Raw genomic sequence first — 70,914 nt, 5'->3', positions numbered from 1 at the left:
AAGCGTCACAATTGTTCAATAAAACAGACAAACAAGCTACTATGACAGCATTATTCGCCGCACAATAACTACAATTTCTGTACGGTGTAAGTAATGCGATGGCGGCTTGATACTGGATTCCCTGTGCCTGAGGGATATTCTTGTTAACTCGCTGCAAAATGCCGCGGTCAAATAGGCATTTGAAGAAAAATAAAAAATTAGATTAGTAGAATTAAAATTAGAGCATAGGAACACTTGACAAATTAGGTTAGAATTAAAATTAGAGCATATAAGAGCAATTCATAAATTAGATTAGAATTAGAGCATGGAAACATTTCGCAAATTAGATTAGAATTAAATTAATGGGATTTCGCTATAATTTAGTGAAATTAGACTACTATAATTATCTAGTTGTCCAAGTCTGGTTCGACGAACTTGCTGACAGCTTTGATCGACCACAGCATGGTGTCTCATTAACAGTTATTGAAGTACATTGCGTTAATAAATTCTTTAAATACTTTTTGGTCTGTATATTTTAAGCGTAAAGTTTACATTGAATACCATTTATTCCTTGTACTGGCGGATAAAAACGCGAGAAATGTATCGATTCAGGAATCCGACCGGCATAGAATAGCAGGTCCCTCATTTTTTAGAACATGCGCACCACGCTTGGAGAAAAGCTCACCCTTGGCTCATCCCATGAAGATTGATTCAGAACAGGTAAAGGCCATAAATGCTGCCACTGACAGACCTTTGTTGGATAATCCAGTTTGTGCGAACATATCGAGACATTAGATTTCGTGTTGTGGGTAGAGGCCCTTCACACTTTCACTGTAGTCATTGTAGCCTGTAGCCTTTAGTCTACTCTTATCGAAATACGCCAACAAAGTCTGTGCCAACAGGAGTTCGTGTACCACCTAAAGATAGTATATTGAACTTAAGCGTTCTCTTCACTCCGATTATTCGGAATTTCATGCCCGTGACGTCATATTTTGTGATCCGATTGTTGATATTCAATGTTCTTTCCAATTCTCTTCAAGTTGCTAATGACGATGTCAGCCGAAAATATTCGGGTTCTTTTCAATATGAATATAGCCTACTATTCAATAATATGATAGAAATCATCTTTTCACTGTATCGCAATCTTGTGATGTTTGATCTGGTGATATTATAAATATACTCATATAACTGATAATGAACCGTCTGTTACGACAATGATGTAGCATTCTTTTTGTGTTTGGGGATGGTAGAGACTAAATGCACATTCGAAGGTGTTGGATGCAATCTTCAATAAGAGAAGCGATAGACTGCTGGCAATCGAAAAAGCATACTAATGAGATTGCGGTGCAAATTATAAACCAAGACTCTAACGTCTCGTATTTACTAACATTAAATCGAACAACGATAGCCGCAGCTTGCCGCTCCATTTATTGTGTGACACTGCAAGGGATGTTTTTTAAGGGAGTGTTGGTGACGATCTCGCTGCTTCTTTTGATTTTTATATGTTTTCTAAAATCTGCCTTTGGATACCATTGTATCCAGCCATATTGTCCTAATGTGTCCCACCCACTTCTTCAGAGCAAAAACCCAAAAAAACTTCAAAATCGCATTTCTGCGCCTAAAATAGCATACGGTGACTTTCAGCTACTCTGACGAAGCTGTGTACCAATTTCAAGCACATCAAAACAGATATACCCAGCTAAAAACGATTGAAAGGTAGCGATGTAAATTTACGTAGGATAGAAAAATCAAGAGACTTGTCATTTCTCACAAAGACAGCGAAATCAAACCACATCAGGATTACGGATGATAGGACACTACTAAATCATCGAAGCTATATGTATATTCTTTATAGATATTAAAGTATTCACGATGTAGGCATACCACCGTGCCCCTGTATCCATTGTGCCCCACCTTACCCTACGGCAGTGGTCGGGAACCTATGATGGCTCGCAAGCCATATGTGGCTCTTTTGGATATAAGATATGGCTCTTTGCCAAATGTTTATTTTTGCGCTGAATTGATCAATATTGCAGCGACTTGTTGGTAAATTTTCATCACGGTCAGAATAATTATTCTCGTGGCAGTATAAACATGTCTTTGAGAGGTAAAGACAAAGCCGTTTTCAGGTTTAGGGGCTCGAGCCCCCTCTTTTCAAAATCATCAAATTCAAGTTATACTGTCACGCTGGCGGCCAACATCACTCGCGAATTCTATGTACCCGACTCGAAATCTTGCATTGTGCGATACGTTGCTTAATCGAAGAGCATAGCAGTCATGGCGACGCCCATTTCAAAACGCAGTTTTCAAATACACATTGTCTTCCTGAACTACGGTGCGAAATTAACTGTTGTGAATGTGACCTTCGCAATTACAAACTCGAATTACAAACAACGCCACAGCTATCCACATTCTTGATTGGTAAGTGTAGCTCTGTGTGGTACCGTCGGCAAAATGTATGCGTGTAGCGCGACGTTTTGTTACCGCCGAATACTTTGAGAATTAAGAAGTCGATAAGTATTTAGATTTTTGGAATCAGTGTTACAGTCACATTCGATTATTACCAGTTATATTAAATTCTAAGCTACTTACAATGAATTGCGTTAGCAATGGTGAGGCTTGCATGGCCTGTCTGTGCCTTTACCTCGCGTTTCGACTTTTATTTTCGAACAATAAATACCAGTTTTTACAGAGAAAATATGGCGCACACGAGCAATCCCATGTCGCGAGTTCGAATAAGTGCTACCATAACGTCACGAATTTTCAATTGTGACGTAACAGTTGATTGGCATATATGGCTCTATGGGAGTTGAGATGGAAAAAAATAGGGCCAATATGGCTCTTCGGACAAAAAAGGTTCCCGACCACTGCCCTACGGTATGGTGAACCTGTTTCTGTGTGAGATATAGTGAAGTGATGGAGATAGTGTAGTCGGGAGATAGTGATGATAGTGACGATTCCCGTCGTAGGTTTATCAGGGCTCCTCTTACCCCGTCGTCTTACTGCGACAAAAAGCCCATAAAAGGCCCGAAGAAAGAAAACACTGACAAGAAATGGAAAGATCTAGAAAGGGTCGTGGCTTAAAGATCAACATCGGGCGCTCTAGGCCGACGGGGATGTCAGTCTAAAAGACTGCAACTGCGCGGCGTTCGGTAGGTAGGCTACATTACGTCGCACTGTACATTATGTGTGTGTCTTGTTTGTTCAGATAACTGATTATGATTATGATTATAATTATCTTCATGTGTTTTATATACATACCTCGCCTGGTCTAGACTATAAGTATTGCGACGTATGATGTCGCAGTGGAAGCATTTTTCGACCAAGACAATTCTTTGCGTCAGATAGAATAAATTTCGATCGATAATATCTATTCTTTTCAAATGATGATATAGGCCTATAGGCTATCGGTTATACTGTACTCTTCTCTACGGTATATATAGCCCAGTGCGGATTGCTCATTAATATGCATAGTCTCAAATATTCACCCAGCGTCATTCACACCACCAATTTGGTAGTTCACTTCATAGTTCTCAAGCGCAATTTAAGCGAAATAGGTCAGATGCGCATAGAAGGAGTGAAATTTGATACCCATATCGCTCAAGACATTTCATATTCATAGCGCATTTCGCATTCTCATTTCGTTGGGATCAAGTATCAGCCAAATACCTCTTTCTGATTTCCATAATAGAATGATTGGTTCAATGTGTTATGGTACATGATGTGTACGCTGGATGAATATCTATAGCCAATCATCATATAAAATATACATAGGCACCGAACCTGCGGCTGCAGAATTGGCCTACTCCACGCAGACCCTGGGATTTTCCCAAGTAGACAGATACAAATATATCGGTCAGTGCGTGTCCGTAAAATTTTGGGTAATCTCGCCGTGTGCTTAACCGGCCCGGTCACGCGTACCCAGTAGGCTACAACACATGTACAATGTACATTGTACAATCCAATCGGCGTGTGCTAACATTCTCCGCATGTCTTTCGCATTTTTATATTCGTGGGGAGGTTGTCAACTCTACTTGGACATGCGCAAGCGCATTGGCCCAAATTTATAGATCGAGTTTGTTCGCGTCTCGGGTTAACCATCATCTTGTCGAACGACGCAATCGTATTGCCGTGCAGCGCACTGTTAAGCGAAAAGACCGTGTCTTCACAACCAAAGCGTTGAAAAGGGTGGTAGGCGAAAACAGAACCAAACTCCGAATATTATATCGTGGCTATCCCACTAGGCGCTCATCATCCACGGATACCATGAAAGAGAAAAATGGTGGTGCAGACTGCAGGCTAGATGACCTTACTTAAAGGTCGTGTCGCATCTCCATCGTCAAAGCATCTCGATGGTGTAGGCGAAAATATATATGATCTCTCTCTCTTTCTCATAAATCTTACGTGGCTACGTGGCTACGTCCATGCCTTCTTGCGCTCCTATGTGCATTAGGGTTGTTCAAAAACAACTTCTTTTCCTGATTCCAGCCATTCACTGATTAAATTGCCAGGTTACCCTAAAAAACGCTGCACACCCAATTTGGTTGAATTTTAACAAGTATAAGCCGCCGCAGAGGCAATTTAAATTTTTATTTTATTAGGAAAAAAAAATCTCTTTCGACCCCATGAAATTGTTGAGTTGCCTTCAAAACCGATGGTGGATAATCCGAGAATTATCAACGAAAAACTCAAATACCTCCGCTACTACTAGTTGGAATTGAGTCATATTTGCTTTACAGCGTTTTTGGGGACAACTCGACAAGTTCATAGAGTTGACAGAACAAATCGTATTTTTCAAAAAAAATTTCTTACTAAATTAAAATTTTAAATTGGCTCTGCGGCGGCTTATAGTTGCTAGAATTGCAGTGTTAATTTAGTGCAGCATGCTAGAATAATAATATCCATTTATCATTGCAAGGCGCAAGTGTCTGTTTATTGCGTCAAACATATCGCAATATTTTCGTTTGCTTTATATATTTATTATAGATATATAGATATATGCCGTTACCAACTAAAAAATAAATTGCATACATTATGCAACATACATACATGCAGTTCACTGAATAGAACAACTACCGGTATCCAATATCTGCCACTTCCATAAGCAATATCACCAATGTCGACAAGCTTATACCACCTGTAACAGGTAGTTTCGCGTCAACAACAAGCGCGAAAATACACGTTCGTAGTAGCCTGCTAGCACGATAATAATTTCGCGTTTCGCGCCACTACGAACGCCCTCGGTAGTCGAGCAAGAGCCACTACGAACGGTTGGGTTTTCGAGAAGATCGGCGCGAAAACCACCAGTCGAAACGTGGTGATTTCGAAACCACTACCGAAACCAGGTCCACTTCGAACGGTCGTGTTCTCATGATTGGTTTTGAAATCATTTCGAAAACGTCACCTAGAACGCACCCTAAGTCGGCAGTTACGGAAAATAATGAAGAATATCGGCCCGGTGTAAATGACCATAGTAGTCGACAAACACCATGAATACCACAAAACAAGAAACAAGAATACATACATGAATGATATGCATATCCCTCTCGTAAAACCTATACTGACACTCGTACACAGGACCGTCAACAGTCTCGTCAATTGTGTATTCGATTTGCATAAGTCGAGTACATTGATCTATGACGCCGTAGTGGTTCTAAACCTCTTCGAGCGTGCGGATTGCTAGATTTTAAAAACAAATTTTGCGGACCGCCGAAACTTCAAACATAAGTACGGCAAATATGTGTAACTCAAAAGCAATCATTATAAATCATTCAATGCTGTATCATAAAGTTAGCTGATCCGGGAAACTGCTAATCATGTGATTAAAGACTGCTGATCGGGACGCATTTTAGGCTGGGATCATGAAATTAGCTGATCCGGAAGAATGCTAACAGTGTGACGAAATACTGCTAATCGCGACCATGGCCCAATTCCCTAATAAAACAGTGTTTATATAGCTCAGTGGTCGCGACGCTAGAAGTAGGATACGCGCGATGATTACTCGAGGTGGCGCGAGTTTCCAATCAAATGGCGTTATCTGTTGCAGTATAATGCGAAAACGCGTTATTCTTATTGGCTGTCGGTTGTCAATTTATTGAATGAAATGGCAGCCTGCTGATAAAGATCCTACGACAATAACAGGTAGAATTATCATCATCGAGAAATGAAAGTCGTGTGTAATCAGTACGGTACAGCGAAGAAACGGATTATATAATATTGATAAATATATCGCTGTGCAATGGTGCGTACATAATTCATTGATTGTCTGATTGTTTAGGAAACCCATTACATAGGAGACAATGGGAAATGTTTGCACGTAGCAATGTTGCCCAGTCCTAATAATTGCATTTTGTGATTGAGATACAAAATTGTAATATACTCTTCGGACAGGCGAAAAACTTCACACGGGCCGACGTTTGAGAATCACTGATGATGACTGATCTATACTAAAATACTTTTTATGAAATAACAGAGCGGGTGTATGCTAGGTAAGGATATATATTTACTTGGCTGATTTGCTGGGATTACTCTCCGAGTCCCTTTCACGTGGATGAGACTATATAGCACTCAATGCGGTATGCAATTCAAAAATACAATTAGCAGCCCTCGATAGCAATCAACTCTTTCGTAATAACACGATACTTCACCATATGTCACTCGATATGTTGTGTTTATCATTGAAATCATGTCCCACAATGCAATCAATTTACGTGGGAGTTTCGTCATAAATCGATCCGCTCAGATATACATTTTAGCAGAGATGGTGGTGAACCCCTGAAAGGTTCTGGTACGTGCGAACATGGGCTTTGTAAAAGGTTCTCTGTGAAGTCGAGCGTGAACGCTATTCTATATGACGTCACCACGATAACTCTATACAACCCTGATAACTCCAAATAATGCAGGTATTTATTTAGATTGGCATGACTCAATATTTCGCCGCCCGTAACGGACCTTGCAGATTTATGGATCGAATTTTTCTGATCTTGCCTTCAAGATGTGTTCAGCAGATTCTACTATACCATCGCATATTGTGAAATATTCAACATTTTAAATAGGTAGTCGTGAAAAGAATGACAAGGAACAACTATCTGAAAACTATCTTTGTCGATCACTGAAAAATGCATACTGGTACGTCAAGGAGACTGATGAAAAATGTTGATGTTGAAGCAAATAACAGTACGCTAATAGACTGTGTATTTAATATCTCTGATCCGTCATTGTAACATATCATGGGCGTTTTTGGAATATTTATCAGATTTTACGCCAACGTCCAATTACAATGGGGCATAAGCGGAATGACGGCCTTCTCCCTTTTCAAGCTATTCGTAAATGGGAATAGATTTTCATGCTGTTTACGCACCTGCACCGACTATCGTTCTGAATATTTCATATAGTGCGAATATATGCGTCAGAAAACTTATTTTAACTGTCATCATCATATTATAAAGAGTAATTTTGGATAATACTTTTATTCTCGAGGGATCATATTATTTTTATTTGACTTCAAGTATTGTTATGTCGAGATCTACCTCAATTACGGAAACGCCAAATGGTAGTCAATTATTGTTCGCCGACATTGCCGTCAATGCGGCTGTGATATGAAACGAGAAAAAGGGGAAAAGCGGTCAGGCTATAAAACGTGACCGTCGGAATTATTTTTGAAGCGTCACGGCGCACTCGATGCGGCGACGAGCTGGTCCTTGCTTTCGGGTCTTGTTTCGTATACACTCGTCAGCAAAGCATCTGGAAATATGAGTAGCCAGACCAAGAGGGAAATATATTCTTTAATTAGTTGAGAAAGATATTTGCTTCACGTGGATATTGATCGTAGTAACAAAACGCGAAGGTGTTTGCGTATTATATTGACATGGTGTTATAGTTACACCATCTCTAATACATTTTGACGCAGGTATTTACTTCCATATCGAATAACGAAATATTTATTTATGACGATGTACATATCGGAAATGGTAAGCTATTCACTTACATATGATTTGTCAAACTTTGGCGAAATTATGAATCCGTTTGGGTAGCTGTTTGACTGCATCAAGTTGTGTCGACTCGTTCCTTCTTTGCGCTGCATTGAAAGTATTGTGGAATTTGTAAAATGCTGATGATGAGCCGTGTGTCGGTGTTCAATCAATTTTATTTTTTACCAAAGTGGTATGTGCGCCCTCTGTATTAGTTGAATCTGACGCGACGAATATGCGATCCGAAATATGGTAAACGCGTGTTATGTGTAATAGTATTCCCACGACGCTATTCAAGAAATTAGTCTTTATATTAGTCGTAACCCTTGTACCGACTCAATTTCTCTCAGTGCGGATTGCATGCACATTCTGCAACATTTTTTCGGCTTCGGTAAAGGTTCCGTAATTTATTTTTCTGTGCGTGTGATGTTTTCCTTGATAGTACAGATCACCTTATGTTTTCCAAGTGCAAAGCAGTGTCAGTTTGTCCATATACCGTATACAGCCTTATTTGAGTAAAGTGAAATGTTTAATGACGCTGCGTCCCTTCTGATTTCAGATCTCTAGACACCACGTTTCCAATTTATCTAACTCTAACAGTGAATTCGCGTGAACCTCTGCTAACGGGCCATGAGTAGACATGCCTCACCATCTAGGCCTGCACATTCTACTTTAGTCCACTATAGGCATCGTTGTTGCCCCCCTCCCGGTGTTTAATTCTAAAATTTGAATTAAAACTTTTGGATATTTTCAGTACAACCTTTATAACATGGAAATGGTGGTGCTATCATCTGTCGCACAGTGTGAAATATCCATCGTATAATATACTTGTAAATACCAGTTACGATATAGGACACGATGACCCTACCACCACTTTCATGGGGCCAGTTCGCCCACCGTTTTCGATTTCGTCACCAGGACTCTATCCAAATGCTTTTGTTTCATTTTACCAATCTTTTCGGCAGAGTTTCAAAATCCTATGATGTTATGAAACAATAACAAATTTGCAGTTGAATGAATTCTGAATTTATTATTGATAGTAAATCTCCGTGGACTGATCAATATTTTGTTGTTCGAACTCAGATGGCTACATGGATCTTCTTCCTTGTGTTGTTATCTTCATATTCAACGAGCGGTTATGGTTTGCTGAGGGCTGGTCATGGAGATCTCGACAACTACGCGGATCATGACATGAGTGAAATATCGAACGAAATGGTAGAGAAAAGAGGCGAATGCTCTTCGAAACATCTATGCTTTGTGTGCAGAAACGTGCTGCTTGTCGGCAGAAGGAAACGCTTTGGTGAGAGAATGTTAATCTGATTTTACAATTCATATTCATTGAATTCCCGTGTATTGAAATGCTTATTGTATAAAAAAGTTACCACTTGTCTCCCATGCTCATGAGTCTACTAGGAATCCTGGATCGAACTTTGGGTGCAAATCAAACGAGTCGTTCCATTGTATAGTTTGGGCAGTTTCATCCATTACACTAGAATGGATAGTTAGATACAGTTATAGATTTTATGTAGGCCAGTAGACGTTGCGCCAATATTCTCTTGTTTTGTGTTGAAACGGAGCCGAATGTCGGCTCGTGTTAAAAGCTATACTGGCGTAACCTTTCCTCCTTGCTGCACCCCATTCCAATCACCAATCAATTCTCGCACCCCATTATAGAATTGCCTGAATACCAAAACGATCTAATTTTATTATTATTCAAGTAACCGGACAAGACAGAATTACAAGTCGTTAGCTGATCCTACAGTCGCACATGGTACGTAGGGACAGTGATGACGAGGGAGAAGTGTCATCATCCTGTAATTGCCTGATTTGATGTGGAACATGTTGACGAATTCTTTGTTGTAAACGCTGAGATTTGCGTCACGTATATTAGTAAATTATGCTGCTCTGAACTATCGCAACACATCAATTCACGTTGAAGGCAGTAAATATTTCGAAGGAAATATGAACCGAACTCTAAACACGTTACGAAGGATTACAAAGGTAGTAGAGAAAAACTCTTGTGCTCACTGCAGTGAATAGATATTTTTTAGTACATGGGACAATTCAGTGGCATACTGCTCTTGCAAATTTCCAAAGCAATATATGAATTTGTTTTTTGGTATTTACGTAGAGTAGACCCAAGGATATACAAATAGAGATGCTTGAGTAGACCTAACCAATCTTTAGCGATCTAACATTAACGCAACCTAGGAACAGTTCTCGCACCCCAAGGGGGGCCTGATCATGGCTATATAAGACAAACAAAGTTGCTTGTGTAATGTACATTGTGCAATGTGCACGTATATGCATATGCATGTCCATTAGGCACGAGTAAAATCATAAGATATTGATACAATCTCGTTGCCTCTATCACAAGTCTCTGTCAGTCTTTTTGCGCAATTTGAGACTAGGCTATAATAGGGAAGATACTGTAATATCTATTATCCACCCTTTGGGGGAAATGTTTGGCTGATGTTGATGAGTGATTGAATTTAACAGCGGAAACACTGGCACAGAAGAACTTTGAGCCTTTCAGTGTCGCAGAGCTAAAGAATTTGTGGAGACCTATCGAAGTACAGCAGCGCTCCTACCTTCAGACGTGGTGTGGGAATTGCCGAGAGGAATGTCGCTTGTAGAGGCTGATATCGATTATTATCATGCTTGAATCTATTTAGCGGTATTATTTATGTTAGTTAATCGCATCTTGATTCCTACTATATCGACATTTACCACAGCTCTATATATGTTATTCTGTATTGACGGTGTTTGGACATAAATGATCATTTTACGACAGGCCGCTAATCTCTACATGATTCATGTCTGAGCTCAGTGAGCTGTCAGCAGAGAACGGCCCGCTTTTAGATGTTTCTTAAGACACAGCATGTAGGTATACAGGATGGCAATGAGCCGAATGAGGAGCCTACGGATAGCCCAGGGATTTTAGAGTCCGACCAAATCCCGCGACGCATTGGTGTTGGAATGGAGGAATGCACCACTATTCCACTCGCCGCCGAAGCTATACACCAGTGGTTCTCAACCGCCGGTGCAGGTCCGTGGCAAGTTTCCTGCCGGTTCGCCAGATATATATGAATTTTATTATCGTAATTCCAGAATGCGAGAAGTTGGGCGCTTATCCATTAATTACAGAAATAAGTCAAATTTTAACGGTATTTAGAAGTTTGAAACGTATTTATTTGTATGATGTCGCAAATGAGAGTTCATGGTCTATACCAGTGGTTCTCAAGCTTTTTCACTGTGGGAGCCATTTTATGAACCTCAACTCTGTCGGGAGCCGCATGATGGCACGAATAACGTAATTTATTGAGAATAGAAAAATATCATCAAAAATGGTATCAACGAAATGGTGTACGGCTAAAATAGCGACGGCCTTAATAGCGACGGCCAAAACACCGACTGGCCACAACAGCGACGGCCATAACAGCGACGGCCAAAACCGCGATTGGCTCAAACAGCGACGGCCAAAACAAATACGACAATTTCCCCAGACGACACTGTGACAGCGGGCACTCCCCATACGGACAACTTCCGAAACGACGTTACCCAGCCACGTCCCTTCACCGATGGTATACCGAGGTATACCCTTCACCGTTGAAGCCGATTGCGGATGATTTACAATTTACATTCTTCCAGATAGTAAATAGATAGTGATCACCACAGATTTAGCGTCACAACATGTTTATTGAGACTTAATCCACAATCTTTCTGAGTTCCGAGAGCATGTGAATTGAGTTTGGATGAACAAGGCGTGACGCTAAATCTGTGGTGATCACTATCTATTTTGCAACTTAGTGCGAAACTTGAAATTGAATTTGATTTTTCACAAGTTTGTCATAACGAGGTTTCATCGTGGAGGAAGCTGTGCACAAGAGCTGTTTCAGATGACGATCAGTCAATCGGTTGCGATATTTGCTTTTGATCCTCACTAATTTGCTGAAAAGGGCTTCACATACATAGGTTGAACCGAACATGCAGGCATTCTTCGATGCGTTAGCTATCAGGTTGGGGTATTTTTCTTCAGGAACAGCACCCCAAAATTCAAGGAGTCCATTGCTTTGAAACAACAGTCGCAATTCTATATCGGACTGCAAGTCCAGCAGTTCCATCTGAAAAATATCAGGGGCAGTGGCGGCATCTACTGCCATTGGGTTTGAAAATATATTCATCAGGGGTACGGAATGATGCATTCCCTCTATTCGACGTTTAAACCCGTCAATCAAGGTACTAATAACCTGGTCATATGTTTTGAATGATCCATTCTGTCGGTGGTTTGAAAGCGTTACAAAATGTGTCGTAACACCCTCCTCTAGGTGCTTTCTCCAAAGACACAATTTCTCAATGAAACCAGACACTGTCCCGTACCAGGCGTGACAGAGCTTGTTATTTCCTTGTAAGTTCCGATTTAGTGACGACAGGTGTGAGGTAATATCCACCATGAACGCCAAGTCAGCAACCCAGTGTTCGTTTCCCAACTGAGGGATGTCTTTCTTTCCTTCGACAAATATTTTAATCTCAGGAAGTAGCGCGTAAAATCTTTTGAGGCATGCAGCTCGGCTTAGCCATCGTACAGCGGTGAACATGATCAAGTCTCCATGGTCAGCATCAATATCGGTGAGAAAAGCCTTGAATTTTCGATGGTTAAGTGCGTTTGCTCGAATCCAATTTACGGTCGATATTACTATATCTGTCACATTGGACATCTTTAATGATTTAGCAACAAGACTTTCCTGGTGTATAATGCAGTGTTGCCAAGTCACAGCGTCAAGATTCTGTTCAGCACGCCATTTGTTGACGAGTCCTTGAAGACCTAGATTTTTGCCGAGCATTGCTGGGCAGCCATCTGTCGCCAATGAATATAATTTCGATGGGTCTAAATGCGCTTCTTGAAGAGTAGCATGAAATTCACGAAACATGTCGGTTCCCTTCGTTGTGCCATGAATAGATCGCAAAGTAAGAAACTCCTCGCAAATCTTGAAATCTGGCATGACTCCCCGGATGAATACAGCTAATTGCTCTATGTCGGTAATGTCGTTAGTGCTGTCAAGAGCAAGCGAGTAGTAAGAAAAATCTTGCGACTTGTGAATAAGTTGCTCATGCAGATCTTGGGATATGCAATCGACACGACGCGTTACTGTATCATTGCTAAGCTGCAATTTTTTAGCTTTCTGCTGAATGGCAGGAGAACAATTGTCTTCGGTAAACAAAACAATAGCCTGCTTCGTAATTTCGCCATCAGAATATGGCTTCATATTGCTGGCCAATAGATGACTGATCTTATATGATGTTATTGTTACCTCTTCGGGTTCTTTTTTTTTTAAAAACATTTTTCCTTGTTTGCTACGCTCTGCTTTCAGACATTCTAACTTCCGTTTCCTTGATTCACCTTGATAGACGTCGTATTTTCCCGCATGTGTTTTATAATGCCTCTTAACGTTGAAAGATTTTACACCGTTTATTATTATAGGGCACAGAAGGCATTTCGCTTTGCCGTTTTCCTCAATTTGAAAATACGCCTCTTCCCATTCACTTTGAAAGGCCCGATTTTCTTGCACAAGGGTGCGAGATTTCTTTGCAGGTTGATCTGAACCTGACATTATCATTGAACCAAAGTCTCCGATATTTTCTAACGCTATCAAGATCAAAGCAAAGAGTAAGAAAATAAAGTACCTGCAGTTACCCCAAACGTTGATTGTCTTATTGACCGAGTCTCTTGTCACCCGTATTCTAATATGAGCCGCCGTCTCGAGCGAAATAAACTTCGCCCGTCTCATTACAGACACCTGATTAGGCTTAGGTCAGACGGTCAGAGCCTTCAGTAAAGCAGTAAAGGTTCGGATTTAAAGCCTACCGAAATTACTATCGGTAATGTTACGTCACAACCCGTACAACTTGTATTACGTAGGATTCTATTGTGATCAGGGAATGACCTTCGCGTCAGTAAACGTGAACATAAACGTACATTTGTTGTGTTGAAGGCGCGATTTATTTATGATCATGAATAATTAGAATTTCCGTAGAAGCATCAATGATTTCACATCGTTAGTGAGAGCCGCACGGAGAGCAGTCGAGAGCCGCATGCGGCTCGGAGAGCCGCGGTTGAGAATCACTGGTCTATACTCTAGGCGAGCGTCACAATGGTGCATGGTGAATGGTGATAAAGAACCAGTTTATTTCGGACAAGTTATATGCAAAAGGTACAGAGACTTTTAAACGAAATTCGGTAAATTCCGACAGTGCAATCAAGCGAATTTGGCAGTATAATAGAGGCCCTGTGATAGCGAAACTCATCGTAAATATAGCTTAGAATTTATATTCCCTGATATTATTCAAATTGTCGCACTGATTTTCAAAATCGAAATATTGATCGACTTCGCATGTATATTCGGCGTAACATAAAGTTGCGCTACAGGCCTATATTTTTACGGCGGTACTACAAAGCTACTTACCAATCCATAACATGGATAATTATGGCGTTGATTTTAATTTGTAATTGTAAATGCCGCTTCATTTTTCGGCGTATTAGACAAGACAATGTGTATTTGAAAACTGAATTTTCGTACAAGCGTCGCCATGTCTGCTATTGTCGTGCAATCCAAGATTTCGTGGTATACGCGATGTCGGGTAGATCGAATTCGCGAGTCGTGTTAGTCGCCGGCACGACAGCAACTTAAATTTGAGGATTTTGAAAAGGAAATATGAGCCTTTAACCTTGAATACCCCACTGACCTCTCAAAGACATGTTTATGCTTCCACGAGAATAATTATTCTGGTCGATATGAAAATTTATCAATATTGCAGCAACTGGTCAACAAATTATTAAGTTCAAAATTAAGAATTTGTCAAAAAGCCATGTCTTGGCCCACCCAAATGAGCCATAGGTTCCCGACCCCATCTATAGTAAATAGAACGCTCGCATTTCTTTCAATGCCTAACAATCACAATCAGCAAACTTCGCCTTGCAGAAGAGAACCATATAATAATATCTAGTATCAAGAAGACATCATTAAATGAAGTTTCCAATATTACATTTAAGTTGCAGGGATTTGTCGTAATTAAATTTAGAGTCATATTTGGTTTTTGATAGTTCACTGGTCTGCAACGTTTGTTTTGAAGTTTTACCGGTCCGGGAGATCAAAAAGGAAAAGTTATCTGGATTCCTTGTCTATAGTCGCACAGTGCGCGAAAAAAAATTTCCACTTGGAAAATTAATTTTGTCGATAATTGGTTGTTTCATTTATTACTGTCAAATATTTATCCATTGCCACCCTGAATTGCAACAAGCGTGAAGAAAATGTTCAAGTTTAATTAAAATCTCACAAAGATGTGGGAACCAGCTCGTGGGCCGCCAACACACTCTAATTTAATTATGTGTAGACTGTAGAGGGCTGCATAATTATTGTTTTACGGCTGCAGGTTGGCCACCTCTGGTCTGTTGAAATAAGGATGAGCAAGGCTTCAACTTATTGGAAATGATAAATACTAATCAGAGCTCGCCATTACCGGACCACGATCTAACACAGTGGTTCTCAAACTCGACCCCCTTGAGACTCCCTGGCTAAGCACTATTTATAAGCATGTCGCAGGAAGTACCAATTCAAAATGTATGAGCTCTCGTGCCGTTTTCCTAGAGAATCATTATATACAAATGTGGTATGCTGAACAGAACACAGTCAACTCCGCCCTGTTCTATTCCGAAAGGAATGAATAAGTTGAAAACCAGCTGTGAAATTATGAGAAACATTTGCTTGTGACATCACAAAAGGAATGCCATATACAAGCTGGGTAAAGCTGATATGAACATTGTACGATATTGCACTCTCGGTTCAGATGTTCTGAAGCTTAAACTTGCCTATTGTGATAGCTAGCCATTGGTCCATTTAAACGCGGATCCGGTACACCCCAGTACACCCCATCTGAGAGGTACACCCTTTTGAAATTTTGGTACACCCTTGGGTGTACGTACGTTTACACAAACAGCTTTCAAACCAGAAATTTTCCTGAGGAAATAATAGGGGGGGGGTAAATTGAAAAGTAGGCAATCTATAATATGAAAAGGATATTTCCATTTTCGAAGTTAGCGCGAGACAAACATAAAGTTGCATCAACAAATCGAGCCAAACAGAAATATTGTCACGTATAGTGCCATTGACGGATTATTGATTTTTCAAATATCCATCTGCATCGTTGGGCCTTATTACCTATCTCCCTATACCATTAACGAAATGTTTATTAGTTGAAACGAACAAGCCCACTTTAAACAGTACTGCAATATTGACAAATGCAAATTATTATATCATAACTTTTGACAGATATTCTGACATTCTGTCATCAGTCATCATGTCATTTTATCGTGAGCAACAGTGCTATTAGTATATTGCGATAATCAATATAATAATCAACGGTGCAGGAATAGCATTCAACGAATCCGAATCGCGCATTCCAGTAATTTGTTCTATTTTCATAAAAACTCGGGTTTCTGGTCAAGTTGGACTTGAATCCCGATTGGGAAGACTACTTGTAAGTCATTTGGAACAATGATTCGTTATAATTCCTGCTTTTGTTGTTTCGTCTTTTTGCGTTTTTCTTTCATCAGTTTTTTCGCTTTAGTGATCCTGTCGTCTTCTGCTTTGTACTTGGTGTTCGGTTTCCGGGATTCATTCACGGAAATACTGACAAATTAGAAATAACGAGTAATGTACACTATGCATACGGTGATTGCAAATGGGTCCAATGTATTTGGAAAGCTTATTAATCAAACCGTTTTCTGAATACTAGTTGGTGTATAAATAAATATATTTCAAAAATAGATAGGTTTTTGATAGATAGTTTCAACAACGCAGATGGCTTACTGGCGACACCGATATATTCGGCTATAAAGCTAGAGTAACCGATAAAAGACATGTGTGATAGAAAAATCCAACAATCTCACTTGTCCGATAACTTTATGATTGCATTGATAACTGACGTGGCCTGATTCCAACTGAATTTCTTTGTTTCCAGATCTAAATACACTATGCATATAAAGGTGGGCTATAGCTGATAACGACAGTAGTGTAAAATAAGTAGTGTAAAAATAAAATGCACCAAGTAATTTATGTCGGCTCATATGTGTATACAATGTAAATTTCAACGAAATAAACCGCTCAGAATCACTGATTCCAAAAAGCCAATTTCGGTCAAATATATGGGAAATAGCATGTTATTACCTTGAGCTTGACGATCTGATCGATCGTCCGATCTTAAGTTGTTGCAGCGGGGCCTATGATAACGTAGTAGGCCCCGAGTTGCAGTCAAAAGAGCAATATGTATTTATAACCTGCCATTGATTCAGCGCCGATTAGACCACGGAAGAGCGTTTCGAAGTTTTCGCCACGTAATTTGGTATTCTCTTCAATGTGTCTTAATATTTTCAGGCCGCTTATCTTCACTTTTCCTTGGTTAAACATTCTGTCGAAATCATCCGAAAGCACTAGAAGATAAATTAAATGATCAATCGCCAATGGGAAATCAGTAAGTGCAAATTTACGCTACTTAGCAAGCCTAGCCTGATTTTATTGGTCGAATAGCACAAAACATGCTACAGGACAAGTGTCAACTACGACTACGAGGCACTTCACATGCAGAGCTCAGCACACGTCTCCAGTATACCTTAAACAATTAGGACATGAAATGAAACTTGTGGGTTATAATTAGGGCCGGGGCAAATCGAGTACCTCAGTGATTCGATTCTGAATTGAGTAGGCTTTATTATGACGTCATTACAATAACACTTGATCACTAATATGCAAGTACTGCCAGTCACAATCAATGTAGCTATATGTGACAGTACTGCGTGCCGATCACAGAAATGTCATTTCAATGAACGTGAGTACCGTCGTACAGCCTCGTGCTACTTGAACTGAAAGATATGATAAGGAATTCGCCATTTCCAGACTCGAGCGGTGACAAAAGACCATCGAAACAACTACCCAAAAGCATCGACTCCGCCATCTCGACTCGAATCATCTCAATTGATACTAGATTCGGATTAAAATAGAGTAATCGTTATGCACAGTACTGTAGTGTTAATGATCCAGATAGCATGTGAGCGGAAGCATCTCGTGTAACTATATAGATCAGTGACTGCAATAAGCGATATTTGCGAACAGACCTTACAAATCGCTAAGAATACCCAAGATATTACTCACCGATATCAATGAGCGAGTCAGAGGCCTGTGAATTTTAAAGTGACAGTGTTGCTAAAGTAATCGACTGGATTCGATCAGAATAACAAGACTTACACCCTTCAGATCTGGAAGCTCAAATTGTCCTGATTCCACGGAAACAACAAACAGAAGCAAAGAAAGACTTCTAATGTAACTCATCATGATTCCGTTGTACCGAATTGCGATGAATACTCTAACACTGCTGCAGTCTAGTATTTATTGATCATTCGTGACCGGTACATATTCTGCTAGCACAATTTGTGGCTAGTGGCTAATACCGTGAATACGGAAGAACGCTGCGAAGTATGATCGTGCGGAACGGTGCCCTCCGGGCTCACGATGTGCATGTAAGTGAAGCGGGAACAGGTTTGTGTAACAACGGAACTGTCATGCAGACTTCACACACAACATTGCTCAAATATATTTATTTGTGTTTGTGGGACTACAATTCAACATGCTAACACGCAATTCACGCACGCAAATAATTTCATAAATTTGCCTAATATATCTCCAATCCGCTTTACAGCTCCGCCTTGGATTGATCAGGAATCTCGTCTTCAGGTGACATAGATTTACCAGCGTGGATGGCCAACCTGTAAAAATGTCGCAGTGTATAATGACATGCTTCATTGCTCAACAAAGGCAATAAGCGATGAGAAACAAAATAGCCATTGTAGTCTGGAGCGACATAATTTATAATCTCCCATCGGCGTCGAGTCAGTATCTTTCACTACTATTGAATCACGTGGTTGGTCATTAACTCTTTTCCATTTTGTGACTTACTTTTGAAAGTGCTTTATCACTTTATTCATCATATCTACTGCGTCTTCCAGTTTGAATTTGTGATCACCAAGTTCTGAAGTGGATGTTTAAATTGTCCAGACACTTGCTATTGAAACAACATTGTAATGTAACCTGCATCGGAAGTAACATCGAAGGCTTCGTAAAATACTTTTGCCAAATATGTGGGCTCTATCGTTGTTTCCTCGATGCTGTACTTTAACATATCCAAAGCCGTAGCTGAGTTATCCTCCCCCGCGAATATGTCATCGAATTTGCTGTTTAGTGCTGACAGACGAATAATAAATCGTTTGGGATTGTCGATACAAAAACTCATGGTCCAATTCCAACCGAACATAAATCGTAAGATCTTACTTACTTGCGTCAATAATCTCATTCAAAAACTGAAACAGAGAATACCGCCTGTTAGTTCCACTGATTTTACGCGTCTTTTGAACGCCATTTATAGGGTCTATCACTATCTTGTTAAATTACATTTCTTACCTTGCGTTCTTCGGGCTCGCCATTGCTGTATATGCCAAGCAGCAAGATTGTAAATGCCAATAACATAGATTCCATACTATTCATCATATGCTTGAAATGGTCATTACTAGGTTAGTTTTCTCCTTATATCTCTAGCTAAAACCAACATAAAATACTAATGTACGTATGCACTGTGCTTTGCAGTGCATGTTATGAATATAGACGAGCGCTGACAATTTAGTCATGCCGGAGGCTGTTTACCTTGAATTACCTAACCTATAGTAGAAACTCTGGATTTGTTTTGTGTTCGAATAACAAAAGTCCTAACACATGTGAAATCTATCTTGTATAGCTTTGCAACATGTAATATTTTTTAAGCGCGGTAGATATCGATTATGCTCGCGTTCACTACAGCATTACATTTACATCACGTTTCTCGATATAAAGATCTGGTATATCAGCTGAGGGCGACAGTTATTCTATCTCAATCTGTACAGATAGGCAAAATGGAAATTTTAATGAATGAGTCTTTTTGCACATATTTATCCATAATAGTGGTTCTGTGGAAACTATATAGGCTAATTAATATTACAACCACTGTATCAACATTTCAAGGCATCACAACATTGTGATACATTCAGAAGACAGTAACTATCCGAAATGACTTCCTGAATATAGGGGGAGATATGTGGTACCGATGGATCCCTGGGACCGAAAATACTTTAAAAATTCTCTATGATAATTCCTTGATTAAACTCCGTGAACTTGTTTACAATTGCATGCTGGCAAAATCTTTCCTCACTAACAAAAAATTTCGACGGGCGCGAGCTATATGGGGTCTCTGACAGATGTTTTCTGTTTTGGGGGGTGTAAACTAAATTTCGATCGACGCATACATTTTTCTTCGTAACCTTCAACACGAACAAACCAGCAATCTTTTTTATTGTGAAGTGTAGGGCTTGTATCAGGCTATATAATGGCACCTATTATTTTATTCAATACCTTCCTCGAGTGAAATTTTTTTCGATTCATGTATAAAATTCGTAGGGTGGGGACCGATGATACAATAGCAAAATCAAGCAAAATAATCAAGCATACTAATCATGCAACAACTGAAACCCGCCTACGTACAGAAACTCTTTATGTAATAATTACATAGAATGTTTTATCGCTATAACGAGGTATTTGGAAGTCACAATGTCGATTTTCGGGCAATCTGCATATACCCTCAAATTTATAAGCTCGAGACTAAATCGAAACGTGATTTTATGGCAACATTTGAGTTATTATTTATTATCTTTTTTGATATTTGCGACCAAACATTCTTCTTTAGCTTGCTGTAGCTGCGATTACAATACTGAGCAAGAAAAATTGTCACATCTGAGTTTTTGACAGTATGTCTCATAGGTTCCCGGGTCGTGTGCTATTGGACCCACTGGGTGGGGACCGATGATACGTTCGAGCAACAAATTTTGAACATCCATAAATATTTTTGAAAAGACGGATATTCATGGATATGAGCGCAATAGCTATGGCTTGCATGAAAGTGCTGATCCGGCAAAAGATCTGCTGTTTTCGGCTGAACATTTTGGGGCCAGCGATCATTTTCCAATTTTTGATCCATCGGTATCACATCTCCCCCTATATTAAACTAAACTAAACTTCAACCTCAATATGGAGTAGTTTTGAAAACAAAATTTAGTCCTAGTAATGGGACTTGTAAAATCCATATTTTTGAGACCACCAGGGATTCTACGGCAATGAGATAGATGAGAAACACCGTCTGAAATTTCACTGTATAATTAATTACAGTCGTAAATGATGCAGAACTAATCGCTTGCCCCTGAAATTAAAATTTAATTGGTCGTGGTCATGTGGTGAGTTACATGCGAATCGCGACGAAAAGTATTGTGAGAATAATTCGAACCTTGCTAAAACTGCCTTTACTAAGTTGATAATGACGGAATTAAATATTTTCAAACCGGAAAAGTGATACCAAGTTACATGATGTTGTAAAACTTAGATTTTCGGAATAAAACCCAGAAACCCAGGGCATGCCCAGCAAAGCCAGATCTGAATGGAAAAACTCAAGGGTGGGATGCTGTCTATATCGCGACAGGCATATACTACGTATATCCAGAAACATGTAGCGGCATGGCGACATGAGGAAAATTCGACGTTAACCCAACATTTTCGATGTGGTGGTATATGTGAAAGTAGTCAACCTTTTTAGGATGGTACGTACGTACGTACGTAAGGTGCGTATTTGGGCCTATATAGTAAATCAAAGTTACACAGGGTTACCATATTTTGGTATTCCGAGAGGAAGACAGTTTCTGTTTTTTAAAATCATAAAAGTTAGTTCACCGAAATTGAAAGCAGTTGATTTTGAAATATTTTAAGGTGTTGACTTAAAAAAGGTCATCATTTATTTCGACCCCCGAATGACCGGCTGGAACGTCCGCATTACCTATTTCGCGTCATTTATGCCTATTTTCCGTTGGCCCTGTTCATTAGCCTAGCTCTATAAGCTGTGAAGGAGGACGAATTGCCAAAAAGGAAGGCTTTTAGGCGTCATCGGAGGACAATTTTATTTTCCTGATAAAGGAGGACAAATCCTCCTAAAGGAGGACGTACGGCAACCCTAAAGTCGTGAGCGGGGTTGTGAACGTTTTTGGGCGATTAGAATATCTTTTGTCTGTATAGCAGACGGAAGGTCACGAAATAACAGCATGCAACAAAGTAATTGATACCAATATGGGCGTTACTATGCCCTCAATTTTCAAAGACACCACCTCCCTCGGCTTTACCGGCAAATCTGATTACGTGGGCTGAGAGAGGATAAAAAATTGTGCCATAATCTAACGATAGGAATTGCGATCCTGCGTCCGAAATAAACGGAAAATTGTCCGAATTAATTAATTCATTACAATTTTTACTTTTTTTCCGTTCCTGGGCATTTTGGCCGACTAAAACGGTTGCTCGGGTTATCCAGTGTCCGGATTAAGCGGAGTCGACTGTATATGAAATTACCAATATTATTGACCGATTTCAATGAATTAAGAAAATGTTCGTTCTTCGCGCGACTAAACTGCACAATACCTCACTGACTATGAGAATAAGAACTCGTGTTCACAAGTAGTTGTGAAAACGTACATCCCAATGGGTGTCTGGGGCTTCTCCTCCCAGATTTTTGCTTTATCATCTTATGAGGCCCACGAGAGACCAACGTTATGGGAGGTGCTGTCGAAGTACAGAGCCATGCTGGTACGTATTGCTACGTGCAGATGTGCACATACCATGTGATTAATCCAAAACGGTTAGTTTGATCATTTATTTAGAATTTTTATCAATTATAAACACCACAAGATTGCGATATAACGAAAGAAGGAAGATGTCGAAAACAGAGCTCTTTGAATAAACATATAAACAAACATCTGACCAATGAAAGACTGAATCCTAAATACTATTATAGATGCATCAATTTTCTGGGCATATGTCTAGATATCCCTGATTTGAACTGATGCGCAGTTGGTTCTATAGTTCATCCTTAGTTTGATCGCCATCATCCTGTTGTTTAACCTCTATATCCTCCGGAGAGTCCTCAGCTGCTAACTTCCCGTCTTCCATCTCCTTTGCAGGTGGATTTCTAATGGGAAGGTGTAATTATATGAACGCTATATTATAACATGTATATGAAATTAAAAATCAACTTACACTTGTAGATGTTGGAGAATTTTAGAGAGGAACTTCAAGGAAGTTTGCTCAGTGAAAATCTTTTTTTCAAGATCTGTGAACGAGAATACACGCAAGTATTATATGAATAGATACAAGTTAAATTCACTAAGGAATCTTTACCAACCGATTACTCCCGATACTTCTGCTTTCTCCAAAAATATCTCGGTGAGATATTCAGGTTCTATATTCGTTTCTTGAATGAGGTACTTTAGCAACAAACTGGCAGATGTCTTTTTCCCCTCCAATTCATATATTTCGTCCATCTTATCCGACGTAACTATATTGACACGCATCACGTAATCAGAAGAAATCGTACAACGAAGTTAAAAAAATTCAATCGCTTACCTGCATCTGCAAGCTGCTGCAGATGCTGTGAAAAAGGTTCACATCCTTTAATTTATATTACAAATGTTACATACTCCCGATGAGGGCATCAATCTGCACAGGCAATGCTTAAAGCCATAGTAAGAGAATACCATTGGAGCGTGAAAGGCTAATCGAAACACAAATGGGTCATCCAGTCACAGGCTTCCCATTCGGGGGCATGAACCCTCTCGTTTTCCCGAGGGACCGAATAACAATCAGAAAATAAGTTAGCGAGCCGGCCCAAACGTTAAGCTATATTCTGTGGCGCATTATTTTTTTTTTCTAAATTGAAAACAGTGACTTATGTTGCAAATACAGACTGCTAATTGGATAAGTTAATAAAAAGGCAATAAGAACGTGAGAATTAATTTTGATCATATTAATTCAGTGTCATTATTCAAAACAATGGTAAACATGAAATATTCATGATTCAAATTCATCCACATACTCCCTTTTCCATCACGACACCCAAATGTATTTAGAATATTACAAAGCTAGTTTGATTGCTGCATCTCAGGCGGTGGCTTAATAAAATAGTCTTATTGTTTTGCGAGATACGGTAGCATGTACGAAATTCGCAATAACACAGCCTCAGCCTAATGTCTGTATCTTACAGAGTGTTTTCCTTACAGTGCGAACTCAAATTATACTCCTGAAATCCCACCAATCTCGTCGCCATTCTTTTTGACACGACCTTTCATCATTTATGCGTGACGATGACCACTAATCAGGTGGACTGATTGAATTGTTTTACGAATTAGGGATTTGTAAACGTATTAAGTAACAGCTTAAAGGACGGACCGTATAATTCTTAATGTTAAACAATGGAAACAAATATGGTTTGAACTGTTTGAAAACAGGGATTTGTGTCATTTAATCGGCATATACTTTGCTACATCAAAACATGCCTTCATTTCGGATCTGGAATACGTTACTTAATTGCAGCACATATAGAAACAGGCTTCAAAATGAACGCATATTTCTGGTTCAGTTTATACAGCCTTATAGTTTTAGTCTACGCAACGCAATTTCACGTGGGCCGTGCAAGGTCTGGTTTAGGTAGTAGCAGTTGAGTGTTTGAGCAAGGAACAGACATTTATCTCTTAAGCTTAGCATTATTATTACTGTTGTAATATTGATAGCCATAAAATTAAATGCTAAATATGCTTGGATGGGGGAATTAATTTGCAGGAATGTTTCGCGCCAAAATAGTCGGAGTGCTTCTCATTTTATTACCTTACCTCGTTACCGTCGAAATCAGAGTCGCCTTCTACAATATCAGGCTGCTTTCCGTCTTCAAATACTGGGATCTCACCTCCACTTGGGAACAAGTCGTTTTCTTCGTCGAACATTGCTGGTGGCTTACCATCCACGTCTGCTGGACAAAATCCAGAAGAGATTTGTACGAATATTGCTAACACTAGCATTGTCCTCATTCTTGAAAGCGACATAGCGACAACCCAACAACCATCAACTATACGGACACTTACTACGTATTAGCTACTTTTAAAACATTCATGTTCAGTTGCCGAGAATTTCTTTTGCCTCAAGCTAGAAAAGTACAGACGTGCACGTAGATGCTACCTCCATTGAGCAATTGCAGTACGACACCTCAGCACTAAAAAACGTTCTTCACGCCAATAATTATGCTATGATGCGATTTGCTAGCTCGGCGTTGTTTAAGCCTACACTGAACCATGGTTTACTACATCGGCAACATGAAAGCAACATCCTTCGAGTTCCAGTGACCCGGAATGGAATCTCAATTTTGGTTGCATATAGCGAGCATGTCTGCATTTCAGTTTGGCCTCTATTTACCACTATACAGTAGGGCTCTTCAAAAATGACCTTTTTTCTCAAATCATACTGGCTACTTGATAAAATTGTTAGGTTATCTAATTTAAGCCTACACACAGAATTTGGTTCAATTCCAGCCAGTAACCGCTTTGCTACAGTAGAAGTAAGTTTCTATTTATTATATAAAAATAATTAATAAAAAATTTGAAAATTTTCTGTTCACCCCATGAAAGTGTTAGGCTGTCTATAGAAACGATGGTCACCAAATTTGGTTCAATTCCAACCAGTGAAAGCGGAGTTATTGCCGTCGAAAAATTTGGATTTGAATAAAATAGTATTTACGGTGAGCACCACTATAATAAATAAACAAAGAATCGGTCACCGTAAATACTATTTTATTCAAATCCAAATTTTTCGACGGCAAGAACCCCGCTTCCACTGGTTGGAATTGAACCAAATTTGGTGAGCATCGTTTCTATAGACAGCCTAACACTTTCATGGGGTGAACAGAAAATTTTCAAATTTTATATTATTTATTTTTATATAATAAATAGAAACTTTTTTCTCCTGTAGCCAAGCAGTTACTGGCTGGAATTGAACCAAATTTTGTGTGTAGGCTTAAATTAGGTAACCTAACAATTTTATCAAGTAGCCAGTACGATTTGAGAAAAAAAGTCATTTTTGAAGAGCCCTACTACAGCAGTATAGGCCTACACAATACATACTCAATCAAATTCGTATGGTGCTATGATGTGTGTGGTGGTAGCGGTGTGGTACGTAATACATTTGCAACATCGCAATACTGATGGCTCTCGGGTTCTAGTCCGACCGAGGTCGAATCCAGAAGTCCTTCTCGCTAATATTGCTAATCTCTGTAACCTATGTAGCCAGTGTTGGGATCAAGTCACTACCTTCGAGTCACGATTGATTTCGAGTCATTGCAGATTTTGACTCGAGTCAAGTCAAGTCAATCGATATTCGAAGGTGACTCGAGTGAAGTCAAGTCACTCGAATTTTGGAGGTGACTCGACTCAAGTCGAGTCAAGTCAAGTCAAGAGTCAAGTCACAATTCAAGTCGAAATACAAACAATTACTACTAAATAAATACAGTCCATCCTCAAGATTACCGGACCACGACTGACCTACCGATCTCGCTTCCCATGACATGCCGCCCTATTTCTTGTCGCATTCTTTTTCTATACTATCTTCTTTACTTTCATTCAGTGTGCATGCCTCCTCTTTACATCGCCTAGGCCAAGGTGGGTGTCAGATTCCATAGACTACTCCTTGTCGCTTCGACATCTTCCTGTCTTTTCATTGTATCGCATTTTTTGTGGTGTATTGAACTGATAAAATTGCTAATAAACCAATGATGATGATGATGATGAAGTCAAGTTGCCTTTTCGAAGTATGAGGCATGATTACGTCAATGCATTTTGCTAGCTGTCTGAAATACAGATTGAGTGGTCATTGATTTTGAATCAATGATCGAATAAGAGTTGAATATCCTCAGTTTACAGTTCCCAACCACAATAGAGAATAGAGAATAGAGAAACGAATTGATAAGATGCAATACATTACGCATTTACCAATTGACATGAAATAATTCGAGCCTGCGCCGATGGTTCGGGACTATATACTATACTTGCATTCAATTTCAAGAAAACAAGAGGTTTGGTTAAGGAAGGAACAGAGAAAACAAATAGACATTTTGCCACTAAATTACTTTTCTACTAGTTTACGACAACGTAAGCCAGTGGTTCCCCACCTTTTTCGTCTCGTGGACCCCTTGGCCGATATTTGATCTAACCCCCCCCCCCCCCCCCCTATGAATAAGTTGCCTGTGACTAAAAAAGGTGTTTTTTTTTGCCACACAACCAATTGTTGACTAAACAATTTAGGGCCAAACATATTCAGATATGTCCGAATTATGTCGAATGCGGACCGCACTAAACTTTGGTAAAGTTCCGCTAAATGTGGCCTGTTTTTTTACCATTCGGGTAGCCGCTAACGAAAAATAAATCACCATCAGTCCTTTTGCTAAGGCCACGAGTTGAATCGATAAATTTGGTATGTTCTTCACGTTCGCTCATACGTTGGCTTAAAAAGGTAGCATTTTCACCAGCGGCCCTGTGCTTAATTCGGCTTGACTGTATCCTGCTTAGTAGCAATTTGGTCGAGAGAGGCTGTCACGGGCCCAAACGAAATCGTCTCGTGAGCCTCACTTTATCAGAGGGTGTATGTATGTATGTATAAGGGGTTTTATGGTGCTCGACTACTAGGGTCTTGTGCACCAGGCCTGAGAGGGAGCCATAGTTGGATCAGATATGTCTACACAAAACAACAAATTCTACGACCGCAATAACCATGTGCGGATCAGTCAACAGACATTCCAAGGTAAATTTCACACTTCTACGTTCGGCTACGTTTTTTAAAATGTTGTCTCTGGTGATCGTATCGAGGATACGTCAGTAGAAAATGTTCGACAGTTTCAGGTACGCTGCATGTTTCGCAGAGACCACTGTCGTGACAACCCATGCGTTGGAGGTGTGAGGGTGTAATATCTACTGAGGGCATTTAAACATTCACCTAGCTTAAAATCCGCCAAAGAAACATACAATTGTAAAGAACCAGTTTCATACTCTAAAAACCTTGTGAACCCCGTGTATCTTCCGATACATCCCTGAAGTCAGATTCCCCCCTAAATATTTCAAAATTCCCCCCAAGGGGGGAATTCCCTCCGGTTGGGAACCACTGATGTAAGCTGTAAGCTTCGATCACTTCGTTTGAGGTCGATTTAGTGACAGAACAATGAAGGCTCACTAAAACGCGCGATCATTGAATGATTGGTCGCTCTCACGGGTCACAGCAGCGTTTCGCGAACAATCCCAGATTTTTATCGACACCGATTACTTGATGACTTGAAATTGACTCGTGAATTTTGCTCCGATCAAGTCACGAGTCAATCCAAATTTCTGATACGCCGAGTCAAGTCAAGTCAAGTCATTTTACGGAAGTGACTCTAGTCAAGTCAAGTCATACGAAAAAGGTGACTCGAGTCAAGTCATGACTCAAGTCATCTCAACACTTAGTATGTACTTTACGCCATGCGGACATCATCAGGCCTTGTTATTTTTGGCATATGCCAAAAATAGCTTCTTTTTGGCATTTGTCAGATTTTATGTTTGGCAATTTTGGCATCGCCATGAATTCATATTTATAGACTCGAATTAGCCATGTAAATTGGTTCAGTTCGATCTTTCTCATGAAAGGGAAGTCACAAAACATGCAGTATCCACACTCTGCCATCAAACAGCAAGATTTAAATCCGAATTGAAAACGATGTTGGTGACCAAATTTAATCGACGCAAAACCGAGTGCTTCTGCAATATCTATTCTCACTAGTCGATTCACTATGTGTACAACATTACCAGCATTTACACAGGTCACACAGGCAGTGTTATTTTTGCATATGCCGAAATGCCAAAAATAACACGGTCTGGTCATCATTCCATCAGGCCTAACGCTAAACAGAGATAGCCAGACCTTAATTATACTTACTTTGAGTGCTCAAATAGGGTTTACGCTATAGTTGTAGGCTACTCAAATGACTTTGTTAATTATTTCATCATTTTAAAAACATCACAAGACTGCGATACAATGAACTGAGGAAGGTGTCGAAACGACTTGTATATAGTAGCCTAGTCTTCGAAATCAGACACCCTCCTGGCTGGCCTTTTTTCGATGATTTGACTTCACTTCCGTTTTAATTATATTTTAATCTTTTGAAAACACCACAGGATTGCGATAAGATCAAAAGATAGGAGGAAATCAAAACGACTTGGCCAGTTCAACCAATCAAATTCCCACACTGGGCTACAATAAGAAAAGTAGAACGCGTTAAAAGAGTCATGCATATTGCATACTCACACTCTAGTACAGCGGTTCTCAACCTTTTCGACCCCGTGTGATCCTCTCAAAGAGAAAATAGTTCGCGGTTCTAACAACTTGGAGTATAGTCTTTAAGATCTGACACCCACCTTGGCCTAAGCGAAGTAAAGAAGAGGCAAGCACTGCACACTGAATGAAACGTAATGCCAAACCTCAACATCACGGCCCAATTGCCTTCTGAAATGCTATGTGGGGGAGTTAGCGTACCACTACCCTTGACGCCAGAGGCCCCGATTTGATTCTAGGTAGTAGCACGTTCCGTGGCGTCGGGAGTTTTGCTGGGATTCTCCATCCCTTTAAGAAAAACATTCGACCAATTACCTATCCAAGAAAAGGAATGAAAAGAGCGAGGAAGCCAAAAATAATGGTAACGATTTAATACGGACATGAATCAGAGGGGGATGCAAGATTGAGAGACTATGCTTGCATGGTCGTTTCGACATCCTCCTATCCGTTCCTTGCATTGCATCGTAATTTGTGTGTCTTGAGCGGGTAACCGCCGATTATGCCATACTAAGTATCTGGATTCCTTAATTTTTGTTATATGCCTATACGTCTACCTTGTTCACCACATTTTCTCGCGGCAGTCCTATGCAATCCAATCGGCACACTAGCACCGGCACGCCGGTTGAGAACCATGCACTGCTCTTGTATTTATCCATAGTAGAAGGTGCTTGTATTTCGACTTGAACGTGGTCCGGTCATGGTCACTGGCCTTACTCGAGGATGGTCTGATATCTGGCGGAATACAATTCCCCACGTTGGGCCCCGACACATTGATGGCCACCGCTGGTAATGGTCAGGGTCACCCCTGATGTAAACTATAGATAACTAACCTACGGATAGATACGCAACACCCGTCGTCACGCTTGCTTTCTCGGAGGAAAATGCTGGCCAGCAATCTGAACGCAACGTAATTGCTATTCCCATAGCCGACGACCTGAGCGCTCAAATTAAATAAAGTTGATCTTATTTGAAAGCTACTGTCACACAGTGTTCTTTCCAATTCTCTACTAGTTGCTGACGATTACCCCTGACGAGTGTCAGCCGAAAATATTCGGGTTCATTTCAATATGAATATACTGTTCAGGTTCAATTATCTATATGTAAACCATATTGCTATATCATACGTCCGGATTTCGACAAATCGCATATCCGGTACTAGTTAGCGAGCCAGGAGCCACCATCGTCGTCGTGTGTGACATGCTCGAGTCCCATACATAATGGTTTTGGTTGTTTAGCTGTGTTTCTTGCAGTCTTTCGGTAGTTGAATGAAGCTGTTTAGTACTTAGTTTATATATTACTGCCCAGTGTTTATCCGTTTCGCAATTTTTCGCTACTTACTCTATTTATGTATACAACACCACTACGAAAAATCTAGATATTGGGAATTTCTCAATTTGGCTTTTCGTTTTCATTTATACGTGTACAGGCTACAGTACGTGCTTTTAGTAAATTAGTTTCATCAATAACTGCGTTTTACAATGCTATAAAAAGAAATTAAACAGACCAGGTATAGGTATAACTATTGGCCACTGATTATAATATATTGTGGTGCGTGCCCTGCTCAGCCCACTGGAATCTCGGTATGTTTTGCCTTTGCCTAATATATCAGGGGGATTACCAGTGAACTCGGCACTTGGTGAATTCGGCTGCACAAACTCGGCACTTGGTAAATTCGGCCGTGGTAGATCTCGTAATCTTGGGATCCTTAAACCCTGTTGTCCGTACACCCTAACCCTACCTCAAACCTAATATCCTCACTCACATCCAACTTTAATAGACCCTCTCCAAACTCCAATCTTTGGATACCCTAACCCCTTTTTTGACCCTAACCCACCTCCAATCCTGATATCTCCCACCCCAAACCTAATATCCCCCATATCCAACCCTATTAGGCTATTACCCCCCCCCCCCCCCCCGTTAGCCGTTATACCTCTTCCCCTCTTAAGATATAGGCTACCCTAACCCCAACTTTAACCCATCTCCATCCCTAGTACCCCCCTCCAACCCTAATACCCCCTCCCGAACATTGATATCCGTCTCTTCAAAGGCAAAAAATAATTTATTTCGACGTGAACATGCGAAACATTTGTTGATGAGGAAGACTGGCTTGTCGTGATCGTTGAACGAAGAAGCGCCGCTTGATCTTCCACAGCTCCGATCTCACATACAACGCCAAGATCCATCTTCTCTAAACTTACACGACGCACGCCCGTCACTCACGCCATCAAATCATCAATACCAAGCAGACCGCGTGTGGTGGGTATATGAGCGCTGCGTTATTTCCCGCGGCTACGCAATCCGTGATCTAATCACGCTGTGACTGCGTGATCTACGGATTCCCTGACCTCCTTACAAGATTGACTAATCACTTGATAATACTATTATTAGTTTAATAATTCCTATTCATAGCTGTTAATACACTTTATTACAAAATTTTCCGAGGGCCGAGTTCACCAATGGCCGAATTCACCATATGCCGAGTTTGTGCGGCCGAATTCACCAAGTGCCGAGTTCACCGGCAACCAACAGGGGAGCGGCGATGATTCTCCAAGTTGAAGTAATTTAATAAAAAATGAAGAATGGTGTGAGAACAAGAAACCGATTCCATACAGGTTGTGGTGCAGAGTGCAGACAGAGACAGTATTGTACCAGACTATCAGTAATACAGCAAAGAGGCTGAATTTTTTTGAAATTGCAGAGTACCAAGTTATAGTGATTGACTGTGAATGAATTCACTGTAGAATTTTAACCCAATATTTGACTAGCTATTTCAGAACTTCCTTATTCAACTTTGACATCATGGATGATGTAATTGCTAATCCTCCGAATGCGGCAGAGGATGATAGTCTCGATGATTTCTTTGCAAAGAAAGACAAGAGCAAAAAGGGAAAAAAGAAAAAAACGAAATACGTCACGACCGAAGCACTTGCAAAGACATTAGAAAAATGCAAGTAGATCTGCTATAAGTCCAGAGCGGAATTGGTGGCAACATCACCCTCAAATTTGCGTTTAACTATACTAAGTAATTCTATGCAAGAAGCCCTTCTGTCACGTACAACTTATTGTAGAAAACAACCACTGTTTCCAATTTGGCTATAAGTATTTGAATTGGTGGACTTTAGTACATACAATGCAGCTAGATCTTACCAAGAAAAAATGTTTAAACATATTTTGTGATACGATTGTTGATATACAATGCTCCTTCCAATTCTCTTACTAGTTGCTGACGATTTCCAGTAAATTCGGCCCTCTGTAAATTCGGCCACAGGTCACTTCGGCCCTCGGCAAATTCGGCCAATGCCAGGGTAACAATAACAGTTACGGTACAATAACATTACCTAACCCTAACCCTTTACCCTAGCCCCAATCCTAACTCTAATCCTAATCCTAACCTCCAAATCACTTGATAATAACATAATTATGTAATTAATTCACATTAATAGTTGGTGATACATATTTACACAAAATTCTCCGAGGGCCGAATTTACCGATTGGATTCGGCCCTTGGTAAATTCGGCTCCGTAAATATCCGCGTTATCTCCTGTGACTGTGTGATGTACGCATACCCTGACTTGCAAATCACTCGATAATAATATAATTATGTAATTAATTCACATTAATACTTGGTAATACATTTTTATACAAAATTCTCCGAGGGCTGAATTTACTGGGTAAATTCGGCCATCGGTAAATACGGCCCCGTGAATATCGCGCTATCTCCCACGATTACGCGATCTACGCATACCCTGACCTCCAAATCACTCGATAAAAGTATAATTATCATAATTATCATATCATTATCATAATTATACTTTTATTGAGTGATTTGGAGGTCAGGGTATGCGTAGATTAAAATGTATTACATTTTAATACAATATTCTCGGAGGGCCGAATTTACCGAGGTCATGGCCGAATTTACCGAGGGCCGAATTTACTGGCAACCGTTGCTGACAATTAGGCTATCCCTGACGAGTGTCAGCCGAAAATATTCAGGTTTATGTCAATAAGAATATGCTTTTTAATTGTATACTGTATAGCCTATTGAAGTTTTGTACCTCCGAGAAGCTCTTCGGGCAAATTACTTAAAATAAATTCCAAGACTCTGGTATATGTAGGCTACGTTGGAAATTTGGCTCCTTTCATCAGACGATACACCGTCCAATACTAATTTCCAAGTGGCTTCAAGTTATTTTCTGAATTGGAATGGAAATCTGAAATCTACCATTAAGTTTACCTGTGTCTAATTTTGTGTGTAGTAAGTACTGGAACAGAAGAAGAAGAACAACAACAGCCGAAACCGCCTCGGAAGGAAAAGGAATCTGGCAGTGGGGAAAAACGAACAGATGCTGCTGTAAGAGACATCTCATATATCTTTGTCAATTGTTAACAACTTACTGGCTTAGCAACACGAGAAATGTCATTTTATGCAGGGAGGTCTGCAACTTATTTTGGATTATTTTATTACAATTTTCAATGAGCCATAGTATCAGCAGTGGCAGCATTTTCTGTGATTCAGACTGCTTCAAGAGAAAGTTTAACACAAGTCCACTCCACGACTCTGATTCCACAGTCTTGGGTATCGTATCACTCCGTATCACAAGCAATTATCATGTCTAGACTGTGTCTGGGGTGTGTTCATGTTGACCATATAAATATACTAAGATATCGCACTAGATATCACCGTCATTATACCAAGATATTGCAACTATTTATATTATAACAATCGCTGACATTAAGTCTGGATCATGTCTGGCCTCATTCTGTACAGTGCACACCGCACATGTATGGTCTGAAGCATTCTGGACTTTTTCCGTACACTGACATTTGCTCCGGTACATGTATGGTTTCAAATACTGCGCATATATCAATTGTTCGCACCATGTCTGGTCCTATTTGGTGCGGAGTCGCATTCTAGACATGATACGTCGTGATCGTGATGCTTTTTGAACAGATTGATACTTGATGTACCTGAGTTCATACGTGATGACAAACTTGCGATTAGGGCTGGGCATAATGATTCGAGCACTCGAATCTGAATCTAGTATTAATTGTGATGATTCGAGTCGAGTAGTGAAAGACGATTTTTTCAATCACTGGAAATATACGCTCCTCGCTACGGAAAGGTAATTCATCAACGAGAATTATAGTTTCGATACTAATTTTCACTGTTGAAGCCTTGAAACCTTGATTGGCGGAATTGTAGCATACGAAACATATAGTACAAAGCTACGAAGGTTACTTTACATCACATATTTGCGAAGTCATGATTATTCCACAACATTGTCACCAAGTGCAATGAAATCATTGTGGTCGGAAAAATGTCAAAGTGTCATTTATGAGATGGATAACAGGCATTATATTCTTTGTGTGGCATTAACGGTACATATTTGAACTATGACGTATTACATTCTGTTATGACGTCATGATGGGTGATACTCAATTACTCGACTCGAAGCATATTATGTGATTCAGAGTCGAATCACTCAAGTACTCGATTTTACCCAGCCCTAGCTACATATCATTGACTTAATTGAGAGTGAAATTGCCTGCCAGTGAAAGCTAAAAAGCGCAGAAGCGGTTCTGGAAAGTATCCTAACTGGAGCCCCGACCGATTATTATCGGTTTGCTGATAATATCGAGTCGATATCACACTTTGAAAGAAATATCGTTGTCGGCCATTAGAGGTAAAAAGTTCTTGGCAATTTTCGTGCTGTCACAACATGGTAGTAAGGAGTTAAGAGCTATAATACTGTGTGACTGCTGGACTGGAAATGTTGATCTTTTTCTTATCGCTGATAGCTTACAGGTGCCCAGATGCGGCCTTGCTAGTATATTTTGCGGCCTTACTGGTTTATTTCGCAGCATTTCTAGTTTATTTCATGTCCAAACATAGCAATGACTGTGACGCTGTTCAAATAAATGTCCTGCAGGTTTGGAAACGCGTGTCATGCTAGTTCCATATCTTTTGAATATCGACAGAATACATCGGGGTCATTTGTGATAGTGCCAGTTATCGATGTGGGCTTAAAAATCAACCAATGAAATTGGTATTGTGTGGGATGTTGGATATGATTGTACTCTTTTCCAGCAGGACTTTGCCTTCCTCGTTACAGCTCAGGCCCTACCACTCGGGCTCCAATCTGAATCGGGAGGAATAGTAATTCCACAAATATGATCAATCTCGACAAAGACAACAGTTTGATTTCTAATGCAGATGGTTATCCCCTTCTTGCATGACATCGTTCCCCAATCTGACACCTTGATGCTTCCCTTACTTGCCGTTGTGACATCATTGTTTAATGTCACTGGTGAAATGAGGGAATTTCTCTGCCATAGTGGGAAGCGAATTTCTTTAAACTTAAGTTGCAATAATTTTGCTCGCGCAGGACGGCGAAGAGTGGCACGAGTTCGAAGATGAGTCGCAGAGAGATTATAGCGATTTGAAAATACAGAATTTTCAAATAAGGCAGGTTTGCATGCAATTGTGATGCTCGTGTATTGCATTTCAACCGCTTTCTCGTATTTGTAGTGATCAGAAACCGGAGGAAGAAGCTCCTGAACCTCAGTACAACGACCTGGGTGAGCTGATTTTACCGAAGGAGGAAGGTCCGTGGAATAAGCAGAATGCAGACAAGCCAAACAATCCGGCCCCGCCAAAGAAAACAGGTACCATTCCGTCAATTTCCTACATTCGTAGGCTTGTATTAGATTTTGAGTTTCAGATAAAATCTAACTTGTGCTGAAACCAACTTGAAATAAATTTATAATAATGGTAATGCCAGAGGTGGTCCGCAACGAAGTACTTGTACTTTTTCAGAGTACTCACGTCGTACTTAATTTTTTAGACAGAATTAATTACTTTTCAAGCTTTGGATTTTGTAAAATAGAGCGTAATTTGGGCATATGTTTGCGTCACCTGCACGAGTGAAGTTGTCATAACAACTAGGCAAGGTAGACCCTTTGTCATGATATCTGAATATATTTTCGAAATTGCACCTATTTTTTGTGTCTTTGGTCATTTTGCAGTCGCGAGGATTCAACATCCAATTTTAAAAGTAGCCACTCCCGATCAACTACTAAAGCTGTGCGATCTCTCGACCAAATCTACTCTTGAAACCACCTATTTGAGTACCGTACTTTTCATAGCTTGATTTTGTGCTACCACCTGGAAGTGATTTTGACATGTCGTAGAAATCACTATTTCTAGTTGTTATTGAATAGGAATTTATTGCGATTTCGAGCACCAACACTGTATGTCCGATATCTTCTGATTACAAAATATTCTTCAATAATCTGCAAAAGCTCACATTTGAAAATTACTTATTTTAGAGCCCGCGCCAGAGACCGCCCCTGCTACAAAGTCCGTATATCGCCCGCCACATGCCAGGTTAATATCATTGTTCTTTTCTATGTGATAATTGGTCTGTGCACAGAATTGCTATCGACTCGATACCGTTCTCGTATTTAATGCTACTTGTGAATGACCGCCCGAGTAAAAGCAAAACAAACTTCACTGTCGATTCAGAATGTCTGGCAGTGCCACGCCTGGGGGTATCCTGCCGGGGCAGGGGCGCCGACGAAGACCACAAGAAGCGCCGGTAATTAACAGCGAAATTGATTTCCCAACGTTGGCGTCGGCGGTTCAAGACACAGAGTGAGTATCTGTCTTGAGTCTTGATCCTACTTGAGCTACATTACTTCCGCATTGTTTTCGTGCCGGGTTGTGTTTGATTCATAGCGCATTGCATTCTTAATTCTGTTCTCGCTGATCTGCGAGAGGTGGGCTGGCGTGCGAAGTTTACTGGTCCCAGCCAGATGTCGTGTGTGTGTGTACGACTGGGCAAATGCTAGTGCTTGAGTGATTCAATTCTGAATCGAGTATTAGCCGTCGAATATTCGAGTATCTCCCGTCATGACGTCACAATAGCATGGAGGCCATGGATCGTTGAAATGCGTACCTTTTATGCGACCAAAAAGAATATATGCCAGTTCTACATGATATCAAAGATCATTGATCGTTCTTCGACCGTACCTATTTTATTGCACTCAGTGACAATGCTGCTTGATTACTACAATTTCCGCAAACACACCTTTGCTGTGTACTGGGATACGACCAATCGAATTTTACAGCCTCCCACAGTCGGAAATAGTATCGAAACTGCAGTTCTCGCTAATAAATTAACTTTTAGTGACAAGGAGTGTAGAAATTCAGTACCCATCATCATTAGCTCCGGTAACCAGCGTACGTTCCCGACCCGTTGGTGACTTCCGAAGGTTCTGAACGACGCGTGGTATATTTAGTCTGTTGACAACTGCACAAGGCGATCGCAGATGATCCGTCGCAAGCGCTTGGCCGTCATCGGGTTGCGGGCTGTTTACGAAACGCACTAGAATACGAATACGCTGCAATGCGCGTTGCGTTTCGCTCAGTGCGAAGGTAGTAGACACACTGGTATTAAACACACTGTTATGCATACTTCCGCCGTCCTCAAATGACCGCGTTGGTTATGTAGGACTGAATGCGACGAAGGGAAAACCCGTCCTGCTTTCTGTGTAGCTAACCAGATTAATGACTATGGCTGTCACGCGGTTCCGTCATTAACGGTCATTGGCCAACCGTGCACTTCTGCACAATTGCAGGTGGACTTGCACCAGGAATAATGCGAGGTTTGCTACAGTGACAAGGTATATTATTAAGCCGAATTGCGAATTACACTCCGGCCGTGATCCGACTACGTATCGAATAACGTCCAAAAATCGGCCAAGTCTAGAATTTTTCGACCCGGATCTTTTCAGATAGATTGTCTACGTGTTGGCGTACGTATTTGTAACCCGAGCGATATTTTGCTAAGTACAATTTCGTGCGTTCGTACTGGTTTCGTATCGAAATGGAAAGGCCTAAGCTATTTGGAAACGCAGCGCTTATTCACGGAACTCTGGCGAATAATATATAGCACCTCTCTTGGTGAGCGCCTGGTCTTCGAAATAATTCAATATCCCGTCGTGTGAAGACTTGTTATTCGCTAAGGCGCCACATACCGCATTCTCGAAATCTGCATCCCTCCTGCCCCGGTCTGGCATTTAAAATGAGTCCCGAAATCTTGTGTACTCTCTTTCCGGTGCGAAAATGTCGTGACGTTGATTGTTCGCTATTTGCTTTGGTTTCAGACATCATGTCGGTTTCGAGACGGTCAAGTCCGGCGCCAAGTCGATATCGAAGAGTCAGCAGCAGCAACAGCAACAGAGTTCCTCGCAAGGAAACGCTTTAACTTTAGGGAATCAATTCGACGCCTTGGGTGACTAACGTGGCGGTTGGGCGCGTTTCGGAAAGATAGACAATCGCGTGTTGACGACTGATGTAGATGCATTACCGTTTTCGCCTTGGTTCTTCTCGCTTGGCGCGAGACGTGCCGCTGCTTTGATCAACTACCGCGCCGCGTTCTCGTGATCCGTTTTTTCCGTGTATAATATATTTTCGTGCGTATTTTCTTGCTGGATGGGAATGAGGAATAATTACGGTTAGCTTGTTCGAATGCTATGATGTTGCGGGGTTGGATTGTTTAGCTGCGATGCGATTGTGATTTCGCCGGATTTTTGGGATGCAGAATAATAAAGATGTTGGATATGCACCGCGAACGGTTTATGGTCGGGTTGGTGGCGGGCGAGACGCGTCTTGGAAGGTGTCGAGCTCCGTTCAGAATGAATCTGTTGTCATGGTTATGTTTGTGTGGGTGGGCTATGACGACAGAGATCGGGGATGGGTAACCTTCCATACCATCAAACCATCCGTTGGGATTGCTAGCATTCTGGTTGCACTTTTTATTATTTCCCTATTTATTATATCATGATAAGGGCAGCGCGAAATTCTTCTTTCATAAAGGGAGACGTGCCTAAAAAGGTTGAGAACCACTGTTTCAGAGTCTTAATAGAAGAACGTGGATAGGGGTTTAAAGATAGTTAAAAATGTATCATGTTTAACATCGTTTCTAATCATGACGGCAAATAGATATTTTTTTAAATAAATCACACTTTCTCATTACCTAACATCAACCCATTCATTTAGCAGCATTTATTAACATTGTAATTTAGAAATAAAATCAAAAACGCTCCAGAATATAGCTAAAATATTTCATTCGGCCCGCCAACGTATTTTCTACTCATGTGGCCCGTGGAGGAAAATAATTGCCCACCCCTGAATTAGAGGCTATTAAATGGCGTATTTCAGGTAAGTGGTTACTGGTTAGTCATCCCAAACGCTTCCGTCGATAATTCAAAAGCTGCATGGCGACAGTGATGGTTGATTAATACTGTAACCCGAGAGTTCTCTGAGCTTGTACTGAGGCTGAGTTGTATTTTCCTACTGCTGAAATCACAATATCCAGGATGAAAATCTAAAGTGAGGGGGTCGAGGGACTGTTCAACAATGATGTGACGTTACGGATCGTTTTACCAGTGTTGGGATGACTCGAGTCATGACTTGTGTCAAGTCAGACTCGAGTCAACTTTTTCGTATGACTTGACTTGACTCGAGTCACTTTCCAAAAATGACTTGACGTGACTCGGAGCAAAATTTTCGAGTCATCAAGTAAACGGTATCGATTAAATCACTGAATTTTGTGAATGTTAGTATTATGCGCGATACTCCTGCTGTGTCACTTGCGAGAGTAACCAGTTATTCACTGATTGTACGTTTCACTGATCCTCTATTGTTACATCACAAATATATTGACAACAAGCGTAATGATCACAGCTTACGTTGTTAGTAGTAGTAGCAATAGATTAACCTCATAACAAGTATCTCTGTTTCTTAGACGGCCCAGTGCTTAAATTCCACGGTGATCGCCTTTACCGACCCTCTTATATGACTTCAATCCAGCGAATATAGTTTGTGCGTTTATTTTTTCACGGATGGGTATAGTGTATTGTACCATATGAATTTGTTAAACTTCTCGAGGCTTCGAGCCGATTGGCTGCTAATAACAGACTGTTGCATGTTGCTATAGTAACTCGAGAATTTTATTTGCAGTTCTACGTGTGCGTGAGCGATACAGCGCCTTCTTGAGCAATATTTAATTAGTATTTATATTAGTTATTTGATTCAATATAAATGGCCAATTATTCTGTCTTTTGCACAGCTAGCAACATGTTATGACTTTGAATCGTCACTGATACTTCGAAAATTCAATTTGACTTGAATTATGACTTGACTCGTGACTCGACTTGACTTGATATGACTTGACTCGAGTCACCTCCAAAAAACGAGTGACTTGACTTGACTCAAGTCACCTTCGAAAATCGATTGACTTGACTCGAGTCAAAATGTGTAATGACTCGAGATGACTCGTGACTCGAAGGTAGTGACTTGATCCCAACACTGCGTTTTACGTAGTGTGAACAGATGTCACGGAGTCATTCGCCTCACTGATTACGTTACACCTCTGTATCGCTACAAATTAGATATAGCTGGGTTTCTCGCGGTCGCTTTCATTTTACTAAAATGGGATCGATGAACAACTCAAAAAATAATTTCTCCGCACACAAACTTATTATTGCGCGGTGTTCATTGTTTCAAATATGAAAGTACAACTATAGTCACACAACTAATGTTCGCAATAGGTTGAGTTTCTGTTGCGACTGGCATATTGGTTTCGATGTTGTTGTTTGGTATTTGCGGTGCTTCGACCTTGGATTGGTCATATACCAGGCCAATATTGCATATATTTTGAATCGCAATCCGCCGACTGGTAGCACGATTACTTTTACTTTTTCAATCGTTATCCTCAATACTCCGTATTGAACTTTCAAAGTTGCAATGTGCAGTTGGCCCACTTGGTATGAAATTGATCTACTCTTTGCGACCTAATTTGGGTAACCCTGATTTATTAGATATGAATCTCCCGCAAGACACTATCAATCTATGACGGACTTTTGCTCGTGACACAAATTTTTGCATCTGAACTGACCACTTGTTGATATTTATAGATAGCCTACTGCAAAATCATTTTGAAGGTTGATATTTCTGGGGACTAACTTTCATCATATTTGTGACAAACTTTAACATCATTATACGCCTAGGTGAAAACAGGGATATCTAGAACTTCTAGATATCCCTGGGTGAAAAACCTTGTAGAAACGACAAAGAACAGCAAGGAAAAAAACAGGCAAGTACGACAGAAAAACTCGCGAGGGCATCTTAACCACAAGTAGGCTACCGAAGAACGTTAAAGAACGAGAGTAAATTCTGTCATGTGCATAACATCGTCAATGGTCAATTTCACTATAAATCTACAACCACACATACGTTAGAGGCTTACCATATTTTGGAAATCTAAAAAGAGGACACTTTTTCAGAAATTTCGGACTTGCAAAACCGGAGAAGAATTCTCAAAAACCGGTGAATTTTTCCCACTTTGTGATCGGTTGACTAAAAAAAAGGTCATCTTTTTCGCTCAGAGCTCAAAATACCATTTTTCTCTCCACGTTGCCAGGTGGATGACTAAAAAAAAAAGGTCATCTTTTCGCTCAGAGCTAAAATCACTGTTTTTCACTCCGAAATACCCGCCGGAGCTTCACTACTGTGCTAATTTACGGCATATCACTCGCAATTTGCTCTGAATCTGACCTAAATTTTCAAAAACGAGGACAAAATCTCAAAAAAGAGGACAAAAGGGCGTCCTCCGAGGACACTTTCAAAAAAGTCAAAAAAGAGGACAAATCCTCTTAAAAGAGGACTATGGTAAGCCTAACATACGTAGCCTGGGTAAAAGATGAAAGATGTATCACCCGTAATTTTAGATCATCGCATCGTTATCAATTTTTAATGGGTCGCAAACATTGAGCATTCACGATGAACTTTTCTCATAGTTTCAAGTTTCAACAAACTCAAAGCATTTGCGAGCTCGCAGTTCCGTATCATTCTTAATACGTGCCCATAATTAGCGTCCGGTGTTCGCGGAATTGAAACTACACTCGTTGCTTATGGTGTGTGGTCGTCGCATAGGCGCGCGGAATCCACCGGGAACATTAACCATTTGGTACGTCAATGCTACTCTTTCCATTTACGTCGCGGAGTAGCGTATTGGGCGGAAGGCCTTCGCTCGTCTATAGCTTTGGGGGAATGGTAATGGTTCGAGTCAGAAATGCTCGGGCTGCTGGAGTTTAGCAACAAACTGGGATGCGCCGCTGCAAGAAGGCGCTGTCTGATTTCGCTCAAGTCGTCAGTGGACGAGTACCCACCGGTTGCCATGGCGTCGGGGCACGACGGTCGGGGGGACAAGTAATTTTCGGCGTCTTCTGCCAACGCCAATTTAGTGAGATTGGGCAAGGAGGGTCTGGGGCTATCGTATCTATCGGCGCAGTTTAGCGACAAGTTCGAACGCGGGTTCCCACTTCGGGGTAGGCAGGATAAGCTCTCTTTGCTATTCATGGACTCGTCAGTCTCGAGCATTTCGGGAGCGTGAAAGTTAATGCGTGGAGTTTCATCGTAACGATGAGTACCGTTCACTCTGTCTTCATTCTCCGATTGCAAAGGGCATGTGCTATCGTAGTTAACGCTGACTGGCGAATGGGGTGCGGTGCTCACAATAACTGTGTATTTACACCTGTCCGCATCGAGACCGTCGTCGTCAGAAAATTCGTCGGAAGTGAAAGTAGCGCACGACATCGGTCGGCTATCTCGTTGCCTCAGCATTTCCATGTCTTCGATTTTTTCGTATACGTTTGCGACACGGATTTTCGAATCCGGACTCTCGATGCCGCATAGCGGCACCGTCACTGGAGGGGGTAGTTGAGGCCGAGTGTCATCAGTTCGGTTGAAACCGACGTTAGAATCTTGGTAGATATCCATTTCTAAGGTTTCGTGGGTGTCGTTATTGCTGCGGTTTAGAATTTGGTCATACATGGCGTTGTTGATAGATCCGATGCTTTGACTTCCGTTTGGTGATCCGTTTTGGGTTGGCATGTCGTTACGGGAATTTTTCTAAACGGTAAGTGCGGATATGCAGATGTAGTCATCGTTGATACTCAAGTACAGAAGTAGCGTTTTCCAAGACATGTAAAAACCAATTCAAGTGGAGGTAGAATATATAGGTCTAACTAAGAGGTAGTCAAGTAGGCGATGTACAGTTTCAACAAGTAGAATACGTCGAGAGTATGCTTACTTTTTGCAGTTAATCGGAAGTGACTATATTTGAAATTGCAGGTTGTATCTTCGCGACTAAAGCAAAATGATTATTGACACTAAAATAGGAGCACTGTTCGAAAATATATTCAGTTACCTTGGTAAAGGGGCTATTTGGCCCAGTTTGTATGACAATTTCAATCACAAAGGTGATGCAAACACCCCGCAACTGCTTCCTATTTTACAAAGTTCAAAAGTCTGAAAGTAAGTATAATTTTGCCTAAAAAACTGTAGCCAGCTAGTAGGTGCGAGTTAGGCAAAACCCACATTAGTACTGCGCAAAAGCAGCAGCACTTCGTTACTGACCATGACCACCTCTGCGGATATGGCAATATGTTGTATAAGCCAGATAAGATTTCGAGTGAAAGTCAAAGATTTCCAAGTACCTTCAGCGATTTCATTGACCCTTTCCTTCTGCCTTTGCTTCTTCGCCGAATTAATACCAGCGTCGCAATTGTGGCACACAAAACAAATATTGCTCCACATCCGATACCAATTATCCGACCATGTCCTTTCCTCTGAACATCATCTCCCACACGATTGAGCTCAGGATTTGACAAAGCCGTTTGGTTTGTCGCGTCCCGAACACCTGAAAAGAATCTAATGTATTTATCGAGAATACCCTCACTCATTCTGTTTTAGGAAGCATGCTGTGTCGAGTAGCGTAGTGGTAGGTTACGTAGTTGCAACGCCAATGGGTCGGAGGCTCGAGTCCGACCTAAAGTCCAAAATCTCGTCTTACTGGTACCGAGAAAGGTACACAAAATATCCGGCTGCGGTGTGAAATGGCCAATGTACCATAGATGTCGAAAGACCATCTTAAAATTGAATATACTATTCAATTGTATATTGAAGTTCTGTACCTCCAAGAACCATCTCAAACAACAGCTACGACGACGGAGAGACGGAAAGTATGAATCTTGCTCGACAACTATACAAGAACCAGTGTCGCAATCAGTTTACAAACCTACGAAACCTAACCTAAACTGGAAGCATCATGTCTGTTCGGGGTTCGGCAAGGTATATATAGGCCAGTGATGAGCATCGGACGGACGCGTTTATGGTTCGGACCGGATGTTGCACAATTTTGAAACAGTCTGATTCGGATTATATCACATTTTGTTTCGGATAGTTGTAGGCCTAACTTCTACTTCAGATATTTTTGCATGTATAGTTATGACCAGACATGACTTGACGTGACGTGATTTCAAGTCAAAAGAAAAATGTCCAGCTCGACAACCAAACCCGGATATAGTAAACACGATCCGACAGCACTGGCAACACTGTAAAGTGATTCTGTCAAAGGATCAAGCAAATATACATCGGCCAACCAACGTAGGCCTTTGTAAATCTACTCGCCGCTCAGCTGTACAATTAGGATTCTTCGGAAAAGTTATTCAATTTGGATTATTTCGGATTCTGGATGACATTATTATGTGGATTCGCATAGATTTTGGTTGAGATTGTTCGGATGCAGACGGATAGCTCCTCAGAGACTCGAGCTGTCGGACGGATTCGGATTTTCGGAAATCAATCTCCGCTCATCGCTGGTATAGGCTAGAGTCGATATGACATTATTTTGACTGTATTATATAAAATCACGGAATGAAAATTGAGTGGTATCTTTACAAGTACCAAAAAATATGAGAACGAAATTGAAACATAATAGAATTCATCGCCACACTAAAGAGATGCTACTTTTTTTAAATGAGCTTATTTGAAGTTCTTGTTGAAATGGCCATACCCGCTGAACAGCGGAAAGAATGTGACTTCACCTGGACATAATCGTGATCATCATGATTAACTGTATGACTAACAGTACCATATGATAGTAGTAGGCTATATGTTGGATTGGATGTACGATAATAAAGACTGACAAAATCACAGTCAGTGAAATATAGACAAGCGTCCTCGCGTAAATGCTATGTGATGAAAGAGGGCTTTCCAATGTGTCTGATTGATGCATTGCATTTGGTGCGTCAGCTGGGTATTACCTGTAGTACTTGTGACCGGCGTAAATGCAACAGCAGTCGGCGCTGGGATTTCATTCACGAGCTTAAACGACATTCTAAATCCTGCTCTTCTATGCCGTACGATCATTATCCTCGAATCTTTCGTCAAGGTCACGTTGAAGGACATGAGTTCGTTATAGTAATTTCGCCCGTTTTCTTCGTGATTACATAATTTTTTTCGTTTGCTTGGAAGAAGACTATTTCCTTCCGCGTCTAGGAAGAAGCGAATTATTATATACTCCCCAAAGTGCTGGTAGATATAATTTATTTATGACGAACCTTCTACAAATAAATGGGATGACTTGCATTTATCAGACTTGACCTCACGCAGTTTTACGTCCCTGAATTCGGTTATGATCCATTGATTGGTGTCAGATGAAATAAGTTCTATCCGACAAAACATCTTGTGGTTAGTGCTGAACGGTATAACAATATTTGTCTCCTTGGGTTTCACGAGAAATGACCCATTGCAACCTGGAAATGTTTGCATGTTAGTTGCATTCACTGTTGAGTTTATTCCATCCGTCACGGTAACGTGCGGTGTGCCGAATGTATAATTTGTACTTGGTACTACTTGAAATGCGACATTTCCTCCAATGTTTTTCCCGCAGTACGATATTTCCATTATGCCTTTCGCGGACACATCATCTGGTTTTCTCCGTCCTTTGCAATACCAGTTGCTATCAACATTAGTCTTGACCTCCAATTTTGAGATTCTTTAATGAAGCAAGAAGTTATTAGATATATGTAATATTATTGTTATAAATGTAGAATTTAGGAGGTACCACCAAACTCAAGGTTAATGACATTACGACATAGGTAACAACGACTTTAATTGGTAATGGGCCCTCTATGCGCCCATGTATACACTCTATATGGATCAGTGGTTCTCAAACTGGGGGCGTGAAAGCATCTGAGAGGAGGCCCAAAGCCGCCTGAGGGAAAGATGTTGATTGGACTCGGAATGACTTTAATGGCAATAATCATAATTATATTTCGATTTTAAATGTGATAATTGCGTCGTACCATCCACACACTGATGCTAGATTTTGACCGATATCGAACATTGAGCTAATTTGAAGATGTCCATGAATGAAGTGTAAATGTTGAATGCGTGTAACTGTGCCATTGGTTTTTGATTTAGTTAATGCTCAGGTACGTTTGAGCTAAGCTCAAGTGGGGTAATAGAAGGGATTAGGCACCGAAATCGCTAAAATATCTATATGTGCTACGAGATACCATTGCACATGATTATAATGAACGAGATATTAATCTGGAATTTTTTTACCGCTACGCCCAATTCACCTCCAGCTCATAATTATTGCTCTATGTAAAGTCCGAATTCCATATTTGAGAAGTGTCTCAACAGCCATATACACCTTTCATGCCGCCAAACAATATTGAGTTGGCATTGCAAACATTCCGGCTGATCTTTGTAATATTTTCGGGTATGACGATACTGGGGGCGCGCAATTTTTCACTATCATCAAGGGGGGCGTGTCGAAAAAAATTTGAGAACCACTGCTCTATATACACTATATATCTGAACGCCGGATACAGGGTACTATCGATACATTTTTACTCTCGGTCATTAAATCGATGACTGGACAGTGGACACTATGGGCGGCTGTACAAATCAATCACTTGCTTTCGCCGATATTAGTAACAGTTGATGAAGTAGAATGCAAAACCATTCATCGGAACTAGTGTCGTAAACTGACTACAGCTTTATTGAAGTAAATGTAACCAAGGTGGCTTTAAGCAACATTGCGGATCACCACAACTAGGGTAACTGATATGGTGCGTTTGAAAATCATTCTTCACATCGCCTATTCGAGTATAGGCCTGGAGCTGATACTATACCGCGTCGTTGCATCACCGAACTTGAGCCTAACATATGCAAGTAGCAGATGAGGTCGAAGGAATCATCGCTGGTACTCAAATAGAAGTACAAGTAGCGACGTATAGGTATTTCTACTCAAGTAGAAGTAGTGTAGAATCATAACCACTTGAGGAAATAGTGCAAGAATAGGCAGAACCTATAGGATAACTTCGACGAGTAGCCTACTGACAACCGTTGTATTCTTGCTACAGGACATTTGGCATCTTTCTTGTATGCTATAATTAGGCATAATAGTTACCAGTAGGCTACATAGCGTGCTCCGAACTACAATGAACCGAAAGATATAGTCATCAATATTCCCTTGTACCTCACCCGGTTTGTTGTGTCCCAATGCAGTCATCTCCGGCAAAGCTGACATTCAAGAATTTAACGTTGATAAATTGGAAGTTGTCGTCCATTCGAAATATCCATTCCTCGTTTTCACCGTTTTTACTCGCTGGCGTAGATGAAATGTTTCGCCCAGCTGGCGCTGTGACGTTGTATTCCTTTATTGTAGTCAGACTTCCGGTACATAATCCTGCCTGGCTGGTTCTTGCAAATGCTATCACAGTGACGACCGAAAACACCGAAAATGCTGAGCTCATCCAACTGACACTTCCATAATTGTGTTGAAAAAGCTCTAAACGGATCCCTTGAAACCGTTTTACGGTGCTTTGCAAGGCGCTTATACTCGAGATTGTTTTTCTATCGAATCCCATTGTTAGAAATACTGCGCAGTGAGATCCGAAACACAAAACTTTGTTGTGCCACAAAACGTGAATATTGTTTGCTCGTCAGCCCTGAGTCATATTAGTGATCTATGATCGCTAGAAAACAATAACGTGACATATTTCACTTCACAAATATCCTGCAAATGACCGGGAATCTGGTAGAAACGTAAAATGGAATCCTATCCCGGTCGAGTCCGGATGTAGTCCATCTTGAACACCGCAAAACAAGTCAGCTGGACAAACTACCTCACTAACCAACTTTGTGACGTACGGTTTTGTGATTGTGACTATGATTCGACGGATAGATAGATTGCTGAACGGAAGTGACCTAATGCACGTCTCATGATGCAATTCACGCCAGCGCGGATGCAATTCTGCGATCGACTCATCTGGCCTTTATACTAATCGATTGTGATATCACTCCGCTCTTGGCCATTCATCGGTGCACGGCGCTTCCAGCCTCCGAGTCCAGATAGCACGTTTCCTCGTGCCTCAACGTATACGCAATATGGCTTGTCGCTCACTTTCGAACATCCTGCTATCTGTGATCACTAGGGCGATTTTTTTTACCTAAAAAATGAAAGATTTTGAGCTAAAAAATCAAAATTTTGACATTTTTTCACCTTATAAATCTTCATTTATACCAAATTTGGCCTAACGTAGGCAAATTAGGTCTTTTCCCACATAATGTTAAAATTGTACTAATTATCTTCATTTCTGGTTGGAATTGTCTATCCTTACGAAGTAGTTTTGCCTGAAATAAAACTTTTTTGCCTCAAAAACTGACAAATTTTTACATGAAAAAACTTTATTTTACCGAAATCTGGCCATGAATAATTCCAATAGTTACATTACACATTATGGTAGAAATAATTGATTTTTTTCGTAGTTCAACGAAAGATACTTTCCTACATTTTCGGGTAAAGTGTCTTTCCTTACTAAGCAGGTTGCCAAGAATGGAGAAAGAACATTCAACAGCAGCAGTTGTTGGCTGACAAGACTGAAGCTGTCCGCACACTGCTGGAGACAAACCGTGTTACTTCATTCTGGCAATGGTATCTACTAGGGATGGTGTGAACCTCTGAAAGGTTCAGGTTCGTGTGAACGCGAACCTTTTTGAAAGGTTCTGTGTGAACGCGAACGTGAACCTCATGAGGTCACGTGACGTCATATTGCTAATTCCAACCCTACATTTCAGAGATGTGATATATATTAATATATATACACGATACCTATAACGACGACTCGGCCACATAATGCCACAATGCTGAAGTACTGACTTTTTAAACGTCGCCAAATGTATGTGTATGTGTATGTGTAAACTGGAGCGATCAAAAATAATCCCATAAAATCAAAATCTTTTGTCGTTTTGCCAACAATTTCGATGGGGACTTGTAAGGGAATATAAGTTTATGCCATAACCATCAAGGCTAGACATGACAATGTATTCGGCGTCTGAGTGTTGCTATGTTGAAGTTGAGCGTATAGTGTTAATCGGGTTTTACCCCATTAACAAGTTATACAGCAGTAGACAACACCGCAATCGTATGGATTTGGTTTTCATGATACAATAAACATATGAAATCGAGATGGACCCCGTACGCTTGCTAGATGTTTTACATCAGACACCGATATCAATTTAATTGATTGGTTGGATAAGAATCATTCACTGACTCCCTGTAGCGTATTTCGCTCTTGATGTTGTGTGATTGCGGGTCAAGCTCACAGCAGAGAGCTGGATATTTCGAGCAAACTTTTGTAACAAGGCGGGTAAAATTTTTGAGATTGTCAAGGTGTATGCTCGTTAAGTATTGATTTTTATACTGCCAGCGCCATGCATAGAGTGGCCCGCAGTTAAAATGCAATAAATTTCAGCCAAAGATGTTATAATCACGTAATATACGAAAAAGGTTCACGTAATATACGAAAAAGGTTCACGGTGCAGAACCTACCAAGGTTCTTTCGTGAACGTGAACCTCTAAATTTCTGAGGTTCACACACACAGAACGCGAACGTGAACCTCACGTTCACACCATCCCTGACTACATCACAATTTTTCACCATGCGCTTCTTTGATATAAGAACCATGCAATGCCCACGCAGTCTTGCTTCAGTTGGAATATTTATTGCGGTACGTTGAGCTTACTTAACACCATGATTGGGAGAGCGTGTCATCCAAGTTGCAGCGATGTCTTATTGATATTGAGCTCTGGATGACACAAAATCGTCTCAAGTTAAATAAAGAGAAAACTGAACTCATCATTTTTACGCCAACCAGACGCCCCATCGACCACAATCAATTCACCATCAGATTCGGACCAGACACCATCCAAGCCAAGACCTGTGTACGTAACCTAGGTATTCACTTTGACGGCATGCTCTCAATGGAAAAACATATCGACTATACATCAAAGATCTGTTTCATGTATATCCACAAGATCAGTCGAATCAGGAACTACCTATCTGAGGATGCATGCAAAGCCATAATACTGTCGCTGGTGATATCACGGCTTGACTATGGAAATGCTCTGCTTCACGGGGTAAACCAAAATTGCATCGACAAGCTACAAAAGATCCAAAACATCGCTGCTCGTTTGGTAACTAGGTCAAGGAAGCGTGATCACGTAACACCGATTCTTAGATCCCTTCATTGGTTACCCGTGAAATATAGGTCTGAATACAAGCTTCTTCTGTACGTCTTCAAATGCATGGAGGGAAGTGCGCCAGCGTATCTTCGTGAGCTAGTGACAATGTATAATCCCGGAAGAGCGCTACGTTCTCAGTCGCAAAAGCTCTTGTCCGTTCCAAGAGTCAGAACAGCGACCTACGGCGAGAGAACCTTTTCTTCCTCGGCCGCCATTCTGTGGAACAATCTTCCAATTTCTATCAGACTATGTGACTCGCTATATGTTTTCAAACGCAAAATCAAGACCGTTTTATTCGCACGAGCGTTCGAACTAGAGTAGTGTTCATTCCGCCCTACAACTATGCACTTCGTCTTTTATACATATCATTTACTTTTATATTTTATTGCCTTTTATGTACAGCGCCCTAGTGTAGTAATGATATATTGTTATATTCGGCGCTCTATAAATTATTATATTATTATTATTATTATGTCAACCTATTTGTTTCATTTGAATGTTTATGATTTATAATGAGCAGACAATGGGCCGTCTACAATGGTAGAGGCCTATAAAGTAAGCTACAAGCTGTAAAATGTCAAATGATAAGTTCACCGATAGCGCAAAATCTACGCTATAAACGAAATGTAGGTCGCAAAAAAGTTTTGACTTTGTAAAAAATTTTGACATTTTTTACCTAACGATACAATCATGACCTAATTTTGGCTTTTTTTCACATGTCAAAAAAAAAATCGCCCTGGTGATCACATTCCTGAAACGGCCTTGTCGAAAACCGCATAGATTTGGGCTGGATGTCACTTTTGTTACGATGTTGTATATATGCACTGCAGAATTTATTCGTCGTATACTTGCGATACTTGTCTGTCTCCTAGGATAGAGTGTTACCAGGCGGCGATCTCTTCACCGTACGGTAAGAGCACACGACAACGCTTTACTATAGGATGCTTGACAACTGACGAAGGCAAAAGTCACACAATGACCCCATATACTTTGTTGCATGTTATGAAGACAGTAGAAACGCATAAACATCTGAAAACAATCTATAGCGCTCTGGCAGCAGATTTCAAAGCTACCTAATAAAGCAGTCTATTGTACATTTGATGACCAAAGTTCAGCAGCAGGCCTACTTGAATATGTTTTCACATTTGAATACTTCGAAAAGCCCATCGTTGTTTCGTCATACTTGCTGTCATGATATTCCGTAAACAAGCCAATTCTAGCCTGGCGTTGCGCTCCAAGTAATTTTCGATTTACATAACAACACTTAGACCCCCATTGTCTTGCAGCTATGGCCAAGGCCAAGTAGCTGTAATGATCCTTATGTGGATTGCTCCTCAACAGCAATGATATTCTCGCTTCCGTCGCATGGAATCTCACCGTCCGTGTCTGAGCTCTTATCCTCTTGTCGCAGAAGCATATCTGTTTTCTCTCCCGACCCAGCGGCGACGAATGTTTTTAGTGGTTTCGTGTGGCAATTGTCGTTGTGTTTTATCTGAATGATAAGTTCATTCACTTTGGCTTGTGATCCAACATAAAAGGTAGTCTTAAACTCCTCGTAGGTGTAGTCAGTACCAAGTTTTAGGGGGGGGGGTAAAATAATGACTTGAAGTCTAGAATATTCATCGTGAGAAGAGGTTGTCAAAGTAGTCATCGTTCGTTGGTACTCTAGCAGTCTAGTAGAAGTGTCGTCGTACATTTGTACTCAAGTATAAATATATAAGCAGCAATTTACAATTGAGTAAAAGTAAGTATTCAATAACTGAAAACTGTTAAGTATAAGGGGAAGTATTCTAAAATTATGACCACTAGAGTACTCCGAAAAAGTAGAAGTTACTGACTACCTCTGAGTGGGTTAGCTTTTGGCAGTGAAAATGAATGATGAAATAATGCACGAGTCAAATGTTTAGAGGGGGCATACGCGCCTTACGCCCCTGGAAACGCCAGAGCTACTCCTAGTATAGTCCCACCATAGCATGTACGCGTGTTTCAGCTGTGTGCGGCGAGATCCTTACTCCGTTTTCGGGGGATTGACTCGCTTGGGGAATTTTCCGTTCGAACCAGAACAGGTTTTCCTTGATTCTAAACATAACATCATAGGTAGAAGCAGGGCCGTAACAGCACTTCGTCAGGCCCCGCAAAAAACTAGGGTCTTGGGCTCCCATAGGGTGATAAACCGACCCTCCCCCCATGACGCTGTTCGCTTTTACCGCGAAATTAGTTGTACTATTTAGTGAGCACGCGCCAAGCGCGAAAATTGTCAATAATTCATAATAAAATCGGTCAATAAGATCGGGAATTGCATATATATTGCTATCAATTTATTGTCCTCTCTGCTGGTGTTATCAGATTTACCGGTAGAGCTGAGTGAGGTGTCTTGGACACTGTCGGGCCCGTAAATAATAGGCTAATTAAACATTTTCAGGCGGACCCGTTGGTATGACTTCGTTACATGATGTTATTTCGTGACCTCCGCTATATCGAAAAATATATAATAACATAAATGTACTAAACTAAAAGACGCACACGATTTCAAATTGGTATTTCTTCACTGGCATACAATATTTCTCTGCGGGATGGTATTTCTCTTGTGAGGTTCAGATTGCTAAGACAGGAACATTCGGCGTCGGTCATTTAGGCGCCAATGGACAATTAAACCTGTGCGTATCAGTATAAGCGCAGTTCTTTTCGGCCAAGGTTTTCTCGCTGCCGATCATTCTGGCACATTGCTTGGAGTCGCATGTTACATGGCCTAAAATAAATATCCTGGTGCGTCGTGGCGCGGTAATGGCCAACGCCGATATGCCCATTTCTATAAATCTTGCGTATTTTTTTCTTGGGTGAAGAGTACTCAATAATCAAGATATTTGACAACTTGATATCCGCGCGAAACGCGAAAAGTTTTTGAAAAAGCTGCATAAATTTTCCAAAAATACTTTATAATTTATGCTAATTCACGAAATAATTCTGGGCCCCCTTCGAGTTCGCCCCCCCCCCAATTGGGGGGTTTGGGGTGCGGCAGTTACGGTCCTGGGTAGAAGGTTTGCCGTTTATCAAGTAAAACTTCGCCACTCAATTGAAATGATAGCGTTGTGCGGGCTTAAAATCGGAAAGGATATTCTGGGTCTCAATTTACAAATATAGGGTAGATCTTTGTGAGAAAAATCCTACTTGAAAAATTGACACAAAAATTATCTCGTAAGCGCAGAATTAATTATTTCACCGCTAATACTCTACTTTCCCCAACGAAACCTCTGCGCCGAGCAGAGCAATGTTGCGCATGGTGCACGTGGGGTTTATATATCAGGGAAACGTAAATTTCTATTCAACCAGTAATGTAGAGCAGGATTGCTGGGTACTTCGTCTGAATGGAATGTTCGATGTTGTTCCCAAGGCTATATGTGGCGGTAATATATTCGGTTATTCTTAGTACTTGTGATCGCGAGATTACCTATGCCGGTAGGCCTGCATGCTGGGGTTGACAAGTTCTCAGATTTGTCCCGATTTTCACTTGTGTCGATCTTTTAATCCTTATTTTCTTCAATTATAGGCCGTGATTATTGTGCTTTGCCCTGAGATTTTATGTTATCATAAATGAATGATTCTACGGCGGTGTACTGTACACGTCACAGTACCCTGTTGTACATTTTCTTCCCTGTGGAGTTTGACTGTCTCGGCGGGGGCCGCGCTATGTTTTAGAATTCGATAACAAGAAGTGTGTAATGATAATTAAATCAAGCTAGTCGAAGAAGTTGCCGAAGCAGATTGTCTCAGGCAAAAATTACGTACGTAATGTAATAGGGCACGGACCGTATAGGTACGCAGTATCCATTTCCAAAAATGTTCTTCTGGTGCTAATCTAATATTTTGGTTGTCATGTTTTTATTTGGATCCATGTCGATGGCAACGCTCCCGATATATATAGGGTTGATTTAAAACAAAAATCAATTTAAAACAAACAGGTTTAAAACAAGGCCCTTGTTTAAAACATGTTATTTATTGTGTTTTTTAAACCATGACGGCACGAATATTCAACTGTGACGTCATAGTGGACTGACATTGACACTTGAAAATATAGGATAAATATAGCTCCTCTGACGAAATATCTACGTACTATAGCTATTGAACCGACTATTTTGAGAGTTTCAACCATCCCATATCGTGTCGGTTATATCGGGTGGTGGTAGTCGACCGTATAGGCTCATACGACATATGTGGCATAATTATGCAACTTAAAACAAAAATAGTTTGTTTTAAAAAGGCTTTTGTGTTTTAAACAGTCATTTGTTCTAAATGCAACCCTACCTATATATTAGGCGGTGAGTCGTCACAGAATATGTTTTTATGAAAATTACAGGCTATAAGATATGCAAGCCCCCGTCATCCGTTGTGCAAATAAGCACATCGCCCTTGTGACAGATCTGAACTGTGACTGTAGCATAACAAATCATGTAACTTTGTACTCTATAATTTATATAGATTTTAGCTGTGTGAATGAGAGGGGACAAGTTCTCAGACGGCCACAGCAGAGATAAGCATTTTTTTCAAATAGACTACCAATCACGTTCCCACTTAGTGTTTCAAATTCAAAACAGATCATCATTTTGTACCACGTCCAAATAATTAGAAATTTCACGTCTAAATACGAATCTGGTTTTAATAATCCTAAATATTAATCAAATCAGTATACGGCGAAATTCTTCACATTGTTTTATTACTTTTCATTCAGTGTATGTGGCTTGTGATTAATATTTTCCTCATTTTGTTAAAGAACGACGGCGGGTGTTTGATGGGTTGATTATATTCCTTGTTGTTGCGACTCCATCCTATCATTTCACTGTGTCGCAATCTTGTGGTGTTCTGTATTGGCACTAAAAGACTCAACTGAGCTGAAGTCTAAAATTGGGCAACAATACAGCACAGCTAGATAACCTACCTGGCTTATATCACGCTAATCAGCAGTATACGATTACGGTTCCGTTGGTTTCCGGTATTTTTTGAAACATAAAAACTTACCTTTTACGATAACCGCTTCCAGAAAGAGCGTATAAAAACGGATTCAGCGCCGAATTCAAATGCAACAGACAAACACTGAACCAAATCGAAATACTGTAGTAGTCGGTGCGCTGGACATCTGCGAGCAAAATGAAATCGCATCTTTGAAAACTGTTTTCGCATAGGAAAATAAGTGGGGAGTATAGGGAGATCTCTAAATATGCACGGCTAAGTGTTGCAGAAAATGCGTTGAGTTGCGATCAGAATTGATGTCTTTGATTTCAACAATAAATATTGACGGTTTTCATGATATCTCGTAAATACTGAATAGTGATTTTTTAACAATGATTAGGTGGCGTTGCGTGAGACTCTCGGTTTTTCTAAGATCGGATAATAATGACAGAGTCGCTCATGTAAGGCAAGGCAATAAGGACTTCTAATATATCTTGGCGCCCTATTTTAGGGACTTCAACATGATTCTATCACTTCTCCGTAGTCCTATTGGGGAATAACTTACAATACATATGTCTCCTTGGTTATATTGTAAATTACAGAACTTATCATCAAGCATTGCAATCGGTCGAATCAACTTCATATCTTATGTCACTGTGATTCTCGGCAACACGGCAATTTTGCCTCGTTTCAACTGCCAAGTTGGGTGTGAATTGATTATGCATTCTGAGACTCACCAAGCAGCCTAAATCCATCCCCCATCACCCACAACGCGTTAAGGACAAGATTGGGGAAAAAGCACACCAGGAACACCGTCGTGACAAGTAAAATAAGCCTCGTGACCTGTAAAAGATTCTCTTGACAACCAGTTTTGCAGATAATGACATGTGTCGGGTCTTAAAACATGTAAATTACCCTTTTCTCTCCTTTCATGTGATCCAGTACTCTCTTGCGGCCCTCCGCGTTGTTTGCTTTCGAAGTGAGTTTCTGTAAATTATTCATTTGAATTCGATAAAAGAATTCTTGTATCAATGAATAATGCCGCTATGATTTCTTTTATTGTCTCAAAACGTGTCCTATCATGGGTGACAATTTGCGGCGGCAAAATTGACGTTATTGATTGACACTGCGCAACCTGCAAATAGAGTCCAGTATAAAGAAGGTCTATATCTAGTAGATTTTCCACTTTAAAACAATAATCTACTGTGACTTGCTCAGACTGCTATGTCGTGATTTAAGTCCTCATTTCTTGGCCGATATTTATCAGGTTGACGACGTTCCATCCTACCAGATGGAACTATGTGACCCAATACTGTGCAGATAGCTATACGTAGGATTGCATTAAAACAAATGGTTGTTTAAAACACTTTGTTTAAACAGTGTTTGAAACAAAGGCCTTTAAAAAAATTGTGTTTTTTAAAAGTTGTATGTATGCCATAATTGTGTAAATCTCTCCAAAAAACATGTTGTATGAGCCTACGAACGATTACCACCCGATATAGACGACGTATACGATGTAGGATGGTTGGCACCCTCGAAATGGTCGGTTCAACAGCTATAGTACGTAGATATAGATCAGTGGTTCCCAAACTTTTTTGAGCTACCGCCCCCTGGACTACGAATAAAGTACCATTGTACCATAGAGTCATTATATTGGGTTTGATATTTTACGAGAACAATCTGAAATCTGCACGTCCGACTGTGTGAAGTAGGTTTCTGCTGTGAGCCAGAAGATTGTCACGGCACTGAAAGCGCGTCCTAATAAATATATGCCTGGATGGGCAATGAGGAAAAATTTAACCCGTCTCCAGGACGAGTATTTCTACATGATTCAATTGTGTATCCAGAACGATTAATAGTGAGAGATATTGAACTTTGGTGTGAGCTCAGAATTGTTCTGTAATGTAGACGGATCTTTAATTATTTCATGCTCGGAAATTTCACGGAATGAACTGAATATCCAGTAACTATAACTTCTGATTGGAGTATATCCTGAAATTAAATCACCATATATCCTGGAGCAGTTTTTCGAGATGATTGTTGTATGCTTCTACGTCAAAATTAAATAGGCCCATGCGAGCAGGACCGTTATCAAGCCCAGACATGCATGAGAATTGGAAAAGTTCACGTCTTAGTAATTCTCTCTGATCTATCACGGGCTTATAACTGAATCCAGACAGTACCATTTTCACCTTGATCAGATTTCATCATTACCAAAAAAGCATAAATTCTACTCATAAAACTTGATGAATAGCCTTTGTCCGTCAATTATAAGCGATATATTTTCTCGCAACAAGAACTATTGTGGGACGAGGTATAGGATCATCATCATTGGTTTATTAGCCACTCCACGTCGGGGGAATCGGACTTCTACTAACATTGCATCAAACGCATTAGGACAAATTAACCCGAACAGGCAACAAAGACAAAATTTCACGACCGTTTGAAACAGAAAGTAAAATCGCGGGAGGTAGTTTTCTGTAAAGCCATCGCACTTCGCTGTGCCGCAATATAGGTGTTCAAATACATCGCATTTGTCTTGTCACCACACAATATACCACGTTTTCTGGTGACTCTGCCGACTGCTAAATCAGTCCATTGATGAGCGGGATATGTATTTTCAAGTAACAATGGAATTTTCCGGTACAACCGCTTAAACAGATCCGACGCCGGGATCGACCATGAATTGCCTTGGCAGAACCGATTTTACAGTTTTTACTGCATATTTTGCTGTTTTATTCATCAATCGTTTCAACACTACGCAGCAGTTGCCCTCTAAACCTCCACCGCTCCCAATTTGCTCTCAGCGTCCCCCTACCGCACAATTTGTAGCAAACGCCCCCCAATCGCCCATTTAGTGGCTAGCGCTCCCTTCACCCTCGCCAACGCACACAGGGAGACGCTGGTGACCACTTTGGGAACCACTGATATAGATCATTGGTACGGAATGAATGTTCTGATGATGAAGACTGCCGGCCGTAAAAATGCTGCATGGCGATGTAGTCCTGGTAAAAGATATTTTTAGTCCGTTTATGACAGGGGTTGGAAACCTATTTCGTCATAGGAGCAATATTTACCCTACATTTTCGATAGTCAATGTCAATCTACTATGACGTCACAATTGTATATTCGTGACTTACATTGTGAAACTACAAACGAAAATTAGAAAGATTATCGAAGTCCTAAATGAGATAGCGTATACTCACCTTCTGTGCTCGCTTTCGGAGAAAATGAACTATGGTAACATTGCAAAACACCATTACCACGAATGGTACGAGAAACGCCACAACAAATCGAAAAAGGGTATGGATAAGCACAACCTGACCCACGCTGAGTGTGGAAATGCTGAAAAGAATAATCCCGTTTTAACTATGCCCATATGGTCGAACATCACAAGTAAGTACATAAAATGCGTTTTCAATTGAATTCATTTCTATAAATTCCATTATTTGCAATTCTTGTTCCAAGTAAAACTTACTTCTCGAATTTCATTCGGCAATTTGTGGTGTTATCAGGCCCGATTGGCCTAAAGAAATGAAAAAAAATATTTAACAGAAAAGGCGATCAAGTTCAATATGCAAATGCTATACGCACGTTTCCCAGGCCCCACTAAATTTGGCAGCTGGAATCACGTATATCATCGCGAAAATCCATATGACAAGAATATATCTCTTGGCGCGTTTTTGTGTCCTTATTTTCCGCATTTTCACTGCCAATACGACACTCTAAAAGTATATAACGTCTTAAGTATCATGACAAGTCGCTACAGATATACACATTTCCGTGGGTATATTTAATGTATTTTATCTATATGTAGTTACGACACTAAACGAGTCTAAATACATCACCTGAAACCTGTCGATACTCATCGCCATTACAATTAAAACTCCCACACACATTGATAAGTATCCCATGGTCATGAATATTTTGCACATGCACCCTCCAAATATCCAAATTCCCCTAAAACACAAATGATGGTGATTCATTATAGTAAATGCTTTAGTAGGAATTTTCGTAAGTATATTGATTTCCAGGGATGGACTCCTTCATGTTCACTTCATGTATACAAAGTATGCGTCGTGTATTCCTATATGTGGTGAGTTCCATCGACTTTGATTTTGTTTGGATTCAACATTACGCGTATAATCAATATGAAGACGAAGTTGAAATATCGGAATGCTCTATAACTAGCACTGGCAACCGTCAATTACGTCGTAATACCAGGTGCGTAAGTTAATTAACATTCATGGCCTATAGAGGTGGGGGACGGAGGGTATTGCAAAAATGAACTGCAATTGATCACGAATATCGAATGGAGTACCACCACGAGTTCATGACACTTCTCACATCTTGCTGATCTATCGCATTTCTATGATTGTATTACTATAGTCACCAAAGCGCGTGCCGCACCAATTTGCACGGCGCTGGGCCTTCGTAAAATGCAGGCCCGATGGGACATATGAGTTTATTCCGGCGTCTTAGACTGTGGAGTGCCATTGTTATATGACTGCTTAAGAATTACATTATGGGTCAATATGGCTCCCTTAACAAAAAAGGTTTCCAACCCCTATAGTTAAACGCCTCAAATACCAGGACTATACATTGGCATGTAGCCTCTTACGGTCGGGTGGTCAACATCATCAGATCATCCATGTCACTTCAGTGATATATACCTATTACGTGCGATAACTGTTGAAACGACGACGTTTACCACCGTTCCATATCGTTTACATTGACTATATATAGTGCAAGTCGTCCTAAAGATCATATAGGCTACTACATGTTCATTACATAATTACACAACTTTCGAAAAAAATTGCCTTTTTGACAAAGAAGCCATATTAACCCTATATTTTCAATTGTCAATGTCATTCCACTGTGATTTAACAAATAAAGATTCCTGACTTCAAGTATAAAAAAAGACAATACAAACACAAAGCATGTTTTACACAAGGAGGGCCTTATCTTAAACATGTTTGTTTCAAATTGATTTTTGTTTTAAATGCAGCCATAATTACAGCTATATACCTATAACTTCATCGGGAGTGTTCATGCAAGTACTTTTCGTGGGGACCTGAAAATATTGCTCTTAAGTTTCGACACTCAATCAATTCGTTAACATGTAATTTCGTGGAAAATGCCAGGCTCGAGTGTCGAGATTTTACCGCAGACCACGATCTGACATATCGACGTCGACCGTGTTATCTCACCTCTGATATCTTTAGTTGAATATTTTGTATAAAATAATATGTGCAATGGTAGCACGTAGCGATTCAGGTGTCTAATCCCTTTATCGCCCCTCTTGAGCTTAGCTCAAACACATCTGACCACAGGCTACATCAAAAACCAATGGCGCGGGCCGCACGACATTCAAACTTGGCAGTTCTTTATGGGACAAACAATTCTTTTCTGTGGGTTGCAGATGTTCGGGAAGAGGATAATTTACTGGAGTACTTTTGGGCTGCCATAAAATGTGCTTTCTTTAAGAGTGACTTTCTACAAAATGTGTCCTAATTGAGTATACTCGTAATGGCTACTTCGACGCTGTAAGTCACTTGGATTTAAATCCTCGTTTCTTCGATTCAAATGGCATATTATACATGACATATGACATGACCTTATTAAGATATTTCTTATTTCTTCCTACGTACTCTGTATATAGGTGCTTGACAGATAGACCATAAAAGCCTAAACTAACAGCTACACGCATTCAGCAGTTACTCTTCTGATCGGTGCAAGGTCTGGTACCAGTCAAAATCTAGCATCAGTGTATATGGATGGTACGACGCAATTATGACATTTAAAATCCTAATAAAATTACGATTATTGCCGTTGTTAAAACTTTCTGCAGAAATCAACCTCTTTCCGAGTCCAAGAAACATAATTTCTATGATGCGGCTTCGTACCCCTTTCAGGTTATCTCAGGGCCACCATTTTGAAAACTGCTGTTCTATGTGCTGTTTTTGGTATTCATGGTGTTTCGATTACGACATGATCATTTTCACCGGGCCTATATTTGTTTTGGTTGTAGGCCAAGGTGGGTGTCCGATTTCAAAGACTACTCCAAGTCGTTATTATTAAATCGTCATATCATCTGATTGTTTGGACTGATGAAAACATAACTTAATCAGAACTTGACACATTAAACGTTTAAGAAATCTAATGTATTTATTTCCCTCTATTGAGATATATGATGGGTCCTGTGATGAAAACACAACAAATCAATCCGAGGATTACTTTTAGCGAATGGCTATACGAACAGGAACGTCGTTTGCTAGTCCTGAATATAGACGAATAAATATAAATACATAAATCAATCGTTATTTACTAAAAATGTGAATCTGCTTTCAGCGATCAGATGTTTTAAGCATCGGTTGTAGCTTGAATGTAAATCGTTGAGGGGGGAGAGAAATCGTCAGCTAGTTGGGCAATGGATATATATCGTTGCGCAACAAGCAAATGATAAAATGACAATACAATACATTGGGTTATAATTTTCATCTGAACAAGCTACACATACAATGTACAATGCGATAAGACACAATGCAATGTAACGAACAGATAGGAGGATGTCGAACGACACGCATCAGTAGCGATCCTTTACTCAAACATCCATCTCGGACTATAGTGCCCGATGTCACAGTTCTTTTTTCGATATTGATCTTTTTGACATCACATTTGCAAAGATATTCTCTCACTAGGTAGTATCATCGCAATCGTTATATCGTTTTAGAATACGTGTACAAGGCTTCAGTTTATGGAAGCAAACTAAATTGTTGATAATATCAATTTAATTCACAAACCAGCACGTTTATGTCCATCGTATACTATAGCGGCAGACAGTCACTCTCACAACTGTAAAACGAGTGATGGGCGGATCAAATTGAAAACCGACATAAATAACAGACTCATATACACATTATGCACGGAACAACAATTGGCGCTTTCGCGATTTCACGTAAGGTCTTATGATCGCATAAAATCATTTTGTATAAATGCGCGGAATTTGAAATCCAAGCACCGTTCATATGTATATCATCATCATTGGTTTATTAGCAATTTTATCAGTTCAATACACCACAAAAAATGCGATACAATGAAAAGACAGGAAGGTGTCGAAGCGACAAGGAGCAGTCTATGGAATCTGACACCCACCTTGGCCTAGGCGATGTAAAGAGGAGGCATGCACACTGAATGAAAGTTAAGAAGATAGTATAGAAAAAGAAAGCGACAATATATAGGGCGGCATGCCATGGGAAGCGAGATCGATAGGTCAGTCGTGGTCCGGTAATCTTGAGGATGGACTGTATTTATTTAGTAGTAATTGCTTGTATTTCGACTTGAATGTGGACATGCTCGTCGACTGTCAGGATTTCATATAGTAGTGGGATATCAATATGAGGTTTGAAAAGTTCACAGGTTACACAGGTGCGATGCTAATATTCATGGTAAATCGGAAGGTCAGAACGCAACACAATTTAGATTTGCGACACGCTACAAAAGTTGTTGTAGCGCCAAACCCATATCCCATGAAACATCTCACACCATGAATATTCAACAATAACGATTGTTGTCTCGGCTCACCCCATCGCCATATCGATTGCTGCAAACGGCGTATTCAAGATGAAAAGAAAATCGCTCCCAGCCAGATTCAGAATATATAGGTCGGTTACAGAAAATTTCCGGGATTTTAATTTCATCCGTAAAAACATGAATAGAATCATCCCATTACCCAGAAAACCTAAACACGAGCATAAGCATGTAGACGTAAATTTGACGGAACTGCAAACGTGATGAACTTACCAGCGATGAAAATTACCACGTATATCGTGGCTATTGCCGTTCGAATGAACTGTAGCCCGTTTGCGGTCACTGTAGCTGTAGAAAATCCGGAGATGTCCTGAATATATAATGAAAATATGTGTGTATAGGCTCAATCCTCTTACATACTTTTACCATTGTGTAAACTGAAAAATTGAATTGAAATATTGCAAAATTTACAGTCAGATGTCGGCATAGTTGCACTGCGATGTCGTCAAGAGGATAGAGCACAAGAGAGTTCTACATCTGAAATTGCAGGAGTACGGAGCACGGGTGCTTCATATAGATAAGTCCATGCTGACCAGGTGTCCCACCCACGAACAAGGACAATGATCATTTTCGTATATTATTCTTACGTTGCAGCTATGCATTTCTCTTCGTGATGTAACCATGTTGAAAGTTATTATGATTATGATTATTACAATTTGCGGAAAATAAAACATTGTGGCACTTGTCGTCATATCGTGTGATGCACCACGGCCAAATATAGTAGGCCTATCACAATTCAGTAACGCATCAGCTAGGGCGATCTAAACGAGAGGTGATAGAAATTCTGGCCGCACCAGAAGATTATTTGTTGTGAATTCTACATTCAAGTTGAAACACAAATCAATCAAAACATAATCTATGACTATCGAATTTCGGATATGCGAGGAGGAAAGTGATCCTACTGGGTTTAGGGTATGTGACATATATCGTGCGATGCCATGTCAACGTGCAGTCAATGATCAGAGGTAGCCAGCTACCGGTATCAATAAAGCTGGACGGTCAAATAATGTATTTTATGTCTCGTTCAACTTGCGACAAACTATATTGCTGGTCGCGGCCGAAATAGTAAGAAATCCTCCAACATGTGTCGTGCATTTTTTAGGATATAGCTTCACGTCCTCATTCCTGGGGTTGTGTAAAACAAATCGGATTTCAAAACACACCCGGGGCCTATACACGACACACCAATTTAAATATGTTAAAACAAAAATCATTCAAAAGAAAGTGATTGCTTTTTTGTAATTATGTCATAATAATGTAATTATTTTTGAAAGACCAGCAGCAGCATGTATGTAGCATGATTAACTAGAAATAGCGGTAGCTATATGGAATCCGACGCAGATGTTATATCAGCAGTTTCGTCACGCGAGTTTAATCAGTGAGCTCAGAATCACCATGGGTGTTTTTCGGGGTTGTAACCAAGTCACTAGGTTCTGAGTCACAAGTCAATCTCACTTTTATAGTTTTGACTCGAGTCAAGTCGAGTCATTTTCAATTCACCTCCGAGTCAAGTCAGAGTCCAAGTCATGGATTAGAGCAGGGGTTCTCAACCCACGGCCCGCGGGCTGCATGCGGTCCGCAGACGGTTATTTTGCGGCCCGCGACATCTTTCATTATAAGCGCAATTGCTACTAGCACGATATTGTTACATATTACTTAACTTTCTTATCGCACCGTTTTGAATCGATTTTCGGCTGGACTCTGGTTTAAGACAATTCTGTTGTGTTGTAGGCCTACACTTTTAAAGAGTGTTTCACTTACCGCGAATGGTTTGAACAGATGCAAGAACAAAGAACGGTAAATTAAACGATGGAACTTGGTTTGTAACTCTGAGTGAAACAATCAATTTGGTTTCTCAGATATAAATGGAAAACCGATTTGACATATTTGTCGAAGATCAATTGTCGTAACGAAGCGTAGAAGCATAAAATTATACCACAACAATTTCTTCTGAAGTTATACGTATCGCCTGATGTCAGAAAAATTATTGCTGGCTAGGTGTCAATCCCACCAATCAATATTTCGAGGCATCGTTAAAATTGTCGACGATGTTACAGACGCATGGTTCAAAATTGCTTGGAATATCGCTAAATCCATGAAATCTGCCAGAAAAGGTGTCAATTCAATAAAACTTTAACATACTGTGCGAATATTCGCTGCTTCCGGAAGTTAACAGCAAGGACAACATCACCTGACAAATTTTGAAGCTACATTTGTCTGATTCAACCGTGACCAGAATAGTAACAACAATGTCAGTTGATCATTCATCGCATGTTGTGAAATACGTTGCCGCGTAGACTACTTTAGCCTAGCATCGGACGAGCCCACTGACATTGCATAGCTAATTATCTGCTGGGTGCTTTTTATCAGAGTGGAAATGCTGGCAGGGCAAACGCGGGGAGGGGCCCGCGAAAAGCATCAACTTAACAAAGCTGACTTTTATCTGTATGACTATTGCGTCGCAGTGGAATCAAAGTGTATGAAAATATTTCAATTTTTTTCGGCCATGTCTTAGCCATTGTTATGTCTGTCTCATTAATTCAAAGTTAATCATGGCCAATATGTGGATGAAAGAAGATGAAAACTTTACGTAAAGTCAATTTTCTCAAAATGTGTAAAATGGACATAAGTCACTTTGATTCCATAGCGACGATTGGTGCAGGACTCCAACCATGGAAGGAAAGGAGTGGGGTTGATTGCTGGTTTGTTCAGAAATGACCCGAACGCCAGACTTCTCATATCACTGAGAGCTCAAAGTGATAATGGCCTCTGTAATGAAAAAGTTACCGTAATTTTATACTTGCCCACTCACGCATTGAAACAGAGAGTTCGGTTCTCTCTCTGGTTGGTGGAAGGGTTTGAAGGTGCATAAACGACTTGGCAACTAATGCAATGCACGCTCAATGACGAGATATGCGCCGCTGGAAGATAATTAATATTCTCACAAAAAACTGCAAACTTACGAACTCTGTCCATTAATGCTTTAGGATGCATAAAAATGTACCAAACGCCCGTATACGACTGGTAAATAGGCTACGGTAGCCTAAATTTAATAGTAGCCCACAAATACATAAAAAAATAATGATCTGCGGCCCGCAGCGTCTTTTGCTGTTGAAATGCGGCCCGTTATACAAGAAAAGTTGAGAACCCCTGGATTAGAGTGTCGAGTCCGAGTCATAGTGTTTTGACTCGAGTCCGAGTCCAAGCCACTGTGTTGACTGTTCAGTTCCGAGTTAATGTCATGTGAAATCCACTTTTTGCAACGCTGATCGGCGATATCGAATGCTTCGCATTAATAATACACTGATTTTCCTCACTTTTAACAGTCTCTGGTAGCATTGTCAAGTACCAGTACTGATAGACCAAATATTAACAGTGAGATAACTTTACTATTCTTCGAAATTACAATGAAATGCCTGTCTTGGTAGACCCAGTCTCCAGTCATATGACTTGGTCCGAGTCATGCGCATTGCGCAATGACTCGAGTACAAGTCGAGTCAATACACAACTTGACTCGAGTCGAGTCGAGTCATTTTCACTTTTAAGAAAATTACTCCAGTCAAGTCGAGTCACAAAAAAAATCGCGACTCGAGTCTGACTCGAGTCATTACAACCCTGGTGTTTTTAATAATTACGGCGTTCCCATGCACGGCCGATGGGCTCGTTTTCGAGAGACTCGGCCGACGAACGAGAAATTTTTGTTGCGCAGCACACCCACGTCGGGCGACTTGTCCGTTCGGCTTCGGCCAAGCTGGTGCGGTATCTTCGATCGGCTGATTGCTATTTGCTACTTACAAGACATTTTTCGTATCAAATTAACCATGGCTGACACTCCGGACCGATCTTGGACGCATTGAGAAACCAGGAGTTTAATTATTATGATTGCAACGGAATTCAGCAGTACCGGTACTGTTGGGAATCATCCATAGCCTACCGAAATCTTATTCGTGATCTGCTCACATACGCTGCTGCCACAATTCGACTTCGAGGGTTTGTTTTCTGTTACATGGATACAAACTCGGTGAACTTAAAATCTTATTCACAGTCCCTTGGTAAGCCAGTCATTAACAAGACACTCGGAGTCCATCTCTGAATCATTATCATTACGGACGAAACAGTAGTAGCCTACCTGTAAACTGGCTAGACATTAGACAACAAGTTACTAGTCTGCACTCGAAATTATAGGACCACGATATCCCATATCTGTATCGCTCACATACTAAGATATGCCACATAATTTTCATCTTTTCTTCATCTTATTTTATCTTTTGTTAGTCTTAATTAAGTGGTTCATCATGATAATTTTACATGTTGGATTTAGGCTTACGTGTTCTAGGTGAAAGCGGGTTGTTTGATTGAATGACCGTTACAAGTCGTCTCAGCTCATTCCTATAAAGTCATTTTATCGCAATCTTGTGATATGGTGAAATTATTACTGAGTAAGTAAGCCAAAAACGTCATCGCGGACGCTTCACCCACCTAGTTCGGCCAAGTCACGGTCGGATTACGCCTGGCCATGGAAACACGACCGACATGTACAACGCAACCGTCATGGCCTTTCGGCCGTCCGTCGACCGTGCATGGAAACGAAGTAAATGACTTTACGTCATGGATTTATGTCGACGCAGTTAGGCGGAGACATTTTCACCCTCCGTGACGACAGGGCTGCTGTTGAATTTGAAGATGAAATTTATGCTATTTTAGAAGCTGGTTAAATACAGCCTACTATTAATATTACCGAATTTCTGCCATGGCACATTGGGTTGATCATAAAATGTGCAAATTTTTTAATACGGCTCGTATGCCTCAAGCCGTCGAAACGCACCGATCTGCGATACCAAGTGCATGGAATTATCCTCGGCGGATTTCCGGAAATTTTCATTGAGGGAGATTTCTGACGTAATACGTTATGGTTGATTTTGCAAATGCCGTCATGACGCAAATTTACCTCTTTACGCATAACTCATGGATAATGCGCGAAAGTCACACATAATTGCTGTTACGCAGCTTATTCTGACGGACGTTTCTTTTCACATGAAGATATCTCGAATATAGAAGTGGTATAACTTTCAAGCATTCTGTATCGTACACACTTCACAGTTGCACATGCATACCAATAAGCCTAATAATGAAATTTTATATGTAATGTTTAACATATACAAGTGACCATGACATAAAAATATACAAACATTCGAGGTTCATGTCTTAATTGAATTTATATCAAGAATATCTGAGAGAAATTAGCAGTCACAAATTTATTCATTCATCCGGTGGACGCACATTAATGGTTTCGTCTTACACTAAAAATCAAATGCATTGGCGCACATTTTATAGGTTCATATGTTAAAATCAGTCAATCTACATCACGCTCAGCACTGATGGTTTAAATAGGTAGCGAAAAGCCTTTACCCCCGCTCTAATGACGGCGAAATACCGACATGATGAATAATTGAGATGTTTGCCTCATCCGTGTGCAGGTTAATGAAAGGGAACACTCGGTGAGTGGTGAAAATGATTTCACGCAGTCGCGAAAAGTCAATTGCCGATTTGCAAATCACTATGCATCCGGTGATTGTACTCTTCGGTATTAAAAGCTGGGATGAATGACTTTTACGGCATTTTGTGTAGATTTGAGGGAATAAAATAATGTATAGAGGCCTGTACATTTGCAAGTCCTACGAAAACATCACTGAATTATGATTTTAACGAAATAAAAATTAATGTAAAAGAGAAAAACAATTCTTGCACGCTAATGTTTGGGATTCGTAATTTTCACCATGCACCTTGATGTTGCATACCAAATTTTATGATATGTTTCATCAATTGAGCAACAACATAACTTTTTGTGTACCTTTATTACAGTCTCGGTTTAAAAGCATATAGCGACTTCATTTTTTCATGCAATTTCGCCTTCCGATAAGACAATTTTCGTACATCTAAAATCCTGCTTTAAGTCGAATTTTGTGGATGCTGTTGCATACCACAATTTTAACATGATCCCGTGAGCCTACGCGCTTTCGAAATATAGATCGTAAGGAAGTAAACCTGTGAGACGGCATGTAAAGCGCGCCCTAGAAACTGTATTGAGGCGTTCTGCGATCGTTTCAGGCAGTGGAAATCACTAATTGTGATAAGTTTCACTCTCAGTTAAGGCTTTTGTACTCACATCGCCAATACTATGTAAATATTATTCTCACTCCGATTTTTTCTCATTACAAAAGTCAGTTCAGTCCCCGGCAGGATACTTTTTGCTTTCACAGCGATGACTCACCGCAACGATTTGAAGACAGAAGTATATTGAATAGATCTGTAGTTCTGTAATTTTAGTGCATCGGCGAGATATTATGTAGCCTATTACGCGCATATTGATTGCGATTCTAGTGACAGGTCGCTGCCGTTATTTTATCGTAGATTTTCTATTTCCCATGGGGCCATTATTCAATATTGTGAATATATCATGTCATTTAGATAGTATTGCTACAGTGCTACGGTATTGCTATGTTTGTATTATGTAACAAAATTGCCGAGTGCAATGGACTATTGTAAGTTGAATTCATTTTATGGCTCTAACTAACACTTGTTTAATTCGGTTTCATATTCGGTTATTCGGATATCCACCGAATAAACCTATTTTTAAGTGGCAAAGTCAATTCGAATGACCACAACGCAGTTACTGATCAACTACTTCCCGAATACAAACAACGGGTACATTGTAATTGGATGTCACATCACTATATATTTATACAACCAAATACAATACATGACCAAAGAAAATTATATATAGTTATGCGGTAGTATGTAGAATGCGATATCACTACACTTACAGATATGGTCGACGATTCTTGTATCAGCCCTGTTAAAAATTCATTTCTTGCCGTGCTAGCGTCCATGTCCAATGTCTGAGCGTTCCTCTATATATTTTGAAAACTTCCTAACTAGCCTACAATCTTACTCTGTAAGGCGGAAAAATGAACCCTAGCAAGCTTCAAACGGCAATCGAGAGTATTTTTTTTTTGCTACACGCTCCCAGAGATTTCTTCGAAATTCTCTTTGGCAACTCGTGTCGATATTGATATATAGTAGCGATGAAAATGTGCATCATGGGAGTTCCTTTGTAGTTGCGGTCGATATATTTGTCATCACACAAAGAAGCAAAACACTCGATATAATAATAATAATTCGTTGTTTATGAGTAAACTGTTGTCACTCCTTTATATCGATCTGAATGAATCAGTACTAGTTGTTTTGACTGGCCCTCTGATTAAATACACATATGTGGATAAGGCTTCAATGGTCGATGCAGCTTGCGATTCGCACATCCCTGACTATATTCATTACTTAAAACGATGCACGGCCTTTACCGATTTTTGATATTTAAGACAATTCAATCCAATCCCCTCTGGTATATGCAATATTCATTCATCTATCCAGCATGTGTATAGGTTAAGAGAGTAATCTAATACAGTAGACACAACGTTTGGACATGGACAAACCTAAAATCAAATCTGTATATACCCAAGTGGTCGATGCAATCGCCAATATAGACCAATGAAAACTCGGCATTCTTCGATATCGACGATTTCCAAAATTGCGAAAACCAGGACCTCTTGAAGTAAATAAATAAGCGAGAGTCTGTCG

At 40.3% G+C, this 70,914-nt stretch overlaps 7 protein-coding genes across 8 annotated transcripts; 2 read left to right on the top strand and 5 right to left on the bottom strand.

Moving 5' to 3' along the window:
- Positions 1-7,831: 7,831 nt before the first annotated feature.
- On the top strand, positions 7,832-10,740 carry LOC145433529 (uncharacterized). Its single transcript, XM_080310648.1, has 3 exons — positions 7,832-7,949; positions 9,033-9,249; positions 10,449-10,740. The coding sequence occupies exons 1-3, from the start codon at positions 7,926-7,928 to the stop codon at positions 10,583-10,585; spliced, it is 378 nt and encodes a 125-aa protein (XP_080166774.1). The 5' UTR covers positions 7,832-7,925; the 3' UTR covers positions 10,586-10,740.
- Positions 10,741-15,250: 4,510 nt separating this feature from the next.
- Positions 15,251-18,484, bottom strand: LOC145433527 (uncharacterized). Its single transcript, XM_080310646.1, has 5 exons — positions 18,248-18,484; positions 18,155-18,179; positions 17,284-17,436; positions 16,897-16,969; positions 15,251-16,636 (listed from the first exon to the last, which is right to left on the bottom strand). Exons 1-5 carry the CDS (start codon positions 18,332-18,334, stop codon positions 16,510-16,512), a joined length of 465 nt encoding a protein of 154 aa, XP_080166772.1. The 5' UTR covers positions 18,335-18,484; the 3' UTR covers positions 15,251-16,509.
- A 98-nt stretch (positions 18,485-18,582) lies between these two features.
- Positions 18,583-22,609, bottom strand: LOC145433528 (uncharacterized). Its single transcript, XM_080310647.1, has 5 exons — positions 19,457-22,609; positions 19,332-19,356; positions 19,088-19,240; positions 18,956-19,028; positions 18,583-18,765 (listed from the first exon to the last, which is right to left on the bottom strand). The coding sequence occupies exons 1-5, from the start codon at positions 19,541-19,543 to the stop codon at positions 18,693-18,695; spliced, it is 411 nt and encodes a 136-aa protein (XP_080166773.1). The 5' UTR covers positions 19,544-22,609; the 3' UTR covers positions 18,583-18,692.
- A 146-nt stretch (positions 22,610-22,755) lies between these two features.
- On the bottom strand, positions 22,756-25,051 carry LOC145433526 (uncharacterized). The gene is made up of 5 exons (XM_080310645.1): positions 24,781-25,051; positions 23,519-23,543; positions 23,298-23,450; positions 23,153-23,225; positions 22,756-23,084 (listed from the first exon to the last, which is right to left on the bottom strand). The coding sequence occupies exons 1-5, from the start codon at positions 24,988-24,990 to the stop codon at positions 22,973-22,975; spliced, it is 573 nt and encodes a 190-aa protein (XP_080166771.1). The 5' UTR covers positions 24,991-25,051; the 3' UTR covers positions 22,756-22,972.
- A 6,975-nt stretch (positions 25,052-32,026) lies between these two features.
- Positions 32,027-38,922, top strand: LOC145433524 (protein CDV3 homolog). Of its 2 annotated transcripts, none has more exons than XM_080310644.1 (7): positions 32,027-32,244; positions 33,554-33,644; positions 35,680-35,759; positions 35,823-35,959; positions 36,623-36,680; positions 36,819-36,947; positions 38,462-38,922. In XM_080310644.1, exons 1-7 carry the CDS (start codon positions 32,093-32,095, stop codon positions 38,595-38,597), a joined length of 783 nt encoding a protein of 260 aa, XP_080166770.1. In that variant the 5' UTR covers positions 32,027-32,092; the 3' UTR covers positions 38,598-38,922. The 2 variants fall into 2 exon arrangements, with proteins under 2 accessions (XP_080166770.1, XP_080166769.1); XM_080310643.1 differs by having other exon boundaries at positions 32,028-32,240; positions 33,550-33,644.
- A 1,914-nt stretch (positions 38,923-40,836) lies between these two features.
- Positions 40,837-48,391, bottom strand: LOC145433522 (uncharacterized). Its single transcript, XM_080310641.1, has 6 exons — positions 47,700-48,391; positions 46,049-46,200; positions 45,764-45,958; positions 45,467-45,697; positions 43,859-44,061; positions 40,837-43,271 (listed from the first exon to the last, which is right to left on the bottom strand). Exons 1-6 carry the CDS (start codon positions 48,083-48,085, stop codon positions 42,339-42,341), a joined length of 2,100 nt encoding a protein of 699 aa, XP_080166767.1. The 5' UTR covers positions 48,086-48,391; the 3' UTR covers positions 40,837-42,338.
- Positions 48,392-51,713: 3,322 nt separating this feature from the next.
- On the bottom strand, positions 51,714-70,299 carry LOC145433523 (somatostatin receptor type 2-like). The gene is made up of 12 exons (XM_080310642.1): positions 70,101-70,299; positions 63,490-63,586; positions 63,271-63,427; positions 59,535-59,646; positions 59,281-59,411; positions 59,165-59,212; positions 58,893-59,031; positions 56,602-56,673; positions 56,424-56,529; positions 55,756-55,873; positions 52,710-52,821; positions 51,714-52,234 (listed from the first exon to the last, which is right to left on the bottom strand). Exons 1-12 carry the CDS (start codon positions 70,164-70,166, stop codon positions 52,061-52,063), a joined length of 1,332 nt encoding a protein of 443 aa, XP_080166768.1. The 5' UTR covers positions 70,167-70,299; the 3' UTR covers positions 51,714-52,060.
- Positions 70,300-70,914: the final 615 nt, after the last annotated feature.

Source organism: Botryllus schlosseri, chromosome 2, assembly GCF_051294905.1.
Source record: "Botryllus schlosseri isolate E-star chromosome 2, Bs_hap1, whole genome shotgun sequence".
Taxonomy (NCBI): Eukaryota; Metazoa; Chordata; class Ascidiacea; order Stolidobranchia; family Styelidae; genus Botryllus; species Botryllus schlosseri.
The sequence above is the reverse complement of the archived record's forward strand: the minus strand, read 5'-3'. Positions and strand labels throughout refer to the sequence as shown.

What these genes read in the sequence shown, in the direction of transcription:
- LOC145433527 (XM_080310646.1), bottom strand. Translation starts at nt 18,334, where the DNA reads ATGATGAGTTACATTAGAAGTCTTTCTTTGCTTCTGTTTGTTGTTTCC. An exon ending in AGCTTCCAGATCTGAAGGGT is followed by an intron (nt 18,180 to 18,247) that starts GTAAGTCTTGTT and finishes TAAAATTCACAG; the next exon opens with GCCTCTGACTCGCTCATTGA. An exon ending in CGGCGCTGAATCAATGGCAG is followed by an intron (nt 16,970 to 17,283) that starts GTTATAAATACA and finishes TAGTGTATTTAG; the next exon opens with ATCTGGAAACAAAGAAATTC.
- LOC145433528 (XM_080310647.1), bottom strand. Translation starts at nt 19,543, where the DNA reads ATGATGAATAGTATGGAATCTATGTTATTGGCATTTACAATCTTGCTG. An exon ending in GCGAGCCCGAAGAACGCAAG is followed by an intron (nt 19,357 to 19,456) that starts GTAAGAAATGTA and finishes TCTCTGTTTCAG; the next exon opens with TTTTTGAATGAGATTATTGA. An exon ending in GAATGAGATTATTGACGCAA is followed by an intron (nt 19,241 to 19,331) that starts GTAAGTAAGATC and finishes TTCGTCTGTCAG; the next exon opens with CACTAAACAGCAAATTCGAT.
- LOC145433523 (XM_080310642.1), bottom strand. Translation starts at nt 70,166, where the DNA reads ATGGACGCTAGCACGGCAAGAAATGAATTTTTAACAGGGCTGATACAA. An exon ending in AAGAATCGTCGACCATATCT is followed by an intron (nt 63,587 to 70,100) that starts GTAAGTGTAGTG and finishes TTATATATTCAG; the next exon opens with GACATCTCCGGATTTTCTAC. An exon ending in TCCGAAAGCGAGCACAGAAG is followed by an intron (nt 56,674 to 58,892) that starts GTGAGTATACGC and finishes AATAATTTACAG; the next exon opens with AAACTCACTTCGAAAGCAAA.
- LOC145433522 (XM_080310641.1), bottom strand. Translation starts at nt 48,085, where the DNA reads ATGGGATTCGATAGAAAAACAATCTCGAGTATAAGCGCCTTGCAAAGC. An exon ending in CGCATTTCAAGTAGTACCAA is followed by an intron (nt 45,959 to 46,048) that starts GTACAAATTATA and finishes AAACATTTCCAG; the next exon opens with GTTGCAATGGGTCATTTCTC. An exon ending in ATCCCATTTATTTGTAGAAG is followed by an intron (nt 45,698 to 45,763) that starts GTTCGTCATAAA and finishes GCTTCTTCCTAG; the next exon opens with ACGCGGAAGGAAATAGTCTT.
- LOC145433526 (XM_080310645.1), bottom strand. Translation starts at nt 24,990, where the DNA reads ATGTCGCTTTCAAGAATGAGGACAATGCTAGTGTTAGCAATATTCGTA. An exon ending in AGAAGTATCGGGAGTAATCG is followed by an intron (nt 23,226 to 23,297) that starts GTTGGTAAAGAT and finishes TCTCGTTCACAG; the next exon opens with ATCTTGAAAAAAAGATTTTC. An exon ending in ATTCTCCAACATCTACAAGT is followed by an intron (nt 23,085 to 23,152) that starts GTAAGTTGATTT and finishes CCTTCCCATTAG; the next exon opens with AAATCCACCTGCAAAGGAGA.
- LOC145433529 (XM_080310648.1), top strand. Translation starts at nt 7,926, where the DNA reads ATGACGATGTACATATCGGAAATG. An exon ending in CGATGTACATATCGGAAATG is followed by an intron (nt 7,950 to 9,032) that starts GTAAGCTATTCA and finishes GTTCGAACTCAG; the next exon opens with ATGGCTACATGGATCTTCTT. An exon ending in CGGCAGAAGGAAACGCTTTG is followed by an intron (nt 9,250 to 10,448) that starts GTGAGAGAATGT and finishes TGAATTTAACAG; the next exon opens with CGGAAACACTGGCACAGAAG.
- LOC145433524 (XM_080310644.1), top strand. Translation starts at nt 32,093, where the DNA reads ATGGATGATGTAATTGCTAATCCTCCGAATGCGGCAGAGGATGATAGT. An exon ending in AAGACATTAGAAAAATGCAA is followed by an intron (nt 32,245 to 33,553) that starts GTAGATCTGCTA and finishes GTGTGTAGTAAG; the next exon opens with TACTGGAACAGAAGAAGAAG. An exon ending in TATCGCCCGCCACATGCCAG is followed by an intron (nt 36,681 to 36,818) that starts GTTAATATCATT and finishes CTGTCGATTCAG; the next exon opens with AATGTCTGGCAGTGCCACGC.